This window comes from Vigna unguiculata, chromosome 11 (assembly GCF_004118075.2).
Source record: "Vigna unguiculata cultivar IT97K-499-35 chromosome 11, ASM411807v1, whole genome shotgun sequence".
In the NCBI taxonomy this organism is placed as follows: Eukaryota; Viridiplantae; Streptophyta; class Magnoliopsida; order Fabales; family Fabaceae; genus Vigna; species Vigna unguiculata.
The window spans coordinates 23018187-23090275 of NC_040289.1; the positions used below are offsets into that span (position 1 = coordinate 23018187).

At 34.1% G+C, this 72089-nt stretch overlaps 4 protein-coding genes and 1 pseudogene across 4 annotated transcripts in view; 2 read left to right on the top strand and 3 right to left on the bottom strand.

The window, feature by feature from the left end:
• Positions 1–9383: 9383 nt before the first annotated feature.
• Positions 9384–15084, top strand: LOC114168549 (trafficking protein particle complex subunit 3). Its single transcript, XM_028053423.1, has 5 exons — positions 9384–9590; positions 9833–9930; positions 10416–10515; positions 14011–14193; positions 14804–15084. Exons 1-5 carry the CDS (start codon positions 9534–9536, stop codon positions 14924–14926), a joined length of 561 nt encoding a protein of 186 aa, XP_027909224.1. The 5' UTR covers positions 9384–9533; the 3' UTR covers positions 14927–15084.
• A 2232-nt stretch (positions 15085–17316) lies between these two features.
• LOC114169188 lies at positions 17317–24372 on the top strand (annotated as a pseudogene).
• Positions 24373–30272: 5900 nt separating this feature from the next.
• LOC114170265 lies at positions 30273–33273 on the bottom strand. The gene is made up of 4 exons (XM_028055750.1): positions 32814–33273; positions 31316–31922; positions 31078–31171; positions 30273–30647 (listed from the first exon to the last, which is right to left on the bottom strand). Exons 1-4 carry the CDS (start codon positions 33271–33273, stop codon positions 30273–30275), a joined length of 1536 nt encoding a protein of 511 aa, XP_027911551.1.
• A 31749-nt stretch (positions 33274–65022) lies between these two features.
• LOC114170673 (protein NDR1-like) lies at positions 65023–65947 on the bottom strand. The gene has a single exon (XM_028056199.1). The coding sequence runs from the start codon at positions 65823–65825 to the stop codon at positions 65199–65201; it is 627 nt and encodes a 208-aa protein (XP_027912000.1). The 5' UTR covers positions 65826–65947; the 3' UTR covers positions 65023–65198.
• A 1877-nt stretch (positions 65948–67824) lies between these two features.
• The window catches only part of LOC114168979 (F-box/FBD/LRR-repeat protein At4g26340-like), a 4587-nt gene continuing 322 nt past the window's right edge, over positions 67825–72089 (bottom strand). Inside the window, exons 1-7 of the mRNA XM_028053984.1 lie at positions 70975–72089; positions 70748–70894; positions 70521–70663; positions 69785–69977; positions 69577–69702; positions 68677–68756; positions 67825–68314 (exon numbers count right to left, since the gene is read on the bottom strand). The exon at positions 70975–72089 is cut by the window's right edge and continues 322 nt beyond it. Of these exons, the coding sequence (XP_027909785.1) occupies positions 69926–69977; positions 70521–70663; positions 70748–70894; positions 70975–71316 (684 nt within the window). The 5' untranslated portion in view covers positions 71317–72089 and the 3' untranslated portion in view covers positions 67825–68314; positions 68677–68756; positions 69577–69702; positions 69785–69925. The remainder of the gene's footprint in view (positions 68315–68676; positions 68757–69576; positions 69703–69784; positions 69978–70520; positions 70664–70747; positions 70895–70974) is intronic.

The following is a 72089-nucleotide window of genomic DNA, read 5'->3' on the forward strand; positions in this document are numbered from 1 at the left end:
CACCAACGCGTCTGGACACGAATGGCGACGACGAGGTGGTACAACGCGGAAAAAACTACAACATGCTAGCAGCGAAGCGCACAAAGCCTAGACTTTGGGAAGAAACCCTCACATAGGGAAGGGGGAGTTGGCATCACCAGTGACACGCACTGGTCGCAGGTGCAGCGACATTCACGGTGCTGGTCGCAGGTGCAACGACATTCACAGTGCTGGTGGCAGGCGTTGCGTCGACACGCTCTTGTCGCGACAACAACAACGTATATGGTGGTGGTTGCAGGCACTACGTCGGTGACGTTTTTAGGAGTAGCGGTTGCCTCCGATTTCGTGAGAAAGGAGAGGTAAAATCAGCAACTTCGATCGTAGTTGTAGCGGCGCCAAAAACGGCAACTGGAGCGATGGCTGCTGGAACTCCATGGAAGTTGTCCGTGCGAGATGGTGGAAGGGGGGGCTGCCAGGTCCCGGTCTAGATTTTGCACAGAGGAGAAGACATAGGGACGTTGTGCTTCACACAAAGAGAATAGGTGAAAAGCGTCGTCGTAGGCGAGGTTCCCGACGACGTCACCGACAGTCCGTGTTGGCCAAAAAAGATGAACAGGTTGGATCTGACCCTTTCTTTTAATTAGGGTTTTGATTCATTTTTTTTTCTAGATAACAAGTTGGATCTGACTCTTTGTTTTCTCCGTGCACCTCTCACCTTAATATCTGCACCTTCCATGTTTGTGTGTTTTTGATCCTCATTTACTAACTACACCCCAATTTTCACTGTTACACTTTTCTGTATTTTCACTCCATTTTCAGCTTTGACCCACGCACCTCCTATGTTAATTTTTACACTCCCACAGGTTTACTGTACTAGGCTAGTTACATCTACTTAATGCACCCCGTCTTCTTAGTCTCGCACTCCCTATGTCTTTGTTTATTGTTTATGGGTTGTTTTGTGTTTACTTCTTGCACCTCACACATTACTCATGCATCGTCCTATTTTTGTTTTTTTTTTCACTTTTATCCCTTTTTTATTAAATTCCACCTTTATAATTTAAAAAAAAAAGAGAAAAAAAATATTTTAAATTCTAAAAAATTACAAAAAAAATAGAAAAATCTAAAAAATAAAAAATGTTCTCTTTTGCTTTATTGTGTTTGTCCAGTCATCCGCACCATGTGACACTTATTTCCAAAAATACCAAAAATAGTCTTCTTTCTCTTTTCGTGTCTGTCCAACTGCTCGCGTCGTGTGACACACTTATTTCCAAATAAATCAAAAGCACCAAAACATATGTAAAATTTTAAAAAATATAAAAATATCAACATTTCCAACTAAAAAGTCTTTTTCATAAGAACTACATGATCCTTGATTCTCCATTGTGAGATATGTAGGAGCAAGGTCAGTCCTTGTTAGGTTCACTTCAAAAAAATCAAATCATTTTATCAATTGTTTTCCAAATTTCTTTTAAAAAACTACATAATCCTGATTTCTCATTTTGAATGAGAATACGTAGGATCAAGGTCAATCCTTGTCGGACCCAAAAAACCAAAAAATATTTTTGTTTCTTTTTAGTATTATTTCTCTTATATTTTTGGGGAAAATCAACATTTTAAAAACCACACCAACTTTGCATTTTTAATTAAAGGTACCACCTTTGGACAGGCGTTGTAGGGTGCTAACACTTTCCTTACGCATAACTGATTCCCAGATTTAAAATATGGTTTTTCGCATACTTGCTTTATCTTTATAGTTTTCCATAGTTTTCTAGAAATAACTATGGTGGCGACTCCAAATCTTTTTTTAAATTCGTTTCTTTTTGGTTAGTCGTCCCATCGTGATTTCGGTTGCGACACTTGACAACATGTCTTCTTTCTTCTCCTAGCTTCATCTTCTTTTATGAAACTAGTTTTGCCCCTTTGAAGATGGATAAACAACGTGAAGTTATCCTAGGGTCAACTCTTGGGAGGTCAACTGTTGTCCATTCAAATAACTCAGCGTTAGTAGCTAAAGCTTGGCCTATGACTTTTTCTCCTTTCGCATCTATCATAGACCCAATTTTGAGATGTTGTGCCCCCTTTAGCAAGGAGAAACTCTGGTTTCTCCATCAAGTTCCATTTGTGCATCGTCATTTATCCTTAGATCAAGATCCTCTCCCCCCACGACGATGCTGCTTACCTGAATCTTTTTGACATTGTTGGTACTTAACAAAGGGAAAGGTAATTTCAAATAGGCTATATAACATTCTTTAGTTGTCTTTTGATCTCTGTGTACTGTGATTATATCTTCTAAAACTGATGTAAACTTATTGGCAAAATGATAGGTGGAGACTATTATTCTAAGTATGTTTAACGAATGTCGACCTAGTAAGACATTATATGATGTGTGTGCGTCAATGGCCAAATATCGGACAAGTATGGTCTTGGTCATATTTCCCTCTCCGAAAGTGGTATCTCTGGTAATTGAAGCTTCTTATATATTTTTCAGTAGAGTATATTTATTGAGCCACCATGATCAACTAAGATCTTCTTCACTGCAAATTTCTCCATTTCCATTGTAAAGACCATGGGGTCATCTTGATCTGGGTCTACTTCTTGGAAATTAGAGTCTATAAATGTGATTGGAGGCATCCTCTTCATGTACTTCCGTGATAATGCATGTATTGATTGTACTGCTCTCAAGTGCTTCTTCTTGGCTGAGGTTGAGGACCCTCTCCCTACGAAGCCTTCTGATATGGTGCTGATCATACCCCTTAAGGGGGGCCTATCATCTCGACGATCTTGGTGTCTCTTTTCCCGTTGTGTAGGTTTTTCTCTCCTTTCAAGCTTGTCTCTATCTTTCCTTTTATCCCTTTTGTCATTATATCTACGATACTCGACTCTAGATGCCCTTTCATCTTCTTGCTTAACGAAGCACTTAAGGTGGCCAACCCTTGTTAACTCTTCCACCTTAAATTTCAAGGTCGTACAATCATCATTGGTATGCCCATTGATACGATGGTATCTACAGTATTTGCTCATATCGACATTAGGGGGCTCTATAATGTTTTGGGTGATGGGATGAGATTGGCTTGTAAGGCTTCTTCCAATATGTGTGATTTGGGGGTGTAAGACCCGTGAAATTTAATTAATTAAATAAATAAATAATTAATTAATAAATGCGAGTAGTGGGAGCCTTTATGACATTTAATATTGATTGATGTGACGTGAAAAGTACTTAATTGTGTGAGAGGACTTGGTCGAGTCTTATGTATGCCAGTTGTGTATTATTTAATTATTATTATTTTTAATAATATGATTGAGCATGTTGAATGAGGAGATAATTATAGAATTATAGTAGTCATCATGAAACATGAATTGGTTAATTGGTTGTACATTGATTTAGCATTGACATGGTTATGGGTTCAAACCTTGGTGAACCCAAATTAAACTTTCTTTTTGCTAAACTTGATTTTGGCAAAGAGGAGAAGGGGTAGAAACCCTAACACGTGAAGGCATCCAAAAGGGGCTGAAAAATAACTTCTTGAATGACAATTATCATTAGCATTACTGCATGCTAGGGAGTTTTACACGTTAAATGTTTACGTTTAAGCATGAATTGTATGTTGTATGGTATAATATGCATGATTGTTCCTTTTAATTGTTGAATTTTCGTGTTTCTAGAAATTTCCAGAAACTGCATGGCGGCACGTCCCTAACCGCCAAGCGATGCATACTATTTTACCTGTTTCTGGGTTCCTGAAGAGGAACCGCCTGGTGGTTGGGAGCTTACCGCCAAGCGACACATGCTATTTTAACTAGTTTTTTGGGTTTCTTGATGAACTGCATGGCGGTGACAAACAATCGCCAGGCGACGCGAGTCAAATTTGACTTGATTTGGATGTTTTTGCGTTTTAGGGTGATTTTGTTCGGAGGGAAATCCAATTGTAGTTGTTAAGATATGGTTGGAGGTCTAAATTCCTTTAAATTCATCTAAATGACTGCTCAATTGGATGGAACAATGAAGATAGGTTCTTAGGGTTTGGCAAACTAGGGGTTTTTATGATTCGTGTATCTCTAGGGTAATCAGGTAATGATATTGTGCTGAAAAATAGACAGAGTTGGTTATCATAGCTTCGTTATTGAGTTTTTGATGGAAACAAAGAAGAGTGGGCAAAGTGATAAGAAAGGGGAATGAAGGAAGTTGTTAGCAGGTGTAACAGAACCTGGGATTTTTCCCAGGACTGATGCACCGCCTGGCGGGCTATAGCGTGCCGTTAGGTGACAATGCAACACCCAAAAGCATTATGGGGATTTTTAGTGTGCTGAGTTCGTGTTGGGTGTTGTGGTAATTTTTAGCATGTATTGGTGTTGATAAACTAGTGAAAAGGATTGATTTGAAACATCGTGGGAGTTAGAGGAGAAACTTAATTAAGGGGACAAAATGAGAATTAAAGAGTGAGTTAGTAATAGGTAAATTTAATGGTATGATTGGCTGAATTATAAAACAGTGTAGTGTTGGTACAGATCAGCACATGCTTAGTTAGCCATGGGGAGGTTGACTTAATGTAACTTGGTAAATTGGTGTATGGGAAATGTATGGCAAATTAAATGATAAAACAAGGTACAAAAAATTGAAGGGGCCTTGGAGGGACTTAGTTTAATACTGTTAGGGAGTTGCAAGACTTAGTCATGAATTAACAGAAGTTGCATGGGCTGATAAGTTTGTGAGTCCTTTAAAGTAATTATATCCACTTAGTGGTATGATGAGACTTGAAATTTTATGGGCATAAGGATATTGGTAAGAAGGTAATATTAAGAGAATTGAGGCCATAGAAAAGGGAAATTGCGTGACTGAGGTTTAATGACAGGCATAAGTAAAAATGTGTAAATAAAGGTTTGCAGGATGTAAGACAAAAACTAGTACTGCGCAACTACTGGTATGTTGCCTGGCGGCGAGCTATGCTTCATCAGGCGATAGCTTCAGAACAGAGAGGACTAAGAGTTTGTGGCGCCTAGCGGTAGGGATTGTCCCGCCATGCAATAGAGGCAAAATCAGTGTATGAGTGGCGCTTGGCGGTACGTGTCCCCCGCCAGGCGATTTTGCTGTTGCAACCCAGGGTTGATGGATTCTGCATGTGTGATCTGCAAGGCTTTTGGTGATGCTTCAAAGGTGGGTTGTTGGTGTTCCTTTAGTTGAACTCGGAACATATCCCTTGAGTTAAGCTTGGGATAGAGGTCAAGCACGTGGCATCCCTCAAGTTGAGCTCAGAATGGCATCTATCGAGTTGAGCTTGGGATGGCAGATGAACAGAGGAACCCTTGAGTTGAGCTCGAGTTGGCGAGTTTTTCTGGTGTGAGTGTGCTGGTTGTGGCCAGTACGGATGGGTCCAGATGGATTACCCTCCTCAGTAGTAGCTAACGAGTTTGGTAGTCTTGGGACGTTGCGAACCATGTTCGTATTGGGAACTCCACCTAGCGTTGCGGTGTATGATCCGTAGCAATGGTTTCCCGCACGTGCTCTATCGGTTGTGGCCAATAAGTATGACATCAAGTCATCTTGAGGTAATCACTAGAAGATGTAGAATACGAATAACATGGTTGTGGCCATGTGATATGTAATCTAATGAGGGAATTCTTCTGGTGTGACTGTATGATATAAATATAAAAGTATTGTATATGTGTATGCATTTTTATATGTTTTATCTGTTAAGCTCACCCTATCTGCTTGTGGTTGGTGATGATCGTGTACGCCATACACTTGGGATGGCAGATGAACAGAGGAACCCTTGAGTTGAGCTCGAGTTGGCGAGTTTTTCCGGTGTGAGTGTGCTGGTTGTGGCCAGTACGGATGGGTCCAGATGGATTACCCTCCTTAGTAGTAGCTAACGAGTTTGGTAGTCTTGGGACGTTGCGAACCATGTTCGTATTGGGAACTCCACCTAGCGTTGCGGTGTATGATCCGTAACAATGGTTTCCCGCACATGCTCTATTGGTTGTGGCCGATAAGGATGGCATCATGTCATCTTGAGGTAATCACTAGAAGATGTAGAATACGAATAACATGGTTGTGGCCATGTGATATGGAATCTAATGAGGGAATTCTTCTGGTGTGACTGTATGATATAAATATAAAAGTATTGTATATGTGTATGCATTTTTATATGTTTTATCTGTTAAGCTCACCCTATTTGCTTGTGGTTGGTGATGATCGTGTATGCCATACACTTGGGATGGCAGATGAACAAAGGAACCCTTGAGTTGAGCTCGAGTTGGCGAGTTTTTCCAGTGTGAGTGTGCTGGTTGTGGCCAGTACGAATGGGTCCAGATGGATTACCCTCCTCAGTAGTAGCTAACGAGTTTGGTAGTCTTAGGACGTTGCGAACCATGTTCGTATTGGGAACTCCACCTAGCGTTGTGGTGTATGATCCGTAGCAATGGTTTCCCCCACGTGCTCTATCGGTTGTGGCCGATAAGTTTGGCAGCAAGTCATCTTGAGGTAATCACTAGAAGATGTAGAATACAAATAACATGGTTGTGGCCATGTGATATGGAATCTAATGAGGGAATTCTTCTGGTGTGATTGTATGATATAAATATAAAAGTATTGTATATGTGTATGCATTTTTATATGTTTTATCTGTTAAGCTCACCCTATCTGCTTGTGGTTGGTGATGATCGTGTACGCCATACACTTGAGCATATGATGTTGTTGTAGGTGGTTCTGGTAAGGCTTAGCGTCGGAGCGGGGATAGCTTGGCAGTTTTTATTATTTTATGGTTTTGAGATAATTTGTAAACTCTTATGAGACTATTTCTATTATTTCCAGTTTTATAAACTATGGATGTTTTATATTATTTGGAGTTTCGTAATTTATGGATTTCAGACACTTTATTTATCCAATAAAGCTTTCAATTTCCCGCATTTTTAGGAAATGATGTATTATTAAATGACGAGTAATTAATGTTTTCTTTATTTTATTATGTAAATCCGTAATATCCTGACGGGATGTTATAAGGGGCATTAAGAGGTGCTTAGTGTGAGCATCACATGGGCTTGCGATCTCGTGGACGGACATTGCTTCTTTGTACGAGTCCTTTATCAACTTCTTTCTTCTTAATGGGTGCAGTCTCAACTTTAATGTTGTCCCTGTACTTCCTCATGTCTTCTACTCTCATGAACTTGGCAGCTCACTACCTCAACTCATTCATGTTTGTCAGTAGACTCATGCATAGCGCATCAGGAAATGACCTTACTTGCAAGTCGTTGATCATATAGTGTAGTATGATTACAAGGTTCAAGTTTTTTATCTTGAGGACGACTACCCCAAATTAGTCAATGAAGGCTCATAGAGATTCCCCCGTTCTTGTCTTATTTGAAGGAGGGAAAGGGAGGTGATGTCATGATTGTGGCTAGTTTCAAAGCGTATTGTGAAGGGTGAGGTCAGAGTGTCAAAACAATCGATTAAGAATTGGGGCATGTTGGTGAACAAATCCAAGACGAGTCCCCTTAGAGAAGAAAATAATGCATTACATAAGACAACATCATTAGTTGAGTAAAGGTTAATCGGATTAGTGTATACAAACATGTTCGTTTAGGTTCGTGGTCCCATCATAAGATATTGTAGGAGCCTTTCATTGCTTAGGAAGGGGGTTTCAGTGATTGTGTCAATGAAAGGATGTCTATGGTTCCTTCTTAGTGTCGATGAGTTGTTGGTTGCTCCCCCTAATTTTTGGGGTTAGATTATATTCGCTTTCTTCTTTAGTTTCATTTGTGGCTTCACCTCAAGATAGAGTTCTCTACCCTACATTCATAGTGTCAACCATTTCTTTCTCTCTTTTCCCTTAGCTACTTTCTCAGCCTCAATCTTCCTTTTCGACCTTGCGTCATGGCATCCATCTTCTCATCATTTTGTTTCTTATAGTCAACAAACTCTTGCTGCATTCTTGTTTACGCTTCCAAGATAGTGATTATATCAATTAAGGGCTCGACCCTTCTCGCTCTAATTGCTCTGCTTCTAGGAGACACCATCGTTGCTCGGTGGACGTCAATTATTCTTATGGGGTTGAGGTATATCCTGTAAAGTCTTCTAAAGTAATTCAAGTACCACAACTTCAAAAGGTATGTGTCCTCAGACTCCAAATGTACTCATCCTCGAACTCCACAATGGGAGATGTGCCAGTAGAAGACATTTCGATGCCAAAGTCAATCTGATGTGTTAGAAGGTAATAAATGCTACTATAACGTATTCCATATATTTCATAAAATGTGTTACTTATACTACTATATATGGGCTTTACTTTTTGGGTATGGGTCCAAGACACTAATTACTTGATAATTGGATTAATTTGATTAACCTTAGTTTAGTTGTTCTGAAATGATGATGGACCTATCTCTTATAATTGACATGAGTTTGATGCATGTCGTCTAAGAAGGTCGATATGTGCTCATCGAGACTCTCTATCCTAGAAGAATGAAAGGTATCTTTGAATTTATACACTAGAATCTCTTTTCACATATAAGAAAACAAACTTCAGTTTATTAACCTTACGTATTACTTCAGCTAATTAAAAAAAACATTTATGATAAACAAATTAATTTTAATACGATAAACTATTAAACCGAGGAAATTATCTATAAATTAAGTGGGTATTACGCTAAAAAACCTTGGGTTTAATTTAAAATGTTTGAATTTTAATTTTATATAGGTAGGTAAAAATGTTTGAATTTTAATTTTATATAGGTAGGTATATATATACTCATGACAAATCTGTAAAGATTTAGTTGTAAAAGTTACTCACATAATATATTTAATTTGATAAAGTTGAGTTTAAATCATGGAAAAAAAACATATTTATTTTAGTGTGATAACTTTTTTAAAGTAATTTATTATGGTAAAAAAGTTTGTTTATTTTTAACCGGATTATATTACCGTGTATCAACTGAACTTATTCTATAATTTTTGAAATCAAATTTTATAATGACTGGAGTGACCCATTACCCACTCCAATTCTTTCCAATCATACATAATATTTTTTACATCTCATTTCTCACTTATTTCTCTTCTTTTTCTATTTGTTTCTCATTTATTTATCCATACCTATTAATTAAAAGAATTAATTTTTATAATTTTTTTATGACTATTTTTTAATATATACATTTTGTATTAACTTTACTCCTACTATTCCTATAAATCATTTTATTATTTTATCATTTAAAATTTATAATTATTATTTTAAATATAATTAACTACTTATAATAAAATTGTAAAAATTATTTAATTTATATCTTACTTTTTAAAATAATAATGTTAAAAAATAATAATTATTATTATCATAAAAGGAAAAGAAATACATATACTTAGGTGCATCTGTTTTTACTAGTTTTTAAAGTAAGATATGTTTTAAAATGTTGTCTTTTAAAAATTAAATTTAATTGTTGAAACAAATATGAATGAAGGTTGTAGTGTGAAACCACTGGGTTGTTGTGGGCACTGATCAAAGTTCGCATCTTTGCTCAACTCGTCATCGCTAAGCAGATCGCAGCAAAGCAGAGTCTGAGACTGAACTCCAACAATGCCTCCCGTCGCTCCTCGAACCGGCGATGCCATATTCGCCAACATCGAACGCGTTGTAAGCAACTCTTACCGAAAACCAAAACCAAAACCCTCTTTTATGCCCAATTTGTTTTTTCAGAAAATAACACTGCAAAAGTTCCTCGCTCTCCTCGATTCTACAACAATTTTCACTCCAAAAAGTGGATTCGTCGATTTTGTTTTTGTTTTTCTCTGAAAAATGTGAACTTTCTTTCTGCTGAAGTGTGTGGAATTTAGTGAGTTCGTCTCGCAGGATCCTAATTGGTTTTGATTGTGCAGAATGCGGAGCTGTTTACTTTGACTTATGGTGCAATTGTGCGTCAATTGCTCACGGATCTGGAGGAGGTTGAGGAGGTTAATAAGCAGCTTGATCAAATGTACAACTTTGAATCTCTCTCTTCTTTTGAATCAGATAAATGGGATAGTTTATTGTTTTAGGTAAAAAGAAATGATTTTTTTGAGTCATTGATTCACTTTATTAATGTGAATAAGGGTGAACGTTTGGGGTATGTTTGGGGTGGGATGTATAGTGGGAGACTATCAGAGTTGTTAGCCTTTGTTCCTTGTAATAAAAAAACTCTGTTAAGTGCCATGTGGAAATTTGCCCCGATTATGGAAATATGGTGATCCTAAGACCATATAATAATTTTTTGTAAGAAAAATAGGAGTGGAAAGAGAAAGGAAAAGGAAGAGCAGGAAAGTAAATTATTTGTTTGATAGGTGATGTGATCATACCAGTAGAACATGGGGTGAAAGGAGATGAAAGAGAAAGAGGGTTTATTAGTATAATATAATTACCCCATTCATATTTAGATTGCCTATGTTGCATAAGTGAATTTTGGTGCTTGGTTGGTTTTTTCAGGGGTTATAATATTGGAATCCGTTTGATTGATGAGTTTTTAGCTAAGTCTAATGTCTCAAGATGCAACGATTTCAGAGAGACTACTGATGTAATTGCAAAGGTATGTACTGTCTTTTATGGTCTTTACTTACTGGGGAAAAGTGTGTGATTGCAGAAAAAGTTCTGCACTTCTGTTTGTTCATTTGATTTATGTTATTTAATGTGCAGCTTGCTGAAATTAACTTGAAATTTAATTTTGTTGGTGTATTAAAAAAGGGATCTTGTTGACAAGTGCTGTAAGGATACTTGTTAAGAAATCAGTAAATAGAATGTTGTTCTCAGAAATCATGGTGAGAGTGGATTGCGATATTAAATGTTATGCCTTCCTGGAAAACTTTTCCACTTTTGATTCATGAACTGGTTCTGTTAAATGAAGCTAAAGCTTAAATGGACAAGTTTTACAAAATTGTTTTACTTTTCTCTTCTCATTAAGAGGATAATTCTTTATTATCTCATTTTCTCTCAGGCTTTTAATTGTATAATTTGAAAATTCATATATTACATCCTTATGAACTGTACTCCTAGTAAGAATATTAGTAAATTTTGTTTTCTAGAAATGAATATTTATTTTCATCTTTATATGTCATTTGAAAATATAAGAATGGACTCAAGTGAGCTGCACCTTCTCCATACAATATCTATTATTAACTCTTATATGCACAGGTTTGTAGTTGGATTTTGGTTGTGCCCGAGTGTATAGTTAAATAGTATGTTTCTGAGATTGAATATACTAGGGTATAGGAATTAGCTTAAATAAGAAGGTCTTGGACCTCTTGTGAAGGGGAAATCCTTGGAAAATAGACCTTTCTTTTTGTTCTGTTCATATTCAGAGAAGTGACAAAATAATTCATTTCTTTAAATTCTTTTCTCTATTTCCGTTGTGGTTTCCTAGCAGATTTGAACTTGATTCTACACAACATATTTGTGACCGTTTTTTCTGGAGGGCGGGGGTATAATTCCAACATAATGCACAGCTAAGATTAAAAAATGAACAGCTATTATCTTGAAGTGCATTGTGTGGCCGTTTTAAGTGCTACCACTAAAAAGATTTATGCCTTAAAGCAATTGATATAATAACATGTTCCTTTGCAAATATAGACGGTCTATGAAAGGATGGGCTGGTGGAGGCCCAAAAGAAAAAAAAGATTAAATTGTTAAAGGATTTTATATTAATATTGTTGAGTTTATAGTTTTATTCCCTATTGTAAGATGAGAACAGTTGTAAGGTCATCATTTTTGTTGGTATCTCTTAGGTTATTTAAGAGGACTGTTCTTTACCCATTTGGAATATGAAAGTTTATCCTAGCTTCTGCTTAGCTTTAATGGTTGCTTTTAGGTATTTAAAGTTTCTTAGCTTTAGCTTCCTAACAATATGGTGCTTTCATCCAGCTTACTCCCCTCCCACAGCCACCACCACAATGGAAGACAATCTCCAAGCTATTTTCCACCAGAAACTAGATGCCTTACAGACCCTAATCACTCACTATGATGAAGAACAGCGAAATTCTCACAACACTACCCTCTTACAGTCCATTGATTTTCTTGTCTCCTTCTCCTCTGCTGTTAATTAATGGTCTCTCCAACAAGCTTGTAGTTGTCCCTTTATTCCAGATCATTGTATTTTCTCTTGGGGGTTACTCCCAAACCCCAAGTTCCCATCATACCACACACCGACTCCAACATATTCCACAATTGTATAACAACAGATATCACCTGCACTCCACCTTCCATTGATGCACACCATCCAAGATACAGGTTGCCATAACCACAACTGTTACTGACACTGTGGCCTCCACAATCGCCCCTGCAACTGCTTCCGGCACAATGGTCACCATAGTGGTATTGAAAACAAGTTTTCCATTGTACCATGGGTTCTGCTTTCCTGTATTTAACCCTCGAACAAGGGTTTCAAAGTCGCAACAGCCTTTGCCAACACTGCCTCCACCTATGTCATTGTAAATAACAAATTTCCCACGAAGCCTTCCATATCTCCTTACTCTGACCTTACCACGGTCAACCACCCTTACACACTCTTCCCACGTCTTGTCTCATCGCCCTCACCTACTTCAGATACATGTAGATCTCTCTCTACTCTAATTCAACCGTTAAGCTGATCACAATGTTCACTTACCTACCCACACACTTAAAACTACTAAAACCACCCTCGAACAAAACATGACAACCCCACCACCCATTCCACCTGAAGCTGTTCCCCACCTTCATTTCCCACTGTTAGAGCTGAGCCACCCACACCAATCTATCACATCAACTCTAGCTCATCCAGCAGGCCCCATCATAACCACACTTCGCTGACCCCAAATTTAAAGCACAACCTACTGTCCCCAATCTCTATGAGCTCCACAACCCCAATAAACCATCAGATGTCACCCCTACAGTGTGCTTCCCCACCCCACTTTGGATTCTCCTATGTGTTCACAACTGTCCCTTATACCTCGACTATCCCACCCACTAAACCCAAGCCATTGGATCCTTCCTTTTCCAAACCCCTGCAATTTCCACCTTTTAATCATGCCTTTTCATTATTTAGATGTCTTAAAGGCAATTTTTGTAGATACATTTAATTGCTCAACCCTATCACATGAGTGTTTCTTCCTCGCTTGCCCCAAGTTAACTTTCAACCACAATTATTAGACTCCAATCTTTCCACGGCCACCTATTTTCAGGAACAGTTTCATGCAAATTTTAGTGACCTTGAGAACTAGGTCCAATGTGAAGTGGTGGGTTGGATGGGCCTAAAGAGGCCAGAATGAAAATCAAAAGTGGCTTAAGGATTTTATAAGATGGTCTTAGAATATTTAAAATAATGTTATTTAGTTTAAATTTATATTCCCTAAAGTTAGTGATGACACTTGTAGGGTCATCATTTAGTTGTTGGTACATTTTATGTAAGTGTGTTCCTTCCTGCCCATCATAAACAAGGAAAAATATCAATGCTTATGTTTATCTCTCTTTTAACTTCAACGGTAGTTGTTTAGGTATTTTCTAGTAGATAGTCTATAGCTTCCTATCTGTCAACCTGATGACCAGACCCATGCTTTTGTTAAGTGCGATTTTGGATTAGCTATTTTGGGAAAACAATTTCTCTCTCTGTCTGCACCTTACTACAAAAGCTTATAAAAAAATCAAATGTTTTTTTATGTTACAAATCTAATCAGTGTGCAAACTTTGTTTAAGAATGATGAGTACTTATTTTTCTGGTCGAACCACTTGTCACCAACTATTTAGTCAACATTTAATAACTTTGGCCAATTGTTAGAGGAGGATATCATATATGTAATTCCTTTATGATTTTGTTCTATTATACTCCCTGGCTTTTGTCACATGTTGTGATTGGTTTGGGCTATGAATGTTTATTTTAGGGATGTAACAGCTGGGTGACACTTTGATTGGTATGAGATTTACAGCATTAAACATTCATTATTGGTTGTTTGATCAACAATTTTTTGTTTGTTTATTAATTGTATTACAAGTAATGTGTATTTAAACGATAAGGTAAGTTTTGAATTTTATCAACTTTACTCTTGCTTTTTTACAGGTTGGTTTTAAAATGTTCCTTGGTGTTACTGCATCTGTGACCAATTGGGATGCTGATGGGACATGTTGTAGTATTGTTTTGGAGGATAATCCTTTGGTAGATTTTGTGGAACTTCCTGACAACTGCCAAGGTCTGTACTATTGCAACATCTTAAGTGGAGTTATTAGAGGAGCCTTAGATATGGTAAGTTCTGCTCCTATTAATTACTTCAATTTACTTATTACTTCAACTTTATAAAACTTCAGTTTATCAAATACTAGTTATTATTTTGTTCCACTTTTAACAGTAAGGAAACTTGGACAATATAATAGTTTGATTACTGAATCCTTCCTCCGTGGTCTTCTAAATTTGAGTATTTTCTCAAACATGAAATAGATGACTCCTATATTGCTTGTGTAGCATAGTTGTACATGGAAAGGAAAATTGTTTTATCAGTTTTTGCTTTCTGAATTGTTGTTTCCATTCTATATAAATCATTAAAATATTTTATGGATAAATTCTTTTTGTGGAGAGCTGGAGATAAAGAAATTCAATGTTTAGCCTGATAATATCCACATTTTGGGCAAGTTAAAATTGACCAAGATCATGTCACTGAACTCAACCTAATTAAATTACTGAACAACACCTTTATGGTAGTAAATTTCCCTGGAGGAAAATGAGGCATGGTATGTAACATTCTGTTTTCAGTTATATCTTGGGAATTGGGAATCATGGTAAGGCATTAAGGTTTTTTTTCCACATCATAAGCTTTGTTCTTTATTTGTAAACATGATTCCGATATATGTATGCCCAGGTGTCAATGAAGACTGAGGTAACTTGGCTCCGTGATGTGCTTCGTGGTGATGATGTGTTTGAGTTGCAGGTAAAACTTGTCAAGCATGTACCAGAAGAGTATCCATACAAAGATGATGAATGAATTTGTTTTTGTAGTGTTGTATACTCGAGGTTTTTATTACTTCTTTGCTGCAGTATTAGATTATCATATTCTGACTTGTCCTATGTGTATTTTGATGAAACACTAAATACAGCAGAAAATCTTTAATTAAATCATTATCATATTGGTTTTGCGATCTACATGATTTCTGATGGCCCTCTAGATTTTTAAGTTCTTATTATTTTCCTCATTACATGTTATTATGAGCATGATATAGATGCTCTAACTATTTGATTATAGTTAAAAAACATATTTTATGATTAAAAAATATTTATGTTTGGAATCCCTGTATTATCAGTAACAGTAATTGTATTTTCGAATTCCCTGATGCTTTTTGGATTGTAATGTTCCTTGGGATTTAAAATCACTTGTTAATATAGACTTAAGCTATCTGGTTTTTTCCTCCTCTTTAGATTTCTCAGAGATGTCTTTTGTCGTGTACTGAGATCATCAAAGAAGAGGGAAAATAACAGCTTTGAAATCATCAAACATCCAACAAATGAAATAAATACTTAACCATAATAGAAGCTCAAAAGTAAAGAGAAAAAGGTACAACAAATAAGAGATGGAAAAACTTATAGTCATCCATATAAGAAACTTTAGAAAGGAGGTGCTCTAAATATAACAACTTATCATTTTTTTTAAATCCCAACTTATTCTTCTTGCAGTCCCGTATCTTTCCTATCACGTTTTTCATATTTCGCAATGATAGGTGTAAATTTGTGACTTGGAGCAAAATTATATTTTAAAAAGGAAATTCCTCTTGTGCTCTCATTTCCCAGGAAAATTTTGAAGCAGAAATTAACGTGACAATTCCGTTTTATATTTAACTTTATACGAAATTTTAAAGAAATGAAAGAAAGATTTTATGTAGAGTGAAAAAAAACCGTCCTTATCCAATATGGATCGTTTGTCTAACGAAAATCTCCACGGACGTATCACTCATTCACTAATGACAGCAATGATCGTGTAAAATCTCGACAAAAATAACCATATCGTCATTGGTATTATTAAATATATTTAAAGAATTAATATTTCACTAAAAATATAAAATGATATTTATTTTAATTCTTCTACAGTTACCCTGATAGTCTGGAATAAATGCTATATAAGCACCCAACACTCACCACTGCTGTACCCTCAAACAAAAGAACACTTTCCACATCATAAAAAGATAAAAATACAACAACTAAATCCTTCTAAGTGACTCAAAGGACGTGTAAGAGCAATTTTCTTAGAAAGCTTACTAATATTAAATGGTGAAAGATGACGTTGAAGGAAACTGTTACTTCAAATTCTCCTTGTATGAGTGGAAACACAGAATATGTGAAACAAAGATTAACTCAAGTACCTCTTGCTGACTAAGGCCGGCAGCATATTTTTATTTAGTAAAAGACCTCATTCCCTAATGACAAATGGCAAATATATAGAGATTTTTGTAGCTTCTAAGAACGAAGTGTGTACTTTCATATTTGTTTACACCGAAAAAAGTTATTTATATATTTTCACAACCATTTGACATTTCAATGATAATTAAAAAAAGAAAAGAAAAATAAACTTCTGTATTTACAAACAAAAATAGATGTCGAAAAATAAGAAAAAATTGTGTCAAATGGGATAAAACAATTTTGAATGTCAAAATATCATTGTTTTTGTTTACACTAGGAGGTTGATATACAAGAACTTTTATATATAATAATATCAATCAATTAAAAATTATCTTAAATATTATTTTGAGAGTAATTATACAAAATAATAATCTTACATGGATGTCTTTAAACTCACTTTTTCTCTCTCTGTATCTATCTATTTATATGTTTTGTTTTCTTTGTTTTTTTCGGGTAGAATGATACCATTGAAGGCAAGTACATACTGATAGATATCAAATGGAAATTTTGGATTCCTCGAGTGAGATTGGCCCTACATAACAATGCAAAGGTAGAAAGACATTTCCAATACACTTGTCTTGGAAATATCGGAATAATTCTTGACTTGGTACACTTGGCAACACTTCATATCCACGATTATAACGGGAATGATTCCTTGCATGAATCTATGTCATTGTAAGAACTGAAAAAAGACACATTAACAGTGACCCTCATGGAATTTTGTGCCGGGCTAATAAACTAGGTGCAACAACAACAACTATCAAACACACATATATCAAATTACACAAACAATGTTTTCTAAGTTTGAATAATGTAATTGCCCGGCCAATTCCACTCTTGCATATTGTATCCATTACGGTTTTGGTTGAAAAAAGACAACAGTAAGAGCCATCTGTTGGCTGCTGATTTTGCTAAGAGAATATAGTTAGTATATATTAGTCTTTTTTGTGTTTTCACTGAGATTGGTGATAAAACTACTGAATCTTGAAAAAATAAATTGAGGGGTATCTCTTAATAGGGAGAGTAAGGGAAATGGGGAACAATAGTTTGTTTCGTTATGCAGATGGAGTGGACAGATTGCTGATGTTCTTTGGGACCTTGGGAAGCCTTGGAGATGGACTACAGACCCCTCTCATGATGTACATCCTCAGTGATGTGATCAACGCCTATGGAGACAAAAATAGTCACTTGAAAAAGCATGATGTGAACATGGTGAGTTTGTTCAGTAAAATCTGCACACCCTTCTTACTGGTGTACTATGTGTGGCAGAAATGCATCAGCTAGTTTAGTACACAATTTTTCTGGAAACTGCTTGTGTTAACTTTTTGGCAGTTATTTGATTTAGAAGTTAAAGTTGTCATGTGAGTTTCAGAAAAGAAGTTATTTGTCTCTCTAACTATCATTACCATGAAACTTTAAGAAGTCACTGTATCATGCACGTAGAAACTGATTTATGAGTCTAATAAAGAATACCACTTAAGATAGGTCTTTCCACAATGAGTTTTATGACATGATTACTCAATAGTTTTGCGTTTTTTCAGTATGCGTTGAGGCTTTTTTGTGCTGCACTTGGAGTTGGACTTTCAGCTTTTGTTGGTAAGTTGCACACTTGGTGGCTCAGTTACTTCCCTAGAAGATTTAACATCAATTTTGAAGTTATGCAATTAGCATTGCTTGAATTAGAGAAAGCAAATCTAACTACTTTTCGATTGCAGATTCTCTATTAAATTTTCCAGTATTTTCCTCTAAGCATTAACAATAGACCGATGTTCGTACTCTAAAAATCTTTTCAATATATTTTAAAACATCAAAATCATTATTTATCGGTGTATTTTGAATGCACAACAGAGGAACAAAACAAAAATACCCAATAGAGAATCTTAATTCCTACTTTTGATGCTTGATACCAATTGATGTTGCCTACTACAGAAGGAATATGTTGGACAAGAACTGCTGAGAGACAGGCTTCCAGAATGAGAATGGAATACCTAAAATCAGTCCTAAGACAAGATGTCGGTTTCTTTGACAGACAGACTGGTGGCTCTTCAACAACCTACCAAGTTGTCTCACTCATTTCCTCTGATGCCAATACAATCCAAGTTGTCTTGAGTGAGAAGGTTTTTCCGCAGTTATGCATTTCTAATTCTTGTTTGGAATTCAGTAATGATCATAATCATAAATATTCAAAAGTAGATAGGTCTTCTGGTTCAAACTAGTACATAAACAGTGAATTCATTAGTGACATATTTCTGAGTAAATAGTGTATGCAGAAATAGTGTAAGAGACTTTTACACTGTCATCTAATAATAAATTGTCTTTTTAGTAAGTTCTATGACTTTTACCATAACTATTTTAAAAGTCATATCAATGGTCAAGTCCTTTGGCATAGAAATTTTTTTGTTAACTGCTGGTCAATAATAAAATAACGCAACTGTTTTAAGAGTTGATAACAAGTCTACCATATCAATTGGAAAGGAATCTATTAAACATGGAAGAACAAAGCATATCTAGAATAGACATCATGCAGTTAAGAAAAAATCTGTTTGGAGCATTGCAATTTTGAAGATCAATTAGCATACATAATAATGACAAAGGCACTCCCACAAAAGGCAAGTTCGAATTGCTAAGATCAAGACTTAGAGTGTTGAAGAAACATCTCAAATAGGAGTGTGTCGAGTAAATACAACACTTGTTATTGTTACTTTTTATGCAATGTGAAACATGGCTTTGTAGCTCTACAAAAGCAACTCTTTGAGTTTATTTGAACTTTTGTAATTGTTGTGACTGTTAAGTAGTCCTTATGTTAATATTCAGATTCTTTCTTCCTTTTCATCTCATTTTTGTTCCTTTAAAATTTATTCTGCATTTAATGTAAATTTTTCCTCTGTTATTAACAAGTTTCCATATTCTTCATAAGAATTGTTCACAAGGTAGCCAGTGAATCTGATATTAACATGAATTTGAAATCTAACTAATTTGGTGACGCTTTTAATAGATGAGTTTCAAAATCTGATAAAAGCAGAACTCTTTATTTCTCTGTTTGATTAATTTATATTTTCTTCTTTCTGTGTAGATACCTAATTGCCTGGCTTATATGTCAACATTCCTATTCTGCCACATCTTTGCATTTGTGCTTTCATGGAGACTTACATTGGCAGCCATACCACTCTCTGTCATGTTCATTCTTCCAGCACTTGTATTTGGGAAGATCATGTTGGATCTCGCAATGAAAATGATAGAGTCTTATGGGGTTGCCGGTGGCATAGCAGAGCAGGCAATATCTTCAATAAGAACTGTTTATTCATATGTTGGGGAGAATCAAACACTGAACAGATTTAGCAGCGCACTTCAGAAAACACTGGAATTTGGAGTAAAGCAAGGTTTTGCAAAAGGGTTGATGTTGGGAAGTATGGGGGTTATTTATATAAGTTGGGGCTTTCAGGCTTGGGTTGGAACAATTCTGATCACTAAAATGGGAGAACAAGGTGGCCATGTGTTTGTAGCTGGCTTCAATGTTCTCATGGGAGGCTTGTGAGTGATTTTCTCATCTTTTATATTCTAGTCTTTCATCGAGTCCAGATCCTCTGCTGAATATTAAAAATACACTGATATTGGTATTTTAAAAATCTTGTTAACATATTTTAAGACATCAACTTACCTATGAGTATATTTTGAAGGCACAACAGAGTAATAACAAAGAAAAACCCAGCAGACAATTCAAATTCTCTTTCATCATATAGTTCATATTTTGAATCTGACATCTTAATGCTTATATGTTTAACTTAATGAATTTCAGGAGCATTTTAAGTGCTCTTCCAAATTTAACTGCCATCACAGAGGCAACTGCTGCAGTCACACGTCTTTTAGAAATGATTGACCGGGTGCCAACCATAGATTCTGAAGATAAGAAAGGAAAGGCCTTATCATATGTGAGGGGAGAGATTGAATTTCAAGACATCCACTTTTTTTACCCATCTAGGCCAGACACACCAGTTTTGCAAGGATTTAATCTCACTGTCCCAGCTGGCAAGAAGGTAGGCCTTGTGGGAGGTAGTGGTTCAGGTAAATCCACTATCATAGCACTTCTTGAAAGGTTCTATGACCCTGTTGAGGGAGTAATTCTCTTGGATGGTCACAAGACTAATAGGCTTCAACTGAAGTGGTTGAGATCCCAATTTGGTCTTGTAAATCAAGAACCTGTTCTCTTTGCCACTTCCATAAAGGAGAATATATTGTTTGGAAAAGAAGGAGCTTCAATGGAAAGTGTGATAACTGCTGCTAAAGCAGCTAATGCACATGATTTCATTGTCAAGTTGCCAGATGGATATGAAACTCAAGTAAGTTGCTCTCAACTTGTTTCCTCAGTTGAACTATGAAAACAAAGTAATATACATAAAGAGGAGAAAAAGAAGGAAACAGAATGAAATTTCTATAAATTTGGTTGTGGTTTGAGCATGCTTCTTTTGAAATTTCATTATAATAGCATTTAAAGGTTTCTACCTAATACTTTATAGCACCTCAGCACATCAAAATAGTTTGATCTTTACTATTGTATTAAATGAACAAGACTTTATACCCCTCTTCATTTCAGTCTCTACATCCGAAAAATCAACACTTTAGTTTGATCCTTACATGAAAAAATGTCTATAAATTGATTCTTACTTTTTTACCAAAGTCATTGCAGTTTCAGATTTTGCAGAGTTGACTAACATTTAATCCTATTTGGTATCATGCTATCTTAGTAAGTGAACAACATGGCAAAATCTTTAACCAGCATACATTCAATGTACTAATTTACAAGCACTTCTTTCATGCATGGACCAAATTATCTATTTTTACAAGGTCTATAAAAAAACAGTGAAAAGTAGATTACTAATTGTATTTAAATCTTTGATTTAAAATTCCACTAAAGCCTTGTTATTGCAAACCACTATGGTTTTCCTAGGTTGGTCAGTTTGGGTTTCAGCTGTCTGGTGGACAGAAGCAACGTGTTGCCATAGCAAGAGCCTTGCTAAGGGATCCAAAGGTTCTCTTGCTTGATGAAGCTACCAGTGCATTGGATGCTCAATCTGAAAGAGTAGTACAAGCAGCCATTGATCAAGCTTCAAAAGGAAGAACAACAATCATCATCGCTCACCGCTTGTCTACAGTTCAATCTGCTCACTTGATTGCAGTACTTCAATCAGGAAGAGTAATTGAAACAGGTACTCATAATGAGCTCATGGAATTGCCTGGTGGTGAGTATGCTCACATGGTAGAGTTGCAGCAAGTAACAACACAAACTGATGAATTCAAACCTTCCAATCTTCAAATAGAAGGAAAGAACTCTCACAGGATGAGCATCTCACAAAGTCCAGTTGTAAGTTTCAGATCAAGCACTGTAGGCAGTCCAATGTTGCATCCCTTCAGTCAAGGGTTTTCCATGGGAACACCATACTCATATTCTATTCAATATGATCCTGATGATGATAGTTTTGAAGATAACATGAAACGAGCAAATCATCCAGCTCCTTCACAGTGGCGTTTGCTGAAAATGAATGCACCTGAGTGGGGAAGAGCAATGCTAGGAATCTTAGGAGCAATAGGGTCAGGAGCTGTACAACCTGTGAATGCATACTGTGTAGGAACACTTATATCAGTTTATTTTGAATCTGATAGCTCTAAGATGAAGTCTAAAGCTAAAGAACTGGCCCTCATTTTCTTAGGAATTGGTGTTTTCAACTTCTTCACTAGTATTCTTCAGCACTATAACTTTGCAGTTATGGGAGAAAGGTTGACTAAAAGAATAAGAGAGAAGATGCTAGAGAAGTTGATGACTTTTGAGATAGGTTGGTTTGACCATGAAGAGAACACAAGTGCTTCCATTTGTGCAAGATTATCCTCTGAAGCCAACTTGGTCCGTTCCCTTGTTGGAGATCGACTGTGTTTGTTGGCTCAAGCAGTTTTTGGATCTGTCTTTGCCTACACTCTTGGACTTGTGCTCACATGGCGGCTTTCCCTTGTGATGATTGCAGTGCAGCCATTAGTCATTGGAAGCTTTTACTCAAGAAGTGTCTTGATGAAGAGTATGGCTGAGAAAGCTCGCAAGGCACAAAGGGAAGGAAGCCAACTTGCAAGTGAAGCTGTTATAAACCATAGAACAATAACTGCTTTCAGCTCTCAGAAAAGAATGTTGGCACTTTTCAAAGCCACAATGGTAGGGCCTAAAAAGGAAAGTATTAGGCAGTCATGGATTTCAGGCTTTGGTCTTTTCAGCTCTCAGTTTTTCAACACTTCATCCACAGCACTGGCTTACTGGTATGGTGGGAGGCTCTTGATAGATCATAAAATAGACCCAAAGGAACTCTTCCAAGCATTTTTAATATTACTCTTCACTGCTTACATTATTGCAGATGCTGGAAGCATGACTTCTGACTTGTCCAAAGGAAGCAGCGCGGTTGCATCAGTTTTTGCAATGCTAGACAGGAAAACTGAGATTGATCCTGAGACTTCATGGGGTGGTGAGAAAAAAAGGAAAATAAGGGGCAGAGTTGAGCTGAAAAATGTTTTCTTTGCATATCCAACTAGACCTGATCAAATGGTTTTCAAGGGCTTGTGTCTTAAAATTGAATCTGGGAAAACAGTGGCTCTAGTGGGGCACAGTGGTTGTGGTAAATCAACAGTTATTGGTCTTATTGAAAGGTTTTATGATCCTGCAAAGGGAACGGTGTGCATAGATGAGCAAGACATCAAGTCCTATAATTTAAGAATGCTGAGGTCACAAATTGCATTGGTGAGTCAGGAACCAGCCCTTTTTTCTGGCACCATACGAGAAAACATTGCCTATGGGAAAGAAAACACAACTGAATCTGAGATAAGAAGGGCAGCATCTCTGGCTAATGCTCATGAATTCATAAGGTACGAGAGATCTGTAAATAAAAAACTTAAAATGAAAAGGTCTTTCAGAATCACTTTTCTAAGTAATCTTTGTTCAGATGTCGAAATTTCTTTCATTTGCCTAAACACAACATTAAGGAAACAAATAAGAATTAAAACTGACATACTTGCATGCTCAGGCTGCTAGAGAGAACAACTAAACAATAGGTAACATTTGATACAACTTTTTTCAGTTTCTCTTTTCCTTAAAAGTATAAGCTCCTCTAATTAGCTTATGTAGAAGCTCACATTTATTGAAAAAGTGATTAACATGAAATAGCATTCATGTATAAGTTGTTTCCATAATAAAAAATCAAACCGGGCTTACCTTTTTACATAACAAGCTATGTCATACTAATATTCAATTTAGGTCAGTATCCGTGTCTAACATGTATTCGTGTCTGATACTTTAAAATACTTATCATAACTTATCATCTGCAAATATGTGGTTCCAACTAGCTTATAAATGCTACTTTTATCTTTTAGACATTGTGTTTGGGCCACCTTATCCCTTCAAGGAGAAGAGAAAGAAACTAAAAATGTAGCTACTCTAAATATTGAATTTAATATGCATTAGCTACACCTTGAAACCTTCTTCCTCTTGGCACTGACACCTTCTTTGTCTTTTTTGTCCTGATGGTGTTTGTCATGGCAGTGGAATGAATGATGGGTATGAGACATACTGTGGTGAAAGAGGAGTTCAGCTATCAGGAGGTCAGAAGCAAAGAATAGCATTAGCAAGGGCAATTCTGAAGAATCCAGCAATACTTCTTCTAGATGAGGCTACAAGTGCACTTGATAGTGTATCAGAGATCTTGGTCCAAGAAGCACTAGAGAAGATAATGGTTGGAAGAACATGCATAGCAGTGGCTCATAGGCTCTCTACAATACAGAAATCCAACTACATTGCTGTGATTAAGAACGGGAAGGTTGTGGAACAAGGTTCACATAACGAATTGATTTCACTCGGACGTGATGGTGCATACAATTCTCTTCTTAAACTGCAAAGTGGTAGCTCCCCTAGATGAAATTTATTAGTAGTTGTAACATATGGTAGATTATTTTTTTTTTTTCTCTTTTGCTTTTCTAAGACAATAACGTACATGTTACTGTAGAATCCGGGGTTGCCCCTCATGAAATTTAAGAATGTTCCATGTTTGCATATGCTTGAAAGCTTGTGAAAAAAGAAAAGTCAGAACTGTTTTTCTGTTTCAGGAGAAAAACATTTATTGTCCTGATACAACCCAGAAAACTGTTGCTTCAATAAATATATATATATATATATATATATATATATATATATATATATATATATATATATATAAAGTAAGAAAGTATTGGATGAACTTACTTTAGCCATTAACGAAATTTCAAGTTTATAAGGGTTGAAATTGGCATTATTCACGTAAACTTAAATAGACTACAAGAAGAATAGAAAAGAAGAGTAAGAAGAAGATGATCAAATTACAATACCGAATATTTACTGATGAATAATTATTATTACCGACTGATTTTAGTTATTTTTTTATTTCGATGAATATTTTTACTGTTGGTTAAAATTATTGACAAATATTTTACTAACAAAATTTTTATCATCAACAAATCTTGATAATTTTGATCATTATGGACAAATTTTAAACGTCAATAAATTATATTTTTTCTTATAGTACTGATATAGTTTTAGTCATTAATATTAATATTAATATTTAAGAATAACGTTCTACTTATTATATAATGATTTTATTTAAAATAAAGATTGAAAAACATATATCCTTGTAGTTTTATTTTATTAAAATTTTAAACAATATTATAAATGATAGTTTTTTTTATAAATGATTAAATTTTAAAAAAGGAACAACTAATATTTATTGTTTATTTTGTTCAATCTTTAAACATTACGTCAAAATAAAAAAGATGAAACAAGTCAATGGAAATCATGTACAACATTTCAAATTGTTAACATTATATCAAACTTAACTCAAAAGAAATATGTATACATATAAGTTTATCTACAAAATAAACAAACGTTATTGTTTGGTTTCTATATTCTGTTAGATGCATCTCTAAAGTTTGCATCTAAGTATGTATATTAGCAAGTTACTATATAAGCAATACATATGAGGGTAAATGCCAAGAGAAGTCCTATGACATCTCATTTAAATAAAATAAATTTAGGTTAAATTACCCTTTTGATCCCTCTATTTGTCATGAAATTTCATTTTGGTCCTCACGTTTTTCGTTGTCTCAATTTGGTTCTCATTTTCTTAAAAATGACTCAATTTGGTCCTCACTGTTAACTTTGACCAGACGGTGTTAAAGTCAATGCCACGTGTCAATTTCTGGTTTTTTTGAATTTTTTAATATTTTTGAATTTTTTTTAATTTTTAATTTTTTTTTTAATTTTTTTTTATTTTTGACACGTGTCATTTCACCGTTGTGCCACGTGTCAAAGTGACTCAATTTGGTCCCTATATTTGTTTTTAGTTTCAATTTAGTCCCAATTTTTGTAAAAATGAAGCAATATTGTCCTCCTTAGATTGAGACTCAATTTAATCTTTGTATACAACTTATGATAATATTCTTAATAAAATTGACATTTTTATTAAATATTTATAGAAATATTTTTAATTTTTTTTTTAGTTTTATTATTAAACAAAATTAAACCCCAAACTTAATTTCAAAAATTAACAATTTTGTCATCATATATAAAGGCATCAAGTGTATCATATTATACAAACTTGGTAAAGATTAAAAATCAAATAACTTGTCATACATAAATTTAGGAACTAAATTTCAAGTTCAAAACAAAATCAAAGTCTAATGTTTTGTGTAGAATTTAAAGTTAATTTAAAATATTTATAGAAATATTTAATAAAAACGTTAATTTTAGTAAGAATATCACCATAAAATTTATAAGAAAGTAAATTTAGTGTCAATTTGAGGAAGGACAATATTGCTTCATTTTTACAAAAATTGGGACTAAATTGAAACTAAAAACAAATATAGGGACCAAATTGAGTCACTTTGACATGTGGCAAAACTGTGAAGTGACACGTGTCAAAAAGAAAAAATTCAAAAAAAAAATTCAAAAAAAAATTCAAAAAAAATCAAAAAATATTAAAAAAATAAAAAAAAAAACAGAAATTGACACGTGGCGTTGACTTTAAAACCGTCTGGTCAAAGTTAACGGTGATGACCAAATTGAGTCATTTTTAAGAAAATGAGGACCAAATTGAGACAACTAAAAACGTGAGGACCAAAATGAAATTTCATAACAAATAGAGGGACCAAAAGGGTAATTTAACCAATAAATTTACTAGATAAAACATCACATAAATATAATATAAAATAGAGCACACGACATGAAGTATATAGGTATTAATTATTACAGTTATCCATAATATACTGAAAGAAAAAAGTTAAGGCACAAAAACAGAAATGCCAATAACAGAACATAAAAGTTTGACAATTATCCAAAAGGCTTGCTCGTAGAGCACAAAAATAACAAGGTAACAATGCCCCAAAAGACGCTCCATAAAGCAAGATCCAACTCGTGCATACTACACTGCAACATTCCCATCCTGATGACCACTAGGGGTTTTCACCTCTACTCAAACCAAATAATTGGTTATCATCACAAAAGGAAAAACCACACAAGAAAACAAACACAAGCAAAAGGATAAGCTAGAGTAAAAAGAAATTTTGAACATGTTATAGCAAGCAAATAGTTAAAACGGGTTATAAACAGGCAAAACAGTAGGCACTCAATCATGTGATAGCAAACAAACAATAAGACTCTATGACTTAATTATCTGGATACATATAAAGAGATCGGATTCATTGGATGCTTGCACTTGTGGGGTGGCCTCTACTACTCTACAGAGCCATTGCCAATGGATTTCACCCTACCATGCATAAGGTTAGCCCATGATCATCTATGGCTATTATACTGCCAAAGATTAGGGCCTCCTGCTACTCTCACCACTTGAATCAGTTCACTCTATGTGAGACTAATTGATTCTTTAGAGTTTTAGGATGTAACATTGCTTGAATCATTATCTAATTATATACACTACAACACCACCATGAAATCTCCCCACGAGACTCATTGATGAGTCCATCTTCAAGAGTAAGGAAGCCAAGGAGAAGCCATGCGAAATTGATGAGGCTTCCATGGAGAAGGATGAGGGTGCGGAAGCTAGAAGATGAGAGGAGAAATGATGCAGCAATGGTGTTTGGAGAAGCTCTCAAGTGAGCTTGGGCCAACACTCAAGGAAGGGGGCTAGAGGAAAGAAAGAAGGAGAACTCTAGCCTAAGTTGATTCACAAAAAGAGAGGAGTCTGGAGTCATCTCAACAAAGTTTCTCTACTATATTCATGAATGAAAATACAAAGTTCCTAAGCTCTCTATTTATAGTAGAAAAGGAGAGCCAAGTCATCTAGAAAAATGGAGGGAAAAAGGATCTAGAATGTGGTATTTGGAGCCAAAAAGAGAGCATGAGGCAAGTGTGACTTGCCACCTAAGCAAGTCACAAGGAACTTGCTTCTAGGTGCATAAGCTTGGAGCAAGAAGGATCTAGATCCTCTCTCAAATGTGCTCTCCCTTTTGTTGGGCCAATTTCAAGCCCAACTCTTTTTTGGTCCACTTCTCTTCAAAGCCCAAAAACCCTCCAAGGCCCAATACATGGCCCAAACAAAAACCCTATTCTACAAAGCCCAAAATATAAGGCCCAAAATAAACCCTATTCTAATATTTTCAAACAAAAAGTCCTAGTGATGAAGGATTGACCTCAATCAAGGATGGAGGCACATGCTTAAGAAGACTAAGCATGTTTAGAAAGGAAGTTCACTAATCCTTCATCCCTTTCATTTATGCTTGTTATTTTTGATTCCCTAAGTTGACTTAGTTGAATCAACTTTAGTTGACTTGTTGACCTTTGACTAGGTTTGACTTGTTGACTATAGTTCACTTGACTTAAGCCAACATGCTAATCTATGTTTATTTGCTTTGTAGGTTAATTAGGAGTAAGAAAGCAATGCTAGGTGGCACATGGTGATTGGGGAGCATAAATGATGTGGAGGAGAGAGTAAAGCAAAGGCATAAAGCATAAAGAAAAAGGCATAAAGCAAGTGTACCTATGTACCTTTGGTCTCCTTTGTTTTTAGCACACTATGGCCACTTTCTAGAGACATATGAGACACATTCTTGGTCTCCTTTTGTCCTAGAACGAAATTAGCCTTGCACACACCATAGCTAGCTCTTTTGTCTCTCATTTTTTGTAACCTTATTTGACCTAGTTTCTAGAAGCTAGGGTTAGGTTTTTATAGACACATCCTTAGGTATCTTTTATTTGCTTAGAGGCCCCTAAACTCTTCTATATAAGGGGTGCTCCTAGACATGTAAAAGGGTTGAACATTTTGAAGTAAAAACACTCTTGTGTCTCAACCATTTGTGAGAGTTTCCTCCCTAGGGAGTGAATACTTTTAAGCCTTATCTTGCATAGCAAGTGGCGGCACACATCCACTCATCTTCAAGGTTGCCATGGCTTCTAGCCTAGCCTTGTAGTGGCGTGCTTCTCACATTTTTACCATTTCTTTCCTTTCCATTTTATGTTTTCTTCTTCCTTTAATTGTTCTTGGTTTTCTATGGTTTATGTGCTTTCCATTTCCTTTTTGTTTTGAATCAATCCATCATCTTCTTCTCTTGAGCTTTGTGAAAGGAACCTTCACATCTAGATAGCTTGCTATCTTAATGTCCAGTGGGGATTTCACTTAACTTTCTTAATCAACTCACACCATATTCAATAATCTTAAAAAGGAACAAGTTAATCCTTCATCACCTAGGCTAGGTCTTCACATCTTCCTTAAACCATGTAAAGTTCATCTTGGGCCTTGTATGTGCATTGGAGGCCCATTCCTCTTGTATCCTCCTAGCCATTGCTCTTGTTGTGGGTCCCTTGGTTAGAGGCATCTCATCATCCCCTCCCTCTTGAGAACGATTTGTCCTCAAATATGAAATTTCTGCCTCATCATCTGTACCACCTGCAAAAGGTATTAAGTCAGCAACATTAAAGGTGGCATGTACATCATATTCCTTAGGCAACTCTAGCCTATATGCATTATCATTGACTCTTTTCAGTACTTTAAAGGGACCATCACCTCGAGGGCTAAGTTTAGACTTCCTTTTCTTAGGAAATCTATATTTTCTAAGGTGTAGCCACACCCAATCCCCTTCTTCAAAAATCATTTCCCTCTTCCCCTTATTGTTGTACTTAGCATACCTCTCGGTTTGTTGTTGGATTTGTCTTTTAATCCTCTCATGCATTTTCTTAACAAAATCAGATTTTGCCACCCTTTCTTTATGAATGAAATCAAAAGATGTAGGAAGTAGTAACAAATCCATAGGAGTGAGAGGATTAAAGCCATAAACAGCTTCAAATGGAGAGATCTTAGTAGTCCTATGAACTACTCTACTGTAGGCAAAATCAATATGGGGAAGGTATTCATCCCAAGATTTGTGGTTTCCTTTCAAAATTGCCCTTAGCATAGTAGACAGAGATTTATTAACAACTTCAATTTTCCCATTAGTTTGTGGGTGACATGAAGTAGAGAAATTAAGTTTAGTTCCTAGCCTTGACCAAAGAGTTTTCCAAAAATGGCTAAGGAACTTAGTATCTCTATCAGAAACTATGGTGTGAGGTATACCATGAAGCTTGACCACATCTCTAAAGAAAAGTCGAGCAATGTTGCTAGCATCATCCACTTTGTGGCAGGGTATAAAGTGTCTCATTTTGCTAAAATGATCTACCACCACAAAAATGAAATCAAAACCCCTTTGTGTTCTTGGGAGTCCTAAGACAAAATCTATACTTATATCTTCCCAAGGGGTTGAAGCAACAGGCAAAGGGGTGTATAATCCATGAGGCATTGTTTTAGACTTAGATTGTAAGCATGAAATACATCTATTACAATGCCTTTGGACATCCTTCCTCTTATGGGGCCAAAAGAATTTCTCTTTTAAAAGACCTAGGTTTTTTCTACCCCAAAATGACCCATTAATCCCCTTTCATGTGTTTCTTGAACAAGGAGTTTTCTTTGTGAACCTTGGGAAATACAAATTTTTCCTTCTTTAAACAAATACCTCTCATTCACATAGAAACCTCCTTGATGTCTTTTCATAAATTCAGCATAAGTAGAGGAAAACTCAGAATCTTGATTATACATTTCTGGAATGTGATCAAATCCAAGAATTTGGGCTCCCAATTTTGAAAACAAAGTGTGCCTTCTATACAAGGCATCAACCACCACATTATTTTTGCCCTTCTTGTACTTTATCACATAAGAAAATTGTTCCAAGAATTCCATCCACTTCACATGTCTTTTATTCAGCTTGTGTTGGCCCTTCAAATATTTTAGCGACTCATGGTCACTATGAATGACAAACTCTTTGGACACAAGGTAGTGTTCCCAAGTTTGAAGAGCCCTAACTAAGGCATACAATTCCTTATCATAGGTGGGATAGTTGAGGGAGGCACCATGAAGTTTTTCACTGAAATAAGCAATTAGGTGCCCTCCTTGCAACAACACAACACCTATTCCTACACCGGATGCATCACACTCTAGCTCAAAGGTTTTTGAAAATTTTGGTAAAGCTAGAATGGGTGCATTGGTGAGCTTTTCCTTAAGTTGCTGAAAAGCAGACTCTTATTTTTCACCCCAATTAAAAGATACATCTTTCTTGACAAGTTCAGGGTGAAGCCAAAGTAGAGAAGTTAGGAACAAACCTCCTATAAAAGCTTGTCAAACCATGGAAGCTCCTAACCTCTCCAACATTTTTAGGAGTAAGCCATTCTTGGATGGCCTTTATTTTTGTAGGGTCAACATGGACCCCATTTTTATTTACTACAAAACCTAAGAAAATAACACTATCTTCACAAAAAGTGCATTTCTCTTTATTTGCAAACAAACTATTTACCCTAAGGATGGTAAGGACAAACCTTAGATGGTCTATGTGCTCATGCAAGCTCTTGCTATAGATCAAAATGTCATCAAAGTAGACCACCACAAACGTTCCTATGCACTCTCTAAGAACGTGATTCATTAGCCTCATGAATGTGCTAGGTGCATTAGTAAGCCCAAAGGGCATCACCAACCACTCATATAATCTAAATTTGGTCTTAAAAGCGGTTTTCCACTCATCACCTTCTTTGATTCTTATTTGGTGATAACCACTCTTTAGATCAATTTTAGAAAACATGAGAGACCCATGCAATTCATCAAGCATGTCATCAAGCCTAGGAATGGGATGCCTATATTTAATGGTGATGTTATTTATGGCTCTACAATCACAACACATTCTCCATTTCCCATCCTTTTTAGGTACTAACAAAACAGGCACAACACAAGGGCTAAGGCTCTTTTGAACCCAACCTTTCTCCAACAACTCTTGGACTTGAGACTCTATCTCCTTTGTTTCTTGAGGATTTGTCCTATAGGTTGGTCTATTTGGTAGACTAGCCCCAGGCACTAAATCTATTTGATGTTCAATTCTTCTAAAGGGAGGAAGCCCAACAGGCCCTTCCTTAAGGAATATATTCTCAAACTCTTTCAAAAGATTTTCAATTTTAGGAGGTAGATTCTTAAGCTCAAGAGATGTGGCAGTACATGTGAGTGTTCCTTTACACAACAGGAGGCATGAAGGTTGTTCAATATTGAAAACTTGATTTAAAGATTTCATGGTTAAAATGTTCTCATTTTGAATGACCTTGGGAGAAGGAACACCAATCTCTCCCGCCTCAAATTCATCTTTATTTAGCTTTTGGACTTTTTGAGGACTTTTTTTTGTCCTCATCTTTCTCTTTTTCTCTTTTGTTCTTCATTTGAAGTTGATCCTCAGCCACTTATGATGGCAAAAGAGGATGAAGGACAAACTTTTTAGCCTTGTGAGTAAAGGTAATCTCGTTGGTGAGACCATTGTGCATGGTTTTCGTATCAAATTGCCAAGGTCTCCCCAATAAGATATGACAAGCTTCCATAGGTACTACATCACATAGCACACTATCTTCATATTTTCCTATGGAAAACTTGACCTTTACTTGATGATTGACTGCCAAATCCCCATCTTCATTAAGCCAATGAAGTTTGTAAGATTTTGGATGAGGTAAGACAGTCAAAGACAACTTGTCAACTAACCTAGTACTGCAGTAGTTACAACACGAGCCACTATCCACAATTAGAGAACAAGTGTTTTCCAAAATTTTACACCTTGTGTGAAATATGTTCTCTCTTTGTGTTAGTGCTTGTGGACTAGGTTGATTGTTGAGGATCCTTTTAACCATCAAAAGGTCCACATCACAAGGGTGAGCATCTTCTATATTAGACTCATTGGATTCCTCACTTCCACTCTCACTTTCATTTTCATCATGGTTGTTATATCTATCAACACCCCTAAGAGTCATGGTCTTTTTGGTGGGGCATTGAGATGCTAGTGGCCTCTACCAAGACATTTGAAACATTTGATTTCATTTGTGCGAGTGTGTGATGATGCACTCCCCTCTTTGTCTTTACCTTTTCCTGGATTCCTAGGTGGCTCTTCCTTTTTCTCTTCTTTCTTAAAATCCTTCTTAACATAAGAGTTAGTTTGAGCTTGATTTCTTTTTGAAAAAGATTTTCTCAAATTTTGGTGTTCTACCTTAATGCATATTTGCACCAAATCATTCAAATCTTGGTAAGGTAGAAGCTCAACTCTATCTCTTATATCAAGGTTTAAGCCACTTAAGAATCTAGAAATGGTAATGGACTCTTCCTCAATTATTCTCGCCCTCATCATAAGTAACTCCATTTTCTGCCTATATTCTTCCACATACATATTTCTTTGTTGGAGTCTTTGGAGCTTGTTCATGAGCTCCCTATTGTAGTAGGAGGGAATGTGTCTCCTCCTAAGGGCTGACTTAAGATCATTCCAATATTCAATTGAAGGTCCATTACTTCTTAGTCTCTCTTGGACTATAGAAGTCCACCAATACATAGCATACCCTTGAAAGCTTAGGGTAGCAAGAGGCACTTTCCTTTCTTCACTAACTTGATGGCAAGCAAAGAGTTGCTCAACCTTCATCTCCCAATCCAAATAAGCTTCAACATCATCCTTGCCTTGAAAGTGAGGCAAGTCTACTTTAACTTCTCTAAGAGTAGGGTCTTTTCTTTGTCTCCTAATGTGGGAAGGTTGTTGACAATATTCTCCTAATCTTAATCCTTCCTCTTCCCCATATATTGAAGCTCCACTTCTAGAACCTTTGCTAGAATTACTCCTACATTTTAGCTTATTATGGATTTTCTCGTCTCTTTTCTTTAAAGCTTTGATTTGTTCCTCCAAGAGACCAATTTGGCCATCTCTTTCCAATTGATCTTTCACCTTGTAAATTGCCTCTTATTGTCTCCATAGTTCAAGTGATTTGAGTTGTTGAGAAACATGTTTTAAACTATGAATTGAATCCTCATAATCACTTGCACTATGTAGGGAGGGTTGACTAGCCATGATTACTAAAAGCTAACTAAGAAATTCTAAAGAAGAAGTAAATAGCAAACTTCTTGAATTATCTTCCAAGAAAGAGAGGCGAATCACTTGGATTGCTTACTTACCAAGTCTTTCCTTGCCAAAGTAATTCAAAGAATATTGCACAAAACTTCTAAAATAGAATTAGACACACACTAACAATTAAGCAACAAAAAAAAAAGATTTGGAGTCTAACTATGCGGCCTACTTTGGTGAGGCTTGATGTTGCAAGACACACTCACCGTCTACAAGCGCTTTTACTATTTAAGAAGGTTCTAATTAAGAGATGAGAGAACACCTAAGGCTCCCCCAAGACACTTAATTAGTCCAAAGAGATACAATAAAGAAAACTTGAACAAATACAACTCAAATGAATACAATCACAAATTTGCGTAAACTTTAAAAGTCTTCAAGTGTTTCACTCCACTCTTTTCTTTCTTCTTTTGTCTCACTCAAGTGTTTGCTTTGAATTTTCTCGTGAACTTCACTTGTAGCTTGGAGTTCCACTTTGGTTTCCACCTCCAAGGATGCTACCTTGAGTATTTGGTAACCTCCAAAGAAATCTTCCACCAAGAATGTAACACCAAACCAAAGAAGCCAATAAGCAAAAACAAGAAAAGCTTAAATGAAAGAAGAGCTAAACTCAAGTGGAATATAGATGAAACATACTCAAAGATTTAACAAAGAAAGACAAACTAGAAATAAGGCAAAGAAACAAGTTAAGCACTCAAATGAATTACCTAAAGAATGGCACTAGAATGGATTAAAAACAACTAAAAACAAGCTAGAAATCTCCACAGAATTTGAATTTTCAGCCACTGCCAATCTAAAAACGTGAAATTCAGCCTCTACTTTAGCGATTTATCATTTTTTTCATTTCTCAACATTTTTCAATGATTTTTGTTTTCTTTTTTTTCGTCTATGTTTTAGCTAAAAGAGGCAAAAATCAGATATGGATTTGCAATAGCCAATTGTTTGTGATAAAACAAATACAGAAAGTGTGCAGACAGACAGAAACTGGTACAGTAGTAAAATGCAACAGAAAAAATGCTCTCAAACTCAAGTGATGGTAGTGATTCTAGTGTACTTCTTTTGCCACTTTCTTTTGATCTTTTCTTTTGATTATTTTTGGCACTTGCTTGTACTATTTTTGTGCTCTGTTTCTTTCTTTTTGTATAGCTCTTACAGCAGCTAGTTTCCACCACAAATCAAAATCACTACCACACTATGCTTGATCATTTGCATTAAAGGAAACTTAAAGGAATCAAAAGAAGATTATGAAACCCAAGGAAACACAATGGAAATTAACTCTAAAGAACTTGCCAAGAACTAATTAACAAGTATGAACTCAAATGCGAAAATTAAAAACACACTAGAAACGAAAATGAAACTTAGGTGATTAAGCAAGCACACGAAAAATTCTCATTGGACATTAAGATAACAAAGGTTATCTAGATGTGAAGGTTCATTTCCAAGGCTCCAAGGGAGAAGAGAATGTGTATTTATGAATCAAAAATAGTAGCAAAATAGTAGCAAAAACAGGCTGGAAACACACAAAATAGAAAGCTAAACAAAGGAATTTAAGACATAATTGAACTACACATTACTCTAGACAAAACATATGGATGATAAAATTAAAATGACTCAAATAGATGAAATAGAAAATGAACAAGACTCAAACGAAAATGTAAAAGGCACACAAATTCACCATGGTTGAGCTCTTAGGCACAATGGCCGGATGATTCCAAAGGAACAATGATAAGAACCATATAACCAATAAGGTGAGAAGAAGAAAAACAACAAGACAATCAAAGGAATTAATGAACAACACGGAAATTGAAAGAATAACCACAAAGAAGATGAACTTATCTCTTGACGTCAAGCTTGATCAACCAAGGCTCTAGATACCACATGATGAGTCCATCTTCAAGAGTAAGGAAGCCAAGGAGAAGCCATACGGAATAGATGAGGCTTCCATGGAGAAGGATGAGGGTGCGGAAGCTAGAAGGTGAGAGGAGAAATGATGTGGCAATGGTGTTTGGAGAAGCTCTCAAGTGAGGTTGGGCCAACACTCAAGGAAGGGGGCTAGAGGAAACCAAGAAGGAGAACTTTAGCCTAAGTTAATTCACAAAAAGAGAGGAGTCTGGAGTCATCTCAACAAAGTTTCTCTACTATATTCATGAATGAAAATACAAAGTTCCTAAGCTCTCTATTTATAGTAGAAAAGGAGAGCCAAGTCATCTAGAAAAATGGAGGGAAAAAGGATCTAGAATGTGGTATTTGGAGCCAAAAAGAGAGCATGAGGCAAGTGTGACTTGCCACCTAAGCAAGTCACAAGGAACTTGCTTCTAGGCGCATAAGAGAAGCTTGGTGACCAACCTTGGAGCAAGAAGGATCTAGATCCTCTCTCAAATGCGCTCTCCCTTTTGTTGGGCCAATTTCAAGCCCAACTCTTCTTTGGTCCAATTATCTTCAAAGCCCAAAAACCCTCCAAGGCCCAATACATGGCCCAAACTACAAAGCCCAAAATACAAGGCCCAAAATAAACCTTATTCTAATATTTTCAAACAAAGAGTCCTAGGCTAGGTCTTCACATCTTCCTTAAACCATGTAAAGTTCATCTTGGGCCTTGTGTGTTCATTGGAGGCCCATTCCTCTTGTATCCTCCTAGCCATTGCTCTTGTTGTGGGTCCCTGGGTTAGAGGCATCTCGTCACTCATGAAATTACGTCTATCTCATAACATAATCATGATCTCACATCAAATCCACATGTTACCTCAAACATTACAACCTCATGCCAAAGCACTACCAACCAATCAACTCATAGTTCGTTTCATGTCAAGCATAACACATAATTGTCTCATTCCACAACACTTAAATATACATGACATCATACTTCATGCTTTAAAAGGTAAATCAGTCAACCACAGAACAAATTCAGCAATTACAGTCTTCCCTGCGTGAGTCTCGCTCAAGCTAGAGGTCCTCGCTCAAGCGAAAGGGACTCTCTCACTCAAGCGAGCCCATCTCGCCTAGGCGAGAGCTCGAACAATGAAACTATGAGGATTCTGCGAGTTCTCGCTTAAGCTAGACTTCCTCGCATGAGCGAGATTACTCTCGCTCAAAACTGGAGCTCGTCACTTGAGCGATATAACTCGAGCAGAACCTTGGGTAAGCTTTCTACTATTTTCTCTTAGGCGAAGGCTGCTCGCTTGGTTGAAAACAACAGAGTTCTTCCGTACTCATGCATACACATCAGAAATCAAGCAAATACACAAGCAACATATATTTTCATGTTAACACCAACATCATACATGCACTTAGAACTCAAAACAGGCCCAAAACAGCAAAATAACGTAAAACATGCAAGACCCTAACTTCCTTTACTTGGACAGATGCTAGCAAACGAAAACAGGCACCCAACAAATGAGTACCCCAACCCCAAGAACAAATTATTGAGCTGAAAACATGGACACCAAAACGAAAATAGGGTTATGAAGATGAACCCTAGACATAACCAACGCAACCAAACTAGAAAGGGGAAGGAAAGCACGAAGGTTTAGTGCTCAACTTACTTAGAGGAAGAATGACCTCAACTAGCTTGAAGTAGGAAGAAACTTATGCCCTAGCAGAGCTTCTTGTTTCAGTAGAGGGGGAAAGGAGCTGAATTGTTTTTGGAAATGAGACAGAAGTAAAAGTTAGGGGTTGGAAATGGGGGGTTCTGGAGGCTCCGTTACGGGCTAACTTAGGCCTTAAACACTTGGTCTAGCCCATCCCAAAAAATAGAAAAAGGGGGTTTACAATAATTGTGATTAAGTGTTTGTCACACAAAAGTATAAAATATGAATATGTTTATTTTGTAAGAAGATAAATTATGAAAAATAAGAGAAAATGTAATATGTGGGTATTTTGTATAATAGACAATACAACACTTTATAATTTTCACTTTGTCTAATAAGTGAAGCCTTCATCAAATGATAAGCATTTATTGTCTTTAAGCTTATGTTATACTTAACAAGAATATTCTTGGAGCTTAGTTTTATTTTACAGGAAATGTCTTCATCTTCTATATACTCATATGATTGCACAAGTCTACATCAATATCTCTTGGGATATGAGCTAAAGTTGTTTTTTTTCAACAACCAACCTAATATAAGCTTATGCTAACTTTGGCCGATCTATGAGTAAAAAGGTCTCTAACCTAATGTTGACATAATGTTGCATGAAGCGTATTTGATGCATCTTTACCTCCATGCTTTTGAAAGCTGAAAGATGGAACTATCTAAGTTCAAAAGCTCTTAATGACCGCATAAAGGGATTTGCAATGACTCTTTCTTCCAAGCCATATATAAAGTTATTATTCAAAGAAAAAGAAAGAGAAATGAATGATTGCTAAGTTTCAAAATGCTACAAAATCTTTATACGCTCTTAAATGCTTTGTAGAGAACATTGTTATGTTCATTTATCAAACTAAAAAGCATTCACATCATTGTATACATCCTAAAATGGTAACATTCTCTAGCAAACCCTCGTGATATTTTTTTATCACATCTTTATACAAACCAAGTTTGTTAGCCAGGAGTGTTGTAATATAAAAAAAGTACTTAGTGTCTTAGCCAAGAATAATTGTCGTCCAAATAATATTTTATCTTAGTTAGGAGTGGTTGGTTTCCACAATACTCAAATGGATTAGCAAATAGTAGTTAAGTTTCAAAGAATACTCTAGCTATTTAGCCAAAAATGACTAAATCCCACAAACTAAATGAGTATTTGGTCATAATTGGTTATATCATGAGTATTCTTTTTGGTCCACAAAAAGTAAGAATTTTCACGTGTTGTGGGTGTTCTACAAGAGAGTACAAATGAAGTTAGGTATTTGTATCCCAACTATTAGAAGAGACCATGATACTGAGCTCAAAAATGGAGAGTCTCAAATGTTTTATTAAGAAAATGACACGCAACACAATTTCCTGTCATAGAGAACACCTCAATAAAATGGAGTTTTGAAAAAAAAATAATAGAGTTCTCTAAGAGATGATGAGGATCCTAAACCCTAAACCTAATATGATTTGTTTTCATGATTTTGGTTGTTTTTGATATATCCTTAACACTAGCGCTAAGGAACGGTCGGGTTGGGTCGGATTCGGGTCCAACACGACCAATCCAGCACAACTCGAATTTATTATTTGAAATCCAAAACCGACCATTTAAGGATTTGGGTTAGCTAGTTTCGAGTAGTTTTGGATCGATTTATTACAGGTGGATGACGGGTTACCCGAATTGCTAACCAGAGAGGAGAAAGCGTCTTCACCACATCATCGCAACCCACAACCCACACAACAAAGCTCGTCAGCAGCGATACACAAGCACAACCACCATTACCGTCAATGCCCTGACCTTTCATCCTCCTTTAAGTGCCCTCATTTACGACCTTGACTCCTGTCGCGACCTCTTCCTCTTCCTCACCCGTCTCCCATTTGAAGGTAAGAACCAACCATTGCGAACGACATCACAATGAACTTCGAAAGTGACACAACGGGAAGCTACAGATGGAAGATGAACAACAAAGGAGAATATTTCTACAAATATTTAATAAAATTGTCAATTTTAGTAAGAATATTAACATAAGATTTATAAAAAAAAGTAAATTGAGTTTCAATTTAAGGAGGGACAATATTGTTTCATTTTTATAAAAATTGTGTTTAAATTGAAACTAAAAACAAATATAGGGACCAAATAAAATCATTTTGACATGTGGGACAACTGTGAAGTGACATGTGTAAAAAAATAAAAACAAATTCAAAAATTTCAAAAAACAAACCACAATTTGACACGTGGCGTTGACTTTAACATTGTTTGGTCAAAATTGTCGACAAGGATCAAATTGAATCATTTTTAAAAAGAATGACCAAATTGAGAAAAAAAATCTAGAGGACCAATTTGACACTTCCTGACAAAAACAAGGACCAAAAGAGTAATTTAACTTAAAAATAATTATATAAAAAATATCAACATAGTATTTTATATGATAAAATAAATAGCAAATAACAATATTAAAAAATGATCAAATGTGTGTCTTAAAAACAATTTGATTGATCATTGACTAAAATCACATAAAAGAAAATAAATATATAATTAAGGGTACGATAAGATGAAAAATACCTTAGAGATCTAAGAAAACTTTTAAAAAATCAACTTAGTCGATGGTTGAGAGATAACAAACATTTTTTAGCGAAACAAAAGAGTCCTTCAAATAAAACAAAAATTAATAATAATAGAATAAAGAAGATAAAATTTTTATATAACCTAGTAAATGAAATGTTTATGCTATGGAACACCTAGATTGAGTGTTGAATATTCTTGTGTGAAAAGAAAATATACAATAAATAAAAATATTAAAAAATAGTTGAAATATTCAAGTGTGAGACATAAAAACTATTTAATTGACATATATCATTTGAACATAATTGCGTTAAGATTGTGATAAGACGATATATATATATATATATATATATATATATATATATATATATGGTTACTAAATAGACTATGAGTATTTTAATAATTTAAACGAGAACGGGATATGACAGGGACAATTATTGTGACGGGTATGGGGATGGAGACCGGGCAAATATGTACATCCCCATACCTAATGGAAAGAGTTGAGTATTCCTTATACCCATACCTAGTCGATGTGGAGATTCTTCGTCAAAATAGGGATGAATTCGGACTATATCCACGAGAGCGAATTTATTTGCCATCCATATGTTTGATTTTGTAACATCCCTACTGGAAATTAATTAATTAAAATAAATAAATAAGAAAAGAACATCAAAGGTCATACTTTTATTATTCCCAACGCGGAAAAATTCAAAACATAAATCAAGCATCATAATTTATACAAAATTTGAGTAATACTTATTACAATTTTGAAAAAGGTTCTTATAAATAAGGAAAAAACATAACAAAATCCCTAGCTCCAACCCAAGCTAGCCCCTTTCTCCGTCTCAAGCGTTAGCAGCATCACCTGTATCATCAACTGCTCCCGTGTAAATAATTACACGATCATCGTCAAGCACAAACAGAAAGGGTGAACTCAATAATCAAAGAAACACATCAGTTCAATCATATAATTACACCCAGCTATATTATTAATATTAGACATTGGCCAAGTCCTTAATATCCCAAGGCTTTTCAACTTTCACATCACAGAACATAGTTAGCCATGGACTCAGGATTTATGATGCTCAAACGAACATGTTTGCTCATGGTCCTGCCTCTACGAACCTCCCCACTCGTAGTCCTACTCTACGGACCTGCCCGCCCATAGTCCAACACACGTGATCCACCAGCTACATACCTCCTTGCACACAGCATCTCTCAAGTGTGAGCACGAAACATACGAACCTACCTCACTCGTATCCCCACACGAGAGTAACTGTATATGAACCTCCTTGTTCATACCATCACGTGTTAACCACCATCCATGAACCTACCTGCTCATGGCACAACATCTCCTGATCCACGTCCGTATCAATGTGTACAAACAACACACACAACTGCACTAAACTTGCTTGGGCTGGAAGCCTTAGCTCAAGCGACCAGGCCTATCTCGCTTAAGCTAAGCTTCCTCGCCTGAGCAAGAGTGCTCTAGTGGCTCACTACGAAGTCTCGCTTAGGCGAGATCACCCTTCGCCCCAAACCAAAACCCTCGCCTAAGCGGCGAGTTAAGCAGAACACAAAACCTTGCACGATTTCTCGCTTAAGCGAGAACCACTCGCCTGAGCGAGATGCTCCGTCGCCCAAAATAGGGCTCTCTGCCTTAGCGAGGTGCCCAAGCAGAACCACACAATATTCACACATTCTTGCCTAAGCGAGACACGCTCACTTGAGCGAGATACTCTAATACCACCAAGGTCGAGTTTCTGCTATTTTCGCCTAGGCGATCTTTGCTCGCTTGAGCGAGAATAGTAGACATTCTCCCTAACATGCACGCAAACACCAACACAAATGCCCAAATTCCACCTTCAACATTACTAAAGCAATTCATCACATAGCACCAGTATTATGAACATGATTTAGACCCTAAATTGGCCCCAAATGCAAAATTGAACCATAACCCACATACAGTGCAGAAATCCACATTACTTTCATATAATCCCATAAGGGTTTACTTATACCACATCAAAATAGTCAAAGCTCAATCCAATCACATAGAGCACGAAAATTTTATGGTGAAGATACGATTATTCATGCGTAATATAGAGTACATGAAATTATTACCACCATGTATATACATACAAAAAGAGCTCCCCTAACCTGGTTTTCTCTACTTAAAAAGAAGAGAATGTTGATAGTTCTTCTTGCCCCAAATTGGCTTCCCTTAGTGCTCTCCCAACTCGGCTCTCTTGATTCCCTCTAACTCTCTTTTCACTCCAATTTCGTGCTCCTTACCACTCTCTAGGTTTCAGACTTCAAAAACCCTCATAATTACCTTATTTTCCTCTTTTATATGGTCCTAATTATGGTTAAGGGCAAAAAAACGAAAAATGGCTTTTTAAATGTCTATAATTGCCTTTCAAAGGCCATTATGGGTTGTTAAAATGGCTTTTTAAATGTTTATAATTGCCTTTCAAAGGCCATTATGGGTTGTTTTCCCAGCCTCATTGGTTGTCCATTGTCTCTAGGGTTTTTCCCACCCTTTCACATTCAAACTACAATTATATTAGCAAAAATAAAGAAGTCAATTTCATTCTCAACAAGGTTTGAACACACAACGACTCAATTACAAAGTCAAAGCACAACTAATTCAACCAATTCATGTTTCGTGATAATTCCTATAATTTTAGGATTACATTATCACTATTCCCACTCAATATACTAGTGAAAACACAGGCGTTGTCGTGCCTGTGTGTTCGCTTTTTTTTTATGTATCTATATGTATAATATTAAGAATAATCGATGACAATTTATGATGGGTATACGTAGATTGGTTGAGAAAGAAAGTAGTAAATTAGTAATTTGTAAGATTGTGTATCAACTAATATTTAATACATTTGATCAAGATTTGGGGTTAATGAGCTATATGTGATGGAGTCAATGGTAGTTGTCTATAAATATACCAGAAACTGACGTTTAGAAAGGGAATTTGTAACTTATTTCTATTATACTATTTTCTATTATACATAGATTGCTTGTTGTTAAGAATAATCGATGACAATTTAACTATTGATGAATAAAGTTGACTAACAATGTTCAATGTCAGTAATGTGCGTATTACTTGGTCCTGCTTTATTGTCATTACGTCTTGGAAACCTTTGTGGGGGCAAAACCATAACCTAATATTTAAAAAATAAGATAAATTATATTTGAATCAAATATATACTTTACAGGAAAAGACTAAAAAGAATGTAAGCATACTCGGAAGGATTTTCTCGGCTAATGACATACAGTAGTGATGAGGTGGGTTTAAACCTAAACAAAGAAGTTGTATTCTACTTTTTTGTATAGAGTTATATATAAGGTTTTTTGTTTAAGCGCAAGTAAATGTAATTATTTATGAAGTATTTTTAAGATTGTTAGAATACATTATTGTTTATGTACGTTTTTTTACTGTTGTACATAGTACAAAGGATATAGTGTACTGACCACAATCTATGTTACTGATAGGTGAAGTACTTGGCATTGCTTTATATACATTATATTCTTCAAACCTTTGTGGTGCATGAGTAGAACCTGTTATGTGAAAGCATGGAGCATAATAAATAAAAATATGTAAATATTTCATAAAATGGTAAGTAAATAACATGGATTAAATATTGATGAATAAAATTGACTGACCATGTTGAGTGTTAGTAATGTATGTATTACTTGGTCCTGCTTCATTATCATTACATTCTGCAAACCTTTGTGGGACCAAACCATAATCTAATATTTAAAAAATAAGTTAAATTTTATTTAAATCAAATATATAGTTTACATGAAATAACAAAAAAGAATGTGAGGATACTCGAAAGGACATTCTCGACCAATGACATACAGTAATGATGCGGAAAAATGTGGTGTTACCTACATAGTTACTAATCGAGCCATTTGTCGAATAGATGTCATTCTCAATCGGGGAGCTCTGTTTAGCATTTGGACAATGTTGGTTGTGTTTTCAGGATTATTTTTCCTTCTTTTAGATTGTTCAATAAGTCTTTGTTGGGGGATCATTCTACGTCATTTATTTGCAGCATTTATTCTCCATCTTTGTCTTTGTTGTTCTGATGTTGATTTGTTAGAAGGAATATTTTCCATTTAGGTATGTTGTCTATTTAAACCAAAAACAATAAATAATAAATCCAAAATTAATATAAATTTAAAAATGTATTACTTGGAAGGAAGTAATGAATGAAAAGAAGGACAATGAAAGTAGTACATAATATGTACAACAAATAAAACTAAAAGAAGATAATGATATAGGAAGAAGTACCTAAATGTGTGAGTAGAAAGAGTATAAAATTTGATTTGATGTAACAATGAAGAGTAACAAATGCAGACGATGACAGGCTGGTTAACAAATTATTGAAGAAAAAAAAGATTTGTAATTAAAAAAAATAATTTTTCAGTTTTAAAATAATATAGCATGTTAAAAAATTGCTAAGTTCTAAAAAAACACTGAATAAAAAATTGCTAAGTTCTAAAGAAACATTGAATTGTAATGATAAAATACAGTGATGTAGTTATAAATGTTATAAACTTGTAAAATGATTAAAAATAAAAACATTGTTGTATAATTAAAAATAAAAAAGTACTAATCTTTAAAAATTAAAAATAGTTATAATGAAAAATATTTATGAAAAAAATTCATGTAAACTGATACATTAAGAAAAAAAATTTAAAGTATTTTGAATGAAAAATATTCATGTTATAAACTTTGAAACTTATAATAAAAAATATCTTTATTGTAAAGTTATTAAATAATTTAAAGTTGTAAACAGTTACAGTGAAAAATATTTATGTTATAAACTTATAAATAAATTAGAAATTAAAAATACTTATCAGGTAAACTTATAAAATAATTAAAAATTAAAAATATTAATGTTGTAAACTTATAAAGTGATTAAAAATTACAAATACTTATAATGAAAAATATTACCCTGTAAACTTAAAAAATAAAATAAAATTTAAAAACCTTATAATAAAAAATATTTAAAAAAATAGAAATACTTATCAAGTAAACTTATAAAATGATTAAAAATTAAAAATACTTACAATTAAAAATATTTATGTTGTAAACTTAAAAGATAATGAAAATTTTGAAACACTTATAATAAAATATATTTATGTTAAAATATATTTATGTTGTAAACTTGTAAAATTATTAAAATTTAAAATACTTATCAGGTAAACCTATAAAAATAATGAAAAATTTGAAACACTTATAATAAAAAATATTTATGTTGTAAATTTATAAATTAATTAGAAATTAGAAATACTTGTCAGGTAAACTTAAAAAATATTAAAAATTAAAAATATTGATGTATAATTAAAAATTAAAAATATTAATGTTATAAATTTAAAAAGTGATTAAAAATTACAATTACTAATGAAAAATATTACACTGTAAACTTAAAAAGTAAAGTTAAATTTAAAAAATTTATAATAAAAAATATTTATGTTGTAAACTTAAAAAATAATGAAAAATTTGAAACACTTATAATAAAAATATTTATGTTAAAATATATTTATGTCATAAACTTGTAAAATTATTAAAAATTTAAAATACTTATCAGGTAAACCTATAAAAATAATGAAAAATTTGAAACACTTATAATAAAAAATATTTATGTTGTAAATTTATAAATTAATTAGAAATTAGAAATACTTATCAGGTAAACTTAAAAAATGATTAAAAATTTAAAATATTCATGTATAATTAAAAATTAAAAATATTAATGTTATAAATTTAAAAAGTGATTAAAAATTACAAATATTAATGAAAAATATTACACTGTAAACGTAAAAAGTAAAGTTAAATTTAAAAAATTTATAATAAAAAATATTTATGTAATAAAATTTTAAGATTATTAAAAAAATAAAAATACTTATCAAGTAAACTTATAAAATGATTAAAAATTATAAACATTGATGTATAATTAAAAATTATAAATAGTAAACTTATAAAGTGATTAAAAATAAAAAATATTTATAATGAAAAATATTGATGTTGTAAATTTAAAAAAGAATAAAAAATTAAAAAAACTTATAATGAAACTTCTTCATTCAGCCTGTTGCTGGAGCGGATTTTATGGCAGTCTTTGTGGCAAGTTGCTTCTTAGGAGCCCTCCGGTGGATTTGTTTGCAGTTTGCTTTGTTCGTGCCATTGATGAAATAAATATGTCGTAAACCAATACGCGAAAGATATTTAGAAACTATTACGCCAAAGATTACAAATTTGAACTTTGCCTATATATAGATATTGAAGATTAAAATAATCAAATCGCAGAGACAGAAGAACACACCCTTTCTCTCTGAATCCTATTGCTTTTCGCGTACCGTGACTGTCCTTGCTACCATCTGTTGCGTCCAAACTGTGTGAACACTGTGCAAATTGCACATTAATCTTCAATATCCTAACAACAAGCAAACCCTAACAATAAAAAGACTCTCATCTCACAATTCTCTACCTCCTTAACGAAACCTATCATAAAACAACCGTAAAGAAGATGCACACAGAAAATTAATGGTGAGATTATAAAAGATTTAAATTTCATTTTTCATTGTTGACACAGGAAAAAAAAATTGAAACATCAGACACAATAAAAAAAATATGAAAAGCGAGTAATCATAAATTGGACAATTAGGCATTCAATAGTAAGCATACACACCGATAATCATAAATGAAAAGAAACAACAAAAAATACCTTTTTGTTTAATCTAATGAAGCAAGGCAAGACAACTTCACGAAAGGAACAATAATAAAATGATGTTGTTGCAGAGAAAAAACAAACGGTAAAATAACGATTATATGTTAAATTATTTTTAAAATAATAAATAACTTATTATATTAGAAAGGGTAGAATAGGAATTAAAAAAAGTGGACACAAATGAGGGAATACCCTTTATTATTGTTATAGATAACTAAAAAAAATGCACCATTTAAAATGGCAAACAAATGGCATACATAGGACTTAAACCCAAGTCCTTTTACATAAACAAGTACTCTCAACCATTTGAACTAATATCTTTTCACATCACAACAATTTGTATTAAATGTCATAAAGGCTCCTACTACCCTCATTTATTAAATAATTATTTATTTAATTATTTAATTTTCTCGGGTCTTACAGATTCTACATTTATTGGAAGTGCGCCCTTTTCTTATACAATAAAAGAATGTTATATAATCAACATTCCTAGCAAAAGACTTACCTTTTTCTACCCATATCCTACGTGGTCTTATATTCTTATTCTTATCATATAAAATCCTTCTTCTTAGAATTTGGCTTTTTAACATTTTTAATTTTACATGCATCTTCAAGTAGTTTCTCATGAATGTCAATATCAAACATATGGCTTTTACAACATGCACATTCAACATTTGTAATCTCTTTATTTTCTAAAATTGAAATTTTATTTTTCAAAATTTCTTCTTCTTCAATAAACTTTTCAATTTATTTTGTAAGTCTTTAAAATCATATTTTAATTGTCTATGATCAATATCTAATTTTGTTTATTCATGAAATAATTGTTGAAATGCATCATACAATTCATCAAAATCATCATTATTACTAGACACACTTACTTGACTTCCAAAAGATTTATTGTTAGCAATCAAGCAAAAATGTGCTCACTCATCTGAGTCGCTAGAGCTTGATGAAGAGCTTGAATCGTTCTTCTCCCAATTCTTTTTCTTGAAGAATTTTCTTCACACTGCATAGCATTTGAGTAGTTCCCTTTAACATGACCTATTTCACCACACCATAAAAATTGTAATTTGAAATAATATTTTGGTTCTCATTTATATACCTTTTGGGATGCCCTCTACTTTTATTCTTCATAAAGATCATGAACTTTTTCATCAGTAAGTTCATATGCTCGCAATCAAAGTCATCATCTTCTACTTGATCTTTGTAGTTGAAAATTTCAAATTTAAGGGAAATATTATTTTTCTTTCTTACATCCTCTTCGCCATTTAGTCTCCCCAACTCTAACGCATGCTCTCTCAACTTCCCAGAGAGAGCAATCACTGATATATTCGAAAGATTTTAAGACTCCATTATTGCTGTGACGTTTGGTTGTCAAAACTTGTTCAAGGATTTCAAGATTTTTATATTAAGTTCATCAATATCAAAAATTTTACCTAACCTTTGGAGATGATTGACGATGTGGGTGAAGCTTTTCTGCATATTGTATATTGTTTCACCTTGTAGCATCTAGAACATCTTGTACTCTTGAATTAATAAGTTATTCCTACCACATTTCACATCATCTATTACTTCATGGATTACTCTTAAAATCTCTCATATTTCCTAGGCACTTGTACAAACTAAAATTCTATAAAATTCATCAAGACTTGGTGTAAATAATATTATATTTCTAGCCCTAACATCATATTGAGCCCTTTTATTTTCTTCTATAGTCCATTGTGAAAATGGCTTAGGTTCCTTCACATTATTTACAGTAATAACAGGAAAAAAAAGGACCATTAAGGTTTAAATAGTCGGATGGTACCCACTTTCATTTAGATGTGTCAGTTTGGTACCCGCTTATAAAAAGATGTCAATTGAGTCCCAACTTTTGAAAAGATTATTAACACCGTTATCGGTATTGATATTTAAAATGACTTAGTAAATTAAGTATTGATATTTATATTAAAATTTAGTGGTAAAAGTCATGAATTAAATTAACGCCTTTAGTAATTTTTGTCTGAAAGGGACCTGATTAAAACACTTTTTCAAAAGTTGGGACTAGATTGACACATTTTTAAAAGCGGGTACCAAACTGACACATCTGAACGAAAAAGGGTACCATCGGACTAATTAAACCGACCATTAACAACAACGTCCCAAACACCTTTATCAATAGATTCCAAAAAGATTTGCATCCTTCCTTTTCAAAACAGATGATAATCACCAGCAAAAAAAAAGAAGAGGTCTATTAATAGATGCATCATCGACAAAAGTTTGATTTTGTCCAACCATTTTCAAAATATTTGAATAACTATCAAAGCAAGCTCTAATACCAATTGTTATAATCGCGCAATGGAATGTTCGCATGTGGACAAAACCAAAGAGGGGGTGAATTGGTTTATTAATAAAAATTGTGCTTTTAAAATTTTTCCCTTTCAATAACAAAGTTTAATTAAAATCCTTTCCTTTATTTTAATAATCACAATAAAGTAAACACATTAGGAAAGAGAAAATTGCACAAGCTATTTTATACTAGTTCGAATCAAAAGACCCTACATCTAATTGTTAATCTCTATAAAGACGATTAACTCAAACACTAAAAATAAACTGATTACAAATATGAGTAAAAATAGTTTAAGATAGAAAGCACCTCTGTTGAAGCCACAAGAGATGAAAGACATCTCCCTTGACATCCATAAGGGATGAACATCTCTTTTGAGTCCTAGAAAGGATGAAGACACCTTTCTTGAATTACACAAGAGATGAAGAAACACCTTCCTTGAATCCATAAGGAATGAACACCTTCTTTGAATAACACAATGGATGAACAACTTCTCCTAGCAATTGTAGCAACACTTAATCACACAATAACCCACTTGGTGAAAGTTATCGCTCTACCCACACTAGATTTTTCAAAGCCTTTCCACAGAGAATTCTCAAGTACTTAGACTTCTCTAACTTCTATTATTTTTAAATAAACTCTCACCTTTATTTATAGAAGCCACTTTCAAAATTAGGTTAAGAATATGAAAAGTCAAGTCACAATTGATAATCGATTATCACATAGGCTTTTCTCGAAAATCGTTTTTTACTGAGATAATCGATTATCACCTAAGATAATCGATTATTCTAGTGAGTTTTGCAAAAATTAAAACTCTCGCAATGCTTTACTACTTGGGTGTTGCCTTTTAACTCTTGAACTAGTAATTTAACTATTTTAAATAAGATACACATGTTACAAGACTTCAACAATTAAACTACTAAAATATTAAGTCTTCATTGTATCTCTTGAATCCAAGCATTCTTTAAGTCTTCAACATTTCTCAATGAATCATCATTAAGTCTTCCACACTTCTTCATAAGTCATCATCAAAACTCCTTATTGAAGCAAGATGTTCATCTTTTTCTTTTCTCAACATCCATTGGCTTTCAACCAAACACCAAAGTTACATGTATCTTAACCTTTAAACTCATAAAATTGAAGTTTTTATCAATCAGTTTTTCATGAAAATTGTTTTACTTTTTCGGAAAAATATGAAAATATCAATATTGACCTATGTTTACCTATATCTAATTCTTGTGATCTTGATAACCTTACCTAAATGAATGAAAACATCTCTGTCAAGAATAACAACAACTATTATAAATAACAGATATCCTATTGAAAATTTTGTATCATATAAATATTTATCTAAAAATTTCAGGAACATCGTATTATCCATAATTGTTGATGTTGAACCAACCTCATACAAAAAAGCTTATAAACACTCTTGTTGGGTTCGTGATATGCAAAAGGAAAGTGTTTCTCTTGAAACCAACAAAACATGGGTTCTCACTTAACTACTACCCACTAAAAATGCCATCGATTGCAAATGCATCTACAAGATTAAGTACAAAGCATATGGAAGCATAAATCGTTACAAAACATGTTTGTTGTTAAAGGATATTCTCAACGTGAAGTGACTTCCTAGAATTTTTTCCCCAGTAACGAAATTAACTACCTTTCGTGCTCTTCTTACAATAGTTGTCATGCATAATTAGAAGCTCAAACAATAAGACTTAAATAATGATTTTCTTCATGGAGATCTACATGAAGATGTCTACATGCAGATGTCGCCATGGCTACAAGCCAAAAATCCAAAACAAGTGAGCAAATAATGGTACTCCAAGCTATCTCAATTACTTATGTGTAATGATTATAAGTTTTCTTAGTCTGACTGCTCTTTTTTTCTAGGACATTATGAGGATTAAATCATTGCTCTGCTAATCTATGTTGATGATGTTATTGTTACTGGAAACGACATTGAAGAAATCTCCTTCATCATAAAACTTTACATCATAACTTTCGCATAAAAAACTTAAGCAATCTCACATATTTTCTTAGCCTTAAAGTAGCTCGCAATCATGCTAAGATACATCTCTCCCAATGCAAATATGTTTTGGATATTCTTCATGAAACCAAAATGGTGAATTATGCTCTTGTTCCTACATTTATGGTTCATCAATCTCGTATATATAATAGTTATGTTTGTGTTTGTGATGAAAATGAGTCCTCTGCTTACAAATGCCTAATTGGGCGCCTAATATACCTTACTAACACATGCCCCAACCTCACGCATGTTCTTTACCATCTACTTCCTCTACAATTGATCACCACAAAGTTGTTTTTGACATTCTAAGATATCTAAAAAGAGATCTAGGTTGTGGCCTTTTTCCTCAACAATAAAGGTACATTCCAACTGAAAGCTTATAGTGATTTTGATTGCCTCAAACATGAAAAGTTGTCATTGGGTATTTATTTTACATTAGAGATTTCATAGTGGCACGAAAATCCAAAAAGCAAGTTGTGACACCCTAACTATTATGTAAATAATTATTATTTGATAAAAGATGGAACTATTTTTAAAGATTTTTCTTAAGAGAACAGTAATTAATAACGTTATATCCACACACACGTGTGTGTATATATATATATATATATATATATATATATATATATATATATATATATATATATATATATATATATATATATATATATATGTCAATGGTTTACATCTTTATTGTTCATGAAATTTTACAAAATTATGTATAATATTAAAATTTCTACATCATAATAGAAGATTATCTATATTTTTAATATCTCTTAAAGATTTAATATAAATTATCCTCGAGTCAATCTTCAGAAGACCCCCAAATCTCTTGAATAAATCTCACTGAGTAGGTTCCTCTTCAATTCGTACAACATGTACATATGAAAGAAGAAAAAAATGTGAAAGGAGTGAGATCTTTATAAGCCTTAAACATTAATCTTAATAAAGTCAACAAATAATATATACACTAGGGGCCTAGAATTTGACCTATAACCACAAGACTCAAAATTCGTCTTATCAAACATATGGATCCATATTCCACTTCTGATGATCCATTATGAACATCAAAAGTTACTTTAGAAATTGATTAGGTAGTTGAGTATTTCTCATAAAACATTGGTACAATCATAATTATTTATTTCTCGAGAATATTAGTCATTTATCGGCTCAAAAAAGATATATATACTCAATACCTAACCTTGGTGATGCCGAGCAGGTATCAGATAGTCCCAAATTTGACCTATGAATATCCTAATCCAATGCGCTATTCTAAACTCTCCAAATATTCACATACTTTGTAAGACTTCCTTAGACCCCACCATGGTCTTTGCCTTTCATCCCGTAGTGTACCAAACTGTGACTTTCCAAATACAAACACTCTGACACTAGTTTGATCTCAACTTATTGAAACCAGACTTAACTCTTTCTTAATTGACATACTCTTGGAGATTTTCAAAGGTCATAAAATGTGATGATTATCAAAGTATGTCATTGTATAAACTATACACAAAGAATATAAAATAACAATAAAATATACATGTAATTTTTTTCTATCCAAGCTCACTAATTAAAATAATATTTACTTTTACTTGATTTTTATATATTTTGAATTATAAAATAATGATAAAATAAGAATCAAAGCGAGAACTTTAAATAATTAACTATATATGGATTAGAATGTTATAAACACATATAATAAAATAAATTATAGATTAATATAAGGACCTGTACAAATATGGAGATAAATAAAAAGAAATGAATAAATAGGACCAGTACGTAACTAAAGATAAATTACTAAAATAAATAAACATGATCGGTGCATAACTTGAGATAAATTAAATAAAATAAATAGACATGACCAGTGCATAATTGGAGATAGATTAAATAAAATAAATAAATAGGACTAATATGTAACTAGAGATAAATTAAATGAAATAATTAAACAGGATTAGTACATAATTGGAGATAAAATTAAATGAAACAAATAAACAGGACTAGTGCATTACTGGAGATAAAACTAAATTAAATAAATAAACAAGACAAGTGCATAATTGAAGATAAAATTTAATGAAACAAATAAATAGGATCAATGCGTAACTGAAGATAAAATTAAATGAAACAAATAAATAGGACCAACTAGAGAAAAATAAATAAATATGACCAGTGCATATATGGAGAGAAATAAATAAATATGACCAGTGCGTAAATGGAGAGAAATAAATAAGTAGGACTAGTACTTAACTAGAGATAAGTTAAATAATATAAATATAAATAAATGAAAAGGATAATAAATAAAAATAAGTTAAATGAAAGTAAATATATTTCAAAATAAATAAAAGATTAATATAACACATACGAGTTTATCAAGATTAACATAGAAAAAGCTTAACCTCACTCCCCCCTTACCTTATTGATTGAAGGGGCACACTAGCAATACTTTTAGAAGGTTAAAATTTCTTCTAATCTCTTACTCCAACTTTTTCCCCTTTCTTTCTCTCTTTTTTTTTCTCTCTTTCTTTCTTTTTTCCTACGTAACTCTCCCTTTCTCTTCACTCTTTCATATTCCTATCACATGAAACCTAGTTATAAACCAAATTTTGTAAAGTAATCATTGCATTAAATGTAATACAGTTGCATTATGTCATCTTATCTCATCTTTCTTTCATTATCCATTTCATTCATCCATTTACAAGCCATGCATGTGCAAAGTAATGAATGCATGCATTAAATGTAATGTTATCATGTATTAAGATAAGATTCCTTTCATTTATGAAGAGTTATATTTCTTTCTCTATCTTTTCTTTTTTTTATATCATTTATTCTCATTATTACTTAGTTATAATATTTTTTTAAAGTTACTTGATTTATTACTATTTTTTTTTAATGTTCAAACTAAATTTAGCTAAAATATGAAAGATTAAAAATAGAAGATTTTATAAATCTTATTTTTAAAGATGGGGATAAAATAAATAATACAGTTATTTAAAAGTAGGGATGTTACATAAGCGACCATCTGTCGTAGTTCATCTGAAGCGTAGTATAAGCCTTGGTTGCAACCACTTGTGAAACCCAATGGATCTCATATATTTTAAATGATCTCATAATCAATCATGTTAAAGTTGTTATTATCTTCTATGATAATCAATATGTTATCTACATAGCCAATAATCAAGTGTTTCACCAAGGAACCAAATACAACCTTTGGTCTTATCAAGCTTCTTTCCATCGCTTCGCACCATAAGATTACGGATATTTTTAGTAAGCCTCTTTGTCCAAATATCTTTACTAAGCTCTTCTCCAACCTGAGAATACAAGAAATATACTCCCAACTTGAGAGGGATTAGTAAAGTTTTATCTATTTTCATATACATTGAAACAGTCATAACAATTTTCCTTGTTTACTTTCTCTATAAACTCAGTACACTCTTTGTAACATGCACACATATCATCTAATAAAAAAAATTCCACGTGCATTCTCTTTTCTCTCTACTTCTCTTGCCTCATATTCCTTTTACTTTACATAAGTGTACATTATTTCAATGTCATGCATGTTATATTATGTATAGAGGTGTCAATTTGTCCAATGGCCCATGGGTCAACCCTAGCCCACACTTCATTAAGCCCCCTTATAGAGGGGCCCTAAATGAAATGGCCAAACAAAATGCCTCAACCCCCAAAGTCTTCCCTCTTAAGTAGGTTAGGGCCAAGGCTAAGGTAAGGTTGGCCCCACTAAAATACTTTAATTAAGTCTTAAAAATAATACTTTGAGTCTAAGTCAAAGATCGAGCCGAGCCACCTCGGGCCCATCCAGGTCTTCCTGGATCAAAGGTCGACATGGACCAACCTGGGCTAGAAGTCGAGACGTAGTGGTCAAGGTCAAAGGTCGAGACAGGCCATTCCAGGCTGAAGTTTAAGACAAGTCGGCCTAGACTGAAGGTCAAGACAGGCAACCTAGTCAAAAGGTCAAGACGATTTGACGGGTCAAAGTTGAGATGGGCCAGCACGAGCCGAAGACATAGATGATCCAACCTGGGCCAATGACCGAGACGAGTTGGGATGGCCCGGACCAACGACCAAGATGAGCCAGGTCAGGACGACGATCGAGATGGGCTAGCCCAGTCCTATGACCAAGACAGATCAGCCTAGACCGAAGGTCGAGATAGTCTTGTCCAAGCTGAAGATCAAGCTTAGGCAATTTGCTTGAAGGTCAAGATAGACCAGCCTAAACCGAAAGTTTAATAATATATTAAAAAAATAAATATTTTTCATGTTTAAAAATAAAGCACATGGGTTGACCCTAGCCCACAAGACTTTTATATGCTTGATAACCTTGTAGCCTTTTTTTAATAAGGGGATTTTTAGCCTTGTGGACTTTTTTGGCCCTAACCCATATGGGTTAGAGGTTAGGTCAAATTGACAACTCTAATTATGTAACGAATGAAATATAAATAAATCTAAAGACTTTGATATTAGATAATAACCCACTAGAATATAAATAAACCCAAAAATAATCAAATTATTGTATAAATTAAAAGAAAAGTTATTGTATAGAATAAGAAAACAAAGAAACATCTCTAGACTCAGAAATATTAGATAGTAACCCCAAAAATATAAATAAATAAAAGGAAATGCTTCAAAAATATAAATAAACCTAAAGATAAAAAGAATGCTATCTTAAATTTTTCTTCTCTGATTTTCTCAATTAATCGTGTTATTAGAGAATATGATATGAATTAATATAAAAACTTTCCATGAAAAAAGGAAATAATGAAAGAAACCTTTTTATGTGGATTTGACCATTGACATTATCCATAACTTGTTATTGGATACACTAACAGAAAAAGTGTTTGTAACGTTTGTCATATTCAGTTTTTGACATGTGAAAATAGCGACATCATATTGGGTGACGTTAAAACTAACGTTGGAAAGAAAAATTGACATTAAGTAATGTTGAAAATAGTAGTGACTGACGTCCTTTAACATTAGTTCAAACTAGGAATGTCAAAAAAATTCATACCCGCAAGTATCTGTGAATAAAACTCGCAACGGATAGGAAATAGGAGTGGCAAAACGGGCCAGCCCAGCCCGTTTTGGCCAGCCCACTTGTGGCCCGCCAAAAACGGGTCGAGTCGGGCTGGCCCACCACCTATAAATGGGCTGAATATTGTGACCCGTCCCGTTTTAGGACGGGCTGGCCTGTTTTTTTTTTTTTTTTTTTAATTTTTTTAATTTTTAATTTTTTTTTTAATTTTTTTAACTTTTTATAAATTTTTGTTTATAAATCTATTTTATATATATAAATTCATTTATATAATATATAAAAAATATTATTTTTAAATTATTTTTAATTTTAAACATAAAAAAATTAAAACAAAACGGGTTGGCAGGCTGGCCCGTTTTGGCCCGCTAAATTGGCGAGCTAGGCGGGCCAAGTTACAACGGGTTGGTGGGCTGAAAATTTCAACTCGGCCCGCACTTTTTTTGACGGGCTGGCAAGCCTGGCCCATTTTGACATCTCTAGTAGGAAATGGATATTGTAAATGGATACCCGCGGGTAACGGATACGGGTATTTTTAATACCCGCATGTTAACGGGGTGGGTACAGGTATAATAGTATCCATACTCGTGGATACTCGTACCCGCAATACTCTAATTTAAATAAAAAAAACATGATTCAAATATTAACATATTGTTTTTGAATGAGTTATTTTTTTTTATCAATTAGTTTTTAAAAAAAGTTATTTTTTTGTAAATTGTCATTCAACATTATTTAAATGGGTTATTTAGACTATTTAAAATTTATGAATGTTATGTATTGTATTTTATTTGAATTTACGATTAAAATATGTTGTTAGATATTTATTTTTATGTTTTTGTAAATACCCACGGGTATCCGTGAATATTCATGGATATTAAAAAATTATCCAAGTACCCGCATAACGGATACCTGATGTATATGGGTATAGGTACGGGACGAATATTTATCCAGCGGGTAGGGTACGAGGGAGCTACTACCCGTAACCTACCCGCCCTATTGACATCCCTAGTTCAAACCCAACCCGACGTTCAACTAGCACCATCTGGAGGCAAAAAAAGCTGGAGTTGACGTATGTCCTTGCACTGACTGACGTCAAAGGATGTCACGCAGTGCAAGCTGGAGTTGATGTTTGTCCTTGCACTAACAAACGTCAAAGGACATTGGGCAGTGCAATAGTCGACGTCCTTTGACGTCAATCAGTGGAAGGACATATGTCAATACCAGCTGTTTTTGTTTTAAATGTTTTGTTGTATTTACAATTTTCCACACCTGAAAAGCATAAAAGTTCCATAACAGTTCACAAATATTATAGCAAAGTAGTGGATTTACAATTTTAACTAAAAATTGTAAAGTTGTCTAAACTTTTACAATTACCATAAAACTAAAAGGTTCATCAAGAAATTTTTATCCTACAATATTTAAAAAAAATCTAATGTTATTGTGGGTCCTAACTCCAATGTTCCAATAAATATGTTGTCCACTTCTATCTTAGTGTCTGGATAGTGTCATTTGATAAAGGTGATGAATTTTTGAAGTGCTGAAAAAATAATACAACTTCATATGTATGAATATCATTGTTTAAAGTTTGATATGATTTATGATATCTTAAAGATATATACATATATTATTACCTCTATCCAATCATCTTTAATTGCAGCTCGAATGATTGTTCTTATCCAAGACATGACATAATACTCACATTCCCATGAATCTTCTTGCTTGTTACACTAAAGATGACAAAGAAAATAATCACATATCAAGTTCATAAGTTGACATACGAAAATTAATAACTTGCTAAATGAATGAGTTACAACCTTTGGGTATAATACTTTAATCTGTTGTGTTATGGGATTACCCACAATTGTAATGAAATTTTGGAAACATAAAATATAGGTTAGTTTAAATATAACTAAGTACATGATATGAAGAAAAATAACACTTACTCTTGTAACATGTTTTTCAAAGCATGTTTAATCTTCAAATGCAATGGACAAAACCATACAACCGTGCATTGATTTGGAATGATGAGCAATAGTTGTCAATGAGACCTATCATCAATCACAAGTACTTGGTCGAATAATTAACAATAGTTCATAAAATATTACAAACAATAACACTTACCCATCAATGTACGACGCAATGTAAATCTCTCTATTTGACTCAGCCATTCATGTTTGCAAATAACTTTTCATATGATTAGGTGTGTTTCTAGAAGCTTGAATGGTCTGAAGTTCAATGAATCCAGATATGGAAGCTCGACCTTGTTCCACAATTACTTTGTCCATGTACCTACAATAAGATAGTTAGATATAAATAAAAAAAAAGTACCAATTCCAAGTTTTATGTATGGAATATAATAAAAAATCTTACAGACATCATAGTTGTAAAATTGAAATATTTAACATCTTGTCTCCTACAATATCTCTAATGCATCATTCAGATTGATGTACAATGGTACATGACAGTGGAGGCCAAATACACTTAACTTCCACTTTAGCACTATCAGTCCTTTCTTCAATTTGTGTAATTTTGTGAGCAGCTTCCCCAGAGGTTCATATTTGGCTTATGCCATGGCATCATCTTCACTTATAACATGTTGACACATGACCTGCTGCTTTTTTAGGACGGGTGGACTGAAATAAATATTTTTGAAAGGTTTAACATAAAAAAGTTTATAAATTATAAGATTGAACTACAAAGAATATTATGCCATGATACCTTTTGTAGGCCAAAGTATGGCATGATCAATTTTATAGGCCAAGCTATAAATGTGCCCAAGGCCTCCCCAACGAATTGGATTTCTGAAGTTGGCAAAGGCACTTGAGAATGGGGATCTCAAATTTCATTAATCGTCACACGCGCGTACTGGTGCAGTAGAGGAACACCATGGATAGTCTCCCCACCTTGAAGTTGTTGTCCTACAGCTACTACGCACGGAGGATATCCATCAACCAATAGCTCATACTAACTTTTGTAGTCAGTATGATCTGTAGCAGAGCATGAGCCTTTTATGCTCACACGATGTCCTGTTGGAGCTTGAGTGGAGATCTCCATATTTTGTTGTTGCATGGATAAAAGCTTTTTTTTAGATGCTCTTTGTATTTGTTATTGTTGTTTAAGTTATTCCATGAAGCGTTGCTCCATAATTCCCATGTGTTGGTTCATTTTTTCCTCCATTTGTTGCTCCATCTTCCTTAAGACCTCTTGACTCAAGGATTCATTACTTCTTTGTGGAGGACCAAAGTAATCTCGAAGACTAATAAAACCTCCAACACCATGAACACGTCCTAGGTGTTCTGGCTTTCCAATTGTCGTTGTCAGTATATCATCCCGACCATGACCAATAAAAGAACCCTGAGTCTCTTGCTCAACTAACTCATCATGCACCAAAAAGCAAGTTTAATCATAAAGAGGGAGCATATGAACTATGTGTGTTGAATACGGTTTGTACTTACTATTGTTGCATATATCATTTAAGTTGATTGTGATGTCATGTGCCCATCAGACTTAGTCCGAGTAACCTTCCACATCTCGTACCTAGGAATTGTAGGTACTAGGTAAGGGGACTCAAGTCCTAAGGCTTGTGCACGAGACTTTTTCATTTTTTTTCTCTAATAATGAATAGCCACATCGAGAGAGTACGTGCAATGTATCATTAAGCCTTTGCCTTTCTTAGCCTGATGTCCTTTTTTTCCTGTCACACATAACATTATTTAATAACTTTAATTCAAAAATGTGTGACTAGTGTCACTATAAACAAATTTCAGAAACAAACCTACCAATCCTCGGATTCTCTACATGTACGAAAATGCATCCAATCCTCGGATTCTCTACACGTACAAAAATGCATCCAATCGTCCTAAAAGAATGAGTACTTGATTCAAGGAGTGTAATGTTGTCTGCCTCTGAACACGTATAGACGTATGAGCATTGCCTTGAAGTCCCTCATCTGGTGCCTATGTGAGATAACACCTTCTTCCTAATTCATTTAATGTTCGGAACCATCTCAAAATTTTGTTGTTCAAAACAACAAATATGTTATGTGTTAAGTAAGATAATAAACAATATAGTTGTTTTAAGTAAGCATACCAGAACATCCTGCCATAGGAGGTTCTTGTCAACCTCTGCGACGTCATTCCACAAAGCAATCACAATAGGGATTTTCGTTTTGGCCAACATCCCAATATAGCTACGATAATCTTTTTCCCTAGGCCATTGCGATCACCCGATCGAGGATCAATACGTGGGTGTGCAGACTTCATTTCATCAATGTGTTCTAAAATGTAAGGAATCACTTCTACTATATTGTTTAAGGTGCACAAATGGGCTTGATTAACTTCTTTTCTACTAACACTTTCAATCTTCACTTCTTGAACACCCTTGCCTTCACATTTACCTTAATGTCTACTCTTAGGAACTCCAATTGGTTCACAACTTGGCATATAACTTGAGCAAAATTCAATGGCTTCTTCTGCAATGTATCGCTTTATAATTGAAGCTTTCGATTGATATTGATTCTTGACATATCCCTTTAAGATTTTCATGTATCTCTCAACTGGGTACATCCATCTCAAGAAAACCGGTCCACATAATCGAATTACCCTAAGTAGATGAACTATCAAATGAACCATGATATCGGAAAATGAGGGTGGAAAATACATTTCCAATTGATACAATAGTCTAATGGACTCATTTTCCAAATCATCTAACACTCGAAGGTCAATAACTTTATTGCATATTGCATTAAAGAACATACATAAACATGCTAGAATGCCTCTAACAAAAGGAGGTAAGATGGCTCGAATAACTATTGGTAATAGTTTTTGCATCAGCACATGACAATCATGGGACTTTAAACCAACTAACTTTAAATCTTCCACAGAAACAAGACTACTAATATTTGAAGAGTAACCTTAGGGGACCTTCACACTTCTTAAACATTGACAAAAATTTTGTTTCTCTGTTCTAGAAAAAATGTGATAGGCTTGGGGCAGGTAGGTACGTCTTCCAATTGATTTGGATGTAACTCATAATGGATGCCCATGTCAGCCAAATCTTGTTGTGCTTTTACTCCATCTTTGGTCTTTCCTTTTACATTTATTAAAGTCCCGATGACACTATCACATACATTTTTTTCAACGTGCATCACGTCTCTACAATGTCGAACCTCAAGTTTACACTAATATGGAAGATTAAAGAAGACTAATCGTTTCTTCCAAATGTTTTTCTTTGTGGTCTTCTTATTTTAATGTTTGTCGAACACAATATCAATGTTTTTCACCTAGTTGAATACTTATTCACCATTGCAAGGTCTTATCACAACTTCATCCTCAGGACTTCTATTAAATTCTTTTTTTCATTCTACGGTAAGGATGATTTCGAGGAAGGAATTTTCGATGTTTTGTATACATAGTTTTTTGACCGTGTTCCAATTGAATATAACTCGTGTTTTCTTCACAAATAGGACATGCGAAATGACCTTTAACACAGTAACCGCTCAAGTTTCCATATGCTGGAAAATCATTTATGGTGCAAAACAACATTACACGAAAACAAAAAGTTTCTTGACAATATGAATCGTACACACCAATGCCTTCTTCCCACAGCAGTTTCAAATCATCAATCAATGGATTTAGGTACACATCAATGTCATTTCCAGATTGTCTGGGACCCGATATCATCATAAACAACATCATATATTTTCTCTTCATACACAACAAAGGAGATAGATTGTAAATCATCAACAAAATTGGCCATGAACTATGTTTGCTACTTAAGTTCCCATAAGGATTCATATCATCTACAGCGAGTTCAAGTCTTAAGTTTCTTGGCTCTGCACCAAAGTCTGGAAATGTTTCATCAATCTTCTTCCATTATGGAGAATCAGCTGGGTGTCGAAGCAGATTATCACACTTTCTTCCATCAACGTGCCATTTCAAGTTTTTTGCATCTTTTTTAATGGAAAATAATTGTTTGAATCTAGGTATCATAAGCAGATACCACATCACGTTAGCAGGTGGACCATCTTTGTCTTCATCATCATTTCCATCAATTTTCTTTTTAATTTGCGATAAACCACATGTTGGACACACCTTCAGTGAATCAAACTCGTCTCTGTATGATGAAGGATTGACCCCAACCAAGGATGGAGGCACATGCTTAAGAAGACTAAGCATGTTTAGAAAGGAAGTTCACTAATCCTTGATCCCTTTCATTTGTGTTTGTTATTTTTTATTCCGCAAGTTGACTTAGTTGAATCAACTTTAGTTGACTTGTTGACCTTTGACTAGGTTTGACTTGTTGACTATAGTTAACTTGACTTAAGCCAACACGTTAATCTATGTTTATTTGCTTTGTAGGTTAATTAGGAGTAAGAAAGCAACGCTAGGTGGCGCATGGTGATTGGGGAGCATAAATGACATGGAGGAGAGAGTAAAGCAAAGGCATAAAGCATAACGTAAAAGGCATAAAACAAGTGTACCTATGTACTTTTGGTCTCCTTTGTTTTTAGCACACTTTGACCACTTTTTGGAGACATATGAGACACATTCTTTGTCTCCTTTTGTGCTAGAACGAAATTAGCCTTGCACACACCATAGTTGGCTCTTTTGTCTCTCATTTTTGTAACCTTATTTGACCTAGTTTCTAGAAGCTAGGGTTAGGTTTTTGTAGAGACATCCTTAGGTATCTTTTATTTGCTTAGAGGCCCCTAAACTCTTCTATATAAGGGGTGCTCCCAGACATGTAAAAGGGTTGAACATTTTGAAGTAAAAACACTCTTGTGTCTCAACCATTTGTGAGAGTTTCCTCCCTAGGGAGTGAATACTTTTAAGCCTTATCTTGCATAGCAAGTGGCGGCACACATCCACTCATCTTCAAGGTTGCCATGGCTTCTAGCCTAGCCTTGTAGTGGCGTGCTTCTCACATTTTTACCATTTCTTTCCTATCCATTTTATGTTTTCTTCTTCCTTTAGTTGTTCTTGGTTTTCTATGGTTTATGTGCTTTCCATTTCCTTTTTGTTTTAAATCCATCCATCATCTTCTTCTCTTTAGCTTTGTGAAAGGAACCTTCACATCTAGATAACTTGCTATCTTAATGTCCAGTGGGGATTTCACTTAGCTTTCTTAATCAACTCGCACCATATTCAATAATCTTAAAAAGGAACAAGGTAATCCTTCATCATTGTATAAAACACAATCATTGGGGCATGCATGTATCTTTTGATATTCCAAACACATTGGACATAAAATTTTCTTTGCCTCAAAATTACTGATAGGTAATGTGTTATTTTCTAGAAGCATCTCCTTTAGCAACTCTAACAATTCTATGAAACTTTGATCTGTCCATCCATTCCTTGCTTTTAAACCAAAGAATTTCAAAGTTGCCGACAGTCGTGTAAACTTGGCGCATCCTGGGTACAACTCTTCCTCTGAATCAGACTTAAGAGAATCAAATAAATGAGCTTATCCAAAATTTTCTTCCCCAATATCACGTACCATGTCTTCTAAATGATCATTCATCCATTGGTCTACATAATTTGTTCCTCTTGACGTTGTAGGCTTGTCTAATACTTCTCTATGTCAAGTTCAAAGTGTATAACTCATCATTATACCGAAGATGAATAAATGATCACGCATTGTGCCCAAGTCGTGACATATTTGATTAAGACAACAAACACAAGGACAAAAATATGTCCATTAAACGAGATTGTTGTTCTTGAGCATATTGCAAAAACTCATAAATCCCCTTTTCATACTCTTCACTGATGCGATGCTCATTCATCCATCTTCGATACATATTACTTGTTCCTGTAGAGAACAAATAAGATGAGTAAGGCACAAGCGTCACCTTACCATGTAGTCCGCTATCTCCTCAGTTAGCCTCTTCCTGGTTGGTACATGTCGGTTTGGACCCAGAAGGGGTTACTTACAGAAGGGACTCCAAAGCTCAAGTGAGTCAAAACTCTCAAAAAGGTCAAATCTGTGATTAATGAATACGTACCTTTAATTACTGGGGTCCACGCGTATTTATAGAGTACTAATTATGTCTGATTATCCCATGGGTCGGGCCTTGGCTTGGGCTCTAGCCTGGGCTATGAGTGGGCCTGGGCCCTAACCCAGGCCCTTAAGACCTATTGAACGCAGGGGCTTCCATTTTACTAAGTCTTTAAGAGCGGTCTGATCCGTTTACTTCTCAACTTGTCGGATGTTGTCCTTGGTCGCACACTGTCCTAGGTTGGTCGTTTTGTTGTTAGTCTAGCCTTCGTTCAGTTACGAGTTTAGGTCTATGCCAGCCCAAGTCGTGTACTTGGGTTGTTTCCGGCATATATGTGAGGGTTGTCATTTATATGGTTAAGTTGACCAGGTCCGGTACATATAAAAATATATTTTTCTAATAATCAATTATTTTTAAAAGTGAATTGTCAAATAATTGAAAAATGTCAAAATATTATTTCTCTATTTCTCTAAAATCAAAACTTGATGCTGTTTTCGTTATTAGCCGACAACTTTATTTATCATGACGTCTTTTCTTTTTCTTTAAGTTTGCTATTGACTAAGAAAAATAAATATCTGTTTTTTTTTATTTTTATAAAATCTATTTTTGTAATTTCTTTTTGTTGTTACATTTACTTTCTTGTCTTCTTTACGAAAGCATGCCTGAAAAAAATGTAATTTTAATAGTTAAAAAAAAAACTTGAAAACATGATGCACTAACACAAATAATATTTCAAACGAATGAGCTATTTTTCTTCCCTAATATTGCGACATATGATATTTAACACTCATTAAAAAGTTAAGAGAAATATTTCAATTAAAAATTCATTTCTAAAATTTTTAAGTAGGGTTAGTATTAATTAGTATTTATCAAGTTAAAATGTGTGAATTAATAAAAAAATTGAACATATCTGGTGTTTCTTTTTCTCTTATAAATCAATAACAAAAGATACTAAAAAATGTCCGATCAATAATGACCAACATATACGGTTGCATGAACTTCTTTACCCACCATCTCAGCATCAAAACAATTCAACACAAAGAAAATAAATTACCAATTATAATTAAACAAATTCCACTCAATGGTCAATGGTCAACTCATGTGAGAAAAAAAACAGTGACAATAACTCCAACAACCGCCACATACGAACTCCGAACCACCGCAGCTCGGGACCCGAGCCTTGGAGGGACGTCTCGGAGCCTAATCGCTTTAGGCTCCACCTTCTCCCCGGAGCTAGCATTAACCTCAACATTAGCCCCTCCGACCAAACGGTGCCGTTTAACGTAAAACGACAGCCACACCTTGTACTTCACCCTAGTCGCGAACTCCACGTGCAGGAACACATTCCCGTTCTTCACCGCCGCCGTGCGGTTGAATCGGGCTAAGCGCGGCGCCACGGCGGAACCCCACTTGCGCGCGGTTTTTCCGCGACCCTGGTAGAATGGGAGGAGCGTGGCGTTGGCCAGAGGGCGCGTGGTGGTGTTGTCGAGGAAGAGCGCAAAGGTAACGAGAACGTCGCGGTATTTGACGCCCTTGTCCTTGTTGTCGTTTTGAAGGGAAAGTTGGAAGATGACGGTGTCGTTCTGGGCAAGGAGAGAGAGAGATTGGAGGGAGCATTTGGGTGGTTCCGTACGGAGACTGAGCCATAGGAAGAGCGCCGAGAAACCCAGAGAGAAGAGGGTGCCGAGGCAGCACGTGCAGCAGTTCCGGGGCGGAGGTTCCATGCACGTGACCGAAGAAGAAGAAAAAGAAGAAGAAAGTGCGTTTTTTTAATTGAATTGGTGATATATTGAGATGCTGACATGAGAATCGATGATGGAGTGTTGCTGTTTGAAATTCTTTTCTGTTGTAGCGGTCTTCGAATGTGGTTGTGTGAATGTGATCGAGCTTTATGTTTACTTAATTACTGACTCAAAATTTTCATGTTTCAAAAATATTTATTCATTTCAAGTTTAACCAAACTGGAAAAGATTAAAAAAAATAGTTGTTTACTTTTAAAGTAACCGTATCAAATAAAAATATAAAAAATGTACTTATTTTATTTAGAATATTAAAAAAAACAACACTAAGAAATTGACCAGTATAACTCGTCATTAGCCATGTGATTAGTGAGCTCAGAAACTTAATCAAATCAATTAAATATATTCAGTTCAAATCTGAGTTTATCTTAAAACAACGATGCCTACAAAATTATTATTTAGTCAGAAAAAGAAGAATATAATTGAGTAATTGTGCAGAACGCCATGCATTCTAAACTTATAGAATATTGAATTTGTTTTCTTTCAAATTAACAATGACAAGTAATTTATGGAGATTAATAAAGTATAATTATGTATGTAGTCAACCGTATAAAAAAAGTTCTTAAAATGTGATAGTTGTTGCATTGATGTTATTTGTTTTTGCTTTATATGAATGTCTTCTAATATTCTTGCATTAATATCATTTAGTTTTTGAATTATATTTAGACGGATTATTTAAAACTTAATATTTTTTTTTTCAAACATGAACAATAATACTTTAATCAATATAAGTATTTGAAACAATAGATCAATTTAAAAGGGACGAATCAATTTTTGAAAGATTTTTAACGCCTGTTATTTTAACAAAAAAAAAAATCATTAGCATGATAGAATTACATATAATTGTTTAATCATCATTAAGCTTAATAAACTACCATTAATGTTTTGTAAGAATTCAATAAAACAAAAATGAATTAAATAATAATAATAATATTATAACACCTTGAACCTTACCGGACTTTTAATTAGTGTTTCATTTGGTAAAAAAATCCACTTTATAGATAAAATCGTGGGTATTGTGGTGAGAAAAGAGTTAAAAGCCAGTGAAATATGAATGATTATCAGATGCAGATTCGTCTACAAATGACATTATGAAGCTTAAATTAAAAAGCAAATAAGAAAATACAAATTCATAAATTAAAAAATTGAAACAAAGTTGCTTGAAAACTTTTGCAAAAGAAAAGAAAAGAAAAAAACTCTAAGTGGTGACTTTTAGGAAAATTCTCTCTCTTATTATTTTTCAACTATAATTGTAACACTCCATCTATTCTAACAATTCTACTCGATAATAAAGATAATAATATACCATATACACTATATTATAGTTGAAAATATAGTTCATTTATTCATAAAATTTTATGAACAGTTAAAAATATATATACTTCTATCTAACTCTACATAGTTAATTTTAGTGTCACTTGTAATTTTATATGCTCACATATCAACTACCACTACAAAAAATAAGCTAAATTGCGGAGGTTTTAATTTCGTTTAGCGGGGGTTTTACTCTCCACAAAATAATTTGCAGGAGTTTTTCAAACCTCCACAGATAGGTTCCCCACAAGTTATTTGTGGAAATTTTCTATAACCCCTGGTACCAGGTTTATATTGTGGAAGTTTTTTAATGGAGGGTTATAACCTCTTCTATTCATGACTATTATTTTGTGGAGGTTTAAAACCTCCTTTATTTCCATAAACCTATTTGATTCCAAAATTCCTATTTTTCATTTTTTTTGTGGGGGTTAATACCCTCCTCAATTTGAGGATTATACTATAAAAATTTTAATAGAAATTATCATTTATAATAACATTTTTATATAGAGGGAGTAATAAAGAGAGAATTCAATAGAAAACTATTCTTCACCATTTAAGCTTTAGACAGATTGTCAATATTAGCCCTGACACCTCTTACGAGAGACATCCCTTATTAATACAACTAAGACAGGCCTTAATCATACAAGGAAAAACCTACCAGAAGATTTAAACTTAAAACACAAATCTTAAAATGAAAGCTTTTAAATTGCAAATGTTATTCAAAACATTGAAAACGAAAACAATATGCTTTTTGGACGTTATTAATTCTTACACCTGGCATTTTTCCAATCAATTTTCCATTTCCCCAACTCAGACTTTATTGACCATTTCATAACAATCGAAAATAAAAGATACTACAGAGCATTTTACTTGGAGAGTATAAATGCCCAAGTCATGGTTTCATTGACTATAAGCCAAAGTAATATAATACCCAATAGGCAACTAAAATCAATAATATTTGAGGCATGCAAACAATGAGGAACCTACAAACCTTCACAAAGGAGAAAAAATCATCCTGAATGCGAACAATAATTGCCATTCGTTTTAGGTGAGATGAGAAATGGTACCGATGAACAATTTGGACAGGATGGTCATTTCTCCTGAAATTTGAGAACATTTCAGGATAAAACAAAAATGACAAAAGGTTGTAGAAGTACAAACAAGATGGATATATTAATAAGGAAAAAGAAAGAACAAGAATGAAGCATTTGAAACCCAAGAAATAACAAACTCTTTGCTTTTTTTAATCACTATATTCCCTAGCCCGAACAACAAGAATGACAGAATGTAAACCAGGTTGCCAATCATTACTGGCAACAACAAAATTAAATGAGCCAAAATATTGTTAATTTCCAAGCCATAAAATTTGACTTTGCACATGATTAGAAAAGACAATGTTTTAGCTGCACAGAGAATACAGTATAATTTAGATATTAAAAGTAAGCAGCAACAATTCATTTACCTCTTGGGTACAGCCTTGTCATCAGATTTATAACTCCAGTCAATTCCTTTGAGTGCAACCTTCTCGAGAGGATCACCAACCTGGGGAAATTAAGGAATTCATTTATAAGAATATAATAGCAACAAACAACATAAGATGTAAAAGGACCAAACACACAAAGCCCTTCTAGCTCTAAAGCCAGAATCATGAAGATCCATTGTTCAAGCATAGAAAATTAGTATAACCTAGAAAAAGTAGAATATGGAGTGACAGAATCTCAGAAACAAAAAGAGAAGATTCCTTTCCCAAGTCTAGAAATAAAATAAAAAATTATATTTTATTCTAAAACATTGACTTAGGCATGTAGCATGACACCAATACAGTAACTTCTAACAAAATGTCAAAAAGTGATTACACTGATATCAATCAAATAAAAGGGAAAACATGATAAGATGAGGGGCAAACTTGGGTTACATAAATGGCTCCAAAAAAGTCAATTGGATAAAGAAAGAGAAATGAAGAATTCCTTTGCATAAACTTTTCAAGAATCCTCTTATATTATTTCAAAAAAGAACACTTGTGGGTCAGGCAACCATGGTCTTAAAGTTTAGTACTCATTAACTTGCTTTGGTAAATTTTGCATTCCATAAACTATAAAAGATAATATTATAGGAGGAGAAAAATGTAATTAGAGAAAAATATTGAACTACGGAATATATTCTATATGTTTAACATGGGAAAAGATCTTCTGCCGTGAATTTGCCACTGCGTGAGATCCTAACTCCTAAATAAATTAATGAATATGACAATGGTGACAAATGTCAAGTTTTCTTTCCACTAGAGGGAGACTCATTTCGTTCAATACTACAGCTAGGCCTAAAAACTAAGGCTCAATTTAATCACACAAGCAAAGCGACATACCAGCTTATTCTCAACAAATACCAATGCATGGCAAGAAGCCAGGATTTCAACTGTTCGTACAGGCACTCTACTTGTATCAGACTCCAAATTTGTAGTTCCATTCAACCCAACAACTCCAGAAAATTCCTACAAAGTGGGAATTAAAAAGTTAAACCGCAAACAATGGTCTAAAAGGATAAATCAATATCATTGTCTAATATGGGCATACCATATCATCGGATGTAAGTGTCCCTGTCTTTAAGGTAATCGGGGTCATGTTTACTCAAAGTTTTCAATAGCTGCATTGTTTGTGGGGTCGTGTCTCTTTTGTAATGATCGATTCCAATGAGCATGGTGTAGGGTGATGATGCTAGCTAGTATATTGAGTGCAATGGAATGAGTTTCTTTTGGAAGTAATGTACCTAGGTATTTAATATGGTATAAATTATTAGTCCCATTTTGCCTTTTGAAAGATTTTATCAATCTCATGTATTTGGAAATACTTTAGACAGTAAAAGGACTCCAATTACACTCTATTATCATGCTTGTGTATATTTATTCACTCCATAGAACCAAGTTTACTTAATACTTTAATTGTAAGAATAAAGAGAGTACATATATTCTATTTTCTTAGGTTATTACAATATCATTATCTACAAATTTATATTTAATAAATAATTCTCAATTTTTAATACTTTTCCTGCAAAGTTTTATTAGAAAAAGAAGTTATATAATAGACATATACATAAGTTAATTTGTAGGTAATTATAACATCTCTGTTTGCAAATAATTTTAAATAAGAAAATCTACCTGTATTTGATGTGGAAAATTTTTTACTATACAATTTTTAAATTTTCTGGCATGAGGTTAAAACTTTAATCATATCAAGTTTTTCCTCATGAGTAAAATTAAAATGAGGGCAAACTTTCATGCTCTGTAAATATTTTGCATTCTCCATAATATACCTTTCAAATTGAAGCTCATCTGCAGAACCCTTGTAACCTTCAAGACAACAGGTTTTGAGGTGTAATGAAATGCATGCAGGAATAATTTGTGGGTATTGCCAAACTACTTCTTCATGGCCTTCATCATCAGATGAATAAAAAACCTGATAAAAACAATCATAAAACTATATTAATACTAATGTTTAAATAAACGACAACAACAAAAATCATAATTTGAATCATCAAACCTTATTAGAAATGTAAATGACGAGAGTTTGAAGCTTTGGACAATGCTTGAGCACTTCCAAGACCCCAAACCAATCCTTCCTAAGTCCCAAAGTCAATTTAAGTTGAACTAAATTCTGAAACTCAAAATCCAGGTTTTGGTGATATATCTGCAAGAGATACAAATTGATATATTATCTTATTCTCTTAGAAATGGAAAGTAATAACAAAGAAATCTAACAGGCATTACCCAATCTATGAATAAAACTTCAACATCCTTAACAATTTCCAATGGAAAATGTCCATCGATGCTTGCCCTAACCAACTCGGGCAATCTATTAAACTTTCCTTTAATTTTACAGGCTACACCCTTAGCTTCCAAGTCCTCAAGATTAGGACACCCAGGGAGAAGCTGCGAGAGATCTAAATCTCCTGAAAAACTAACAGAAAACAAGTGCAAGATCTTAAGCAAGGGAAAATCAACAGAGGAAATATATGCCACTCTTGTGAACGCCAATTTGAGAACTACAAGAGTTTTGTAGCTAAACACCACAGATGGCAACATATGGGTGAAGTGCAGTTTAAAGTCCATATGTTAAACTCTACCACTCATTGCAGCATTGACCGAAGTCAAGATATTTGTAGGATCATAAAAGTTAGAGAAACAATTGAAGCCAAATCTATGGATGGGTTGGTCTCTATTGCGAGAAAGCAAAAAAGAGTGCACCGACTCAAGAAAATGATAGTAGTCAGCAATAGATTAATTAAAGACAATATGCAAACAAATTCTATTTACATCACTCCACAACCTCAATTAAATTGTATTAATTAGCTTGGGATTTACTTTTTCAACAGGTAAAAAGTTTCTTTAATTCAATTGCTTAAGGATTTAGATATAACATCTAACTTATGCGTTGGGTTTAAAGGTTTCTTTCCAAAATTGGTGTCTTTTATAGACCCATATACGATCATTAGTAAAACCTACAATCATGACAACATGATTGGGAAGGTATCCTAGTTTCAACTTCAAAACCTAAGGGCCAAGGCTACCAATCGTGCTTTAGAAAGCTATGTGTGGATCAATGCCACTTCAATAATCTCAATTTTTCTAACATTAGCAAAAGTTGAACAAGTAATAGAGGCTAAGAAAGCCATTGTGGTCTATGGCGCCACCACAATAAGACTCCCTTCACAAATTCCCACTAGCGGAGGGGTAGAAAAATGCCATGTTATAGTGTTATGGTGGCCCTACTATGGCTATTTAACAACACTGTAGTACAATACAAGGCTAAGGCAGATGAATAGAGAGGCAAATGCCAAGGCAATGATTATGACATTTCAATAAATATGAGCTAATTTAACACG

Excerpts from the sequence above, each read along its gene's own strand:
- LOC114168549 (XM_028053423.1), top strand. The coding sequence starts at position 9,534 with ATGCCTCCCGTCGCTCCTCGAACCGGCGATGCCATATTCGCCAACATC. Across the intron at positions 9,591-9,832 it reads TCGCCAACATCGAACGCGTT|AATGCGGAGCTGTTTACTTT; the intron begins GTAAGCAACTCT and ends TTGATTGTGCAG. Across the intron at positions 14,194-14,803 it reads TTAGAGGAGCCTTAGATATG|GTGTCAATGAAGACTGAGGT; the intron begins GTAAGTTCTGCT and ends ATGTATGCCCAG.
- LOC114170265 (XM_028055750.1), bottom strand. The coding sequence starts at position 33,273 with ATGTATTGGTGGACTTCTATAGTCCAAGAGAGACTAAGAAGTAATGGA. Across the intron at positions 31,923-32,813 it reads ACCTAGGAATCCAGGAAAAG|GAACACTCACATGTACTGCC; the intron begins GTAAAGACAAAG and ends TGTTGTGTAAAG. Across the intron at positions 31,172-31,315 it reads CTTAGAGAGTGCATAGGAAC|TGTTATTTTCTTAGGTTTTG; the intron begins GTTTGTGGTGGT and ends TTGTGAAGATAG.
- LOC114170673 (XM_028056199.1), bottom strand. The coding sequence starts at position 65,825 with ATGGAACCTCCGCCCCGGAACTGCTGCACGTGCTGCCTCGGCACCCTC.